General features: G+C 42.3%; 3 protein-coding genes across 4 annotated transcripts; all 3 read right to left on the minus strand.

Annotated features, from left to right (window-relative positions):
- Positions 1–6,978: 6,978 nt before the first annotated feature.
- Positions 6,979–16,703, minus strand: ifngr2 (interferon gamma receptor 2). The gene is made up of 7 exons (XM_083777473.1): positions 16,491–16,703; positions 15,788–15,899; positions 14,556–14,713; positions 14,271–14,416; positions 13,512–13,668; positions 10,367–10,518; positions 6,979–8,325 (listed from the first exon to the last, which is right to left on the minus strand). Exons 1-7 carry the CDS (start codon positions 16,531–16,533, stop codon positions 8,197–8,199), a joined length of 897 nt encoding a protein of 298 aa, XP_083633599.1. The 5' UTR covers positions 16,534–16,703; the 3' UTR covers positions 6,979–8,196.
- Positions 16,704–30,773: 14,070 nt separating this feature from the next.
- Positions 30,774–47,932, minus strand: LOC310867184 (interferon alpha/beta receptor 1b-like). The gene is made up of 8 exons (XM_083777045.1): positions 47,764–47,932; positions 39,399–39,549; positions 38,916–39,103; positions 37,729–37,889; positions 35,566–35,719; positions 34,950–35,107; positions 34,266–34,438; positions 30,774–33,554 (listed from the first exon to the last, which is right to left on the minus strand). Exons 1-8 carry the CDS (start codon positions 47,816–47,818, stop codon positions 33,323–33,325), a joined length of 1,272 nt encoding a protein of 423 aa, XP_083633171.1. The 5' UTR covers positions 47,819–47,932; the 3' UTR covers positions 30,774–33,322.
- Positions 47,933–49,890: 1,958 nt separating this feature from the next.
- LOC310866599 (interleukin-10 receptor subunit beta-like) lies at positions 49,891–60,724 on the minus strand. 2 transcript variants are annotated; one of them, XM_083776259.1, is made up of 7 exons: positions 60,553–60,724; positions 57,570–57,684; positions 52,925–53,100; positions 52,431–52,585; positions 51,963–52,113; positions 51,515–51,660; positions 49,891–50,451 (listed from the first exon to the last, which is right to left on the minus strand). In XM_083776259.1, the coding sequence occupies exons 1-7, from the start codon at positions 60,617–60,619 to the stop codon at positions 50,254–50,256; spliced, it is 1,008 nt and encodes a 335-aa protein (XP_083632385.1). In that variant the 5' UTR covers positions 60,620–60,724; the 3' UTR covers positions 49,891–50,253. The 2 variants fall into 2 exon arrangements, with proteins under 2 accessions (XP_083632385.1, XP_083632386.1); XM_083776260.1 differs by lacking the exon at positions 57,570–57,684 and having other exon boundaries at positions 52,925–53,017; positions 53,050–53,100; positions 60,553–60,690.
- Positions 60,725–61,039: the final 315 nt, after the last annotated feature.

The following is a 61,039-nucleotide window of genomic DNA, read 5'->3' on the forward strand; positions in this document are numbered from 1 at the left end:
GCCAGGTCTTTGCGCTAGGTCCCAGGTAATGTATCATTTCTTCCAGCATGTCATCAATCCCTGCTGCTTTTCCGGGTTTCAACTTTCCCATTGCAGTTTCAAGTTCTTCTAGGTCGAAGGGTTTGGTTTGAGGGCTGGCTGATTGTGGTTGGTCTGATACCACTGTGCGATGGTATTCTATGTGGGTCGGTGGCGGTGTTGGTTACGACTGTTGGCCACCAGTTGTGACCAACACCGCCACCGACCCACAGGAGAATACCATCGCACAGTGGTAATAGACCAACCTCAATCAGCCAGCCCTCAAACCAAACCCTTCGACCTAGAAGAACTCGAAACTGCAATGGGAAAGTTGAAACCCGGAAAAGCAGCAGGGATTGATGACATACTGGCAGAAATGATACAGCACCTGGGACCTAACGCAAAGACCTGGCTCGTGGGGATACTGAATAAATGCATGGCACAGAAAACAATCCCTTCTGTCTGGAGAAAGGCCAAAGTGGTTGCAATCCCCAAACCTGGCAAAGACCCATCATCCCCAAAGAGCTACCGACCCATTTCCCTCCTCTGCATCACCTACAAGAGAGGCTGCTACTCCTGTTTACATTCGAGGGTCGCCGGTCCTCTCGAACGGAACAGTTTAACGTCATGCCCAGGACGAAAAGATATAGAGAACACCAACATGACAAATAACAGCAGGAAGGCATGAGCCACAATCCACCGTCTTGGCAAAGACCACACCACCCATAATTCACAACGGTCACAGCAAACTCTGTTGCATCACAACTGGTGTAGGTATTGGATGGAGCCCGCACATCACAGGTATAAAAAAAACGTTCTGTATTGAAATACTGACAACGTTTCGATCTATTTGATCTTCATCAGGTCATGTGTACACAAAACATACACTTTTATACTAAGGGAGTGCCCCCATCAACCAATCAAAACACCACATTTTGGTGCCCTTCCCATCACTGCAGGTGTGACACGTCAACCCTGAGTGAGTAGGTGGGGACCCAGACATATTGATGTAAATATAGTCTGTTCAGAAATGTTAGTGCCTCTCATAGAGCTTGTAGGTGATGCAGAGGAAGGAAATGGGTCGGTAGCTCTTCGGGGATAATGGGTCTTGGACAGGTTTATGGATTGCAACCACTTTGGCCTTTCTCCAGACAGAAGGGATGGTTTTCTGTGCCATGCACGAGTTCAGCATCCCCACAAGCCAGGTCTTTGCGCTAGGTCCCAGGTGCTGTATCATTTCTTCCAGCATGTCATCAATCCCTGCTGCTTTTCCGGGTTTCAACTTTCCCATTGCAGTTTCAAGTTCTTCTAGGTCGAAGGGTTTGGTTTGAGGGCTGGCTGATTGAGGTTGGTCTGATACCACTGTGCGATGGTATTCTATGTGGGTCGGTGGCGGTGTTGGTTACGACTGTTGGCCACCAGTTGTGACCAACACCGCCACCGACCCACAGGAGAATACCATCGCACAGTGGTATCAGACCAACCTCAATCAGCCAGCCCTCAAACCAAACCCTTCGACCTAGAATAACTCGAAACTGCAATGGGAAAGTTGAAACCCGGAAAAGCAGCAGGGATTGATGACATACTGGCAGAAATGATACAGCACCTGGGACCTAACGTAAAGACCTGGCTCGTGGGGATGCTGAATACATGCATGGCACAGAAAACCATCCCTTCTGTCTGGAAAAAGGCCAAAGTGGTTGCAATCCCTAAACCTGGCAAAGACCCATCATCCTCAAAGAGCTACCGACCCATTTCCCTCCTCTGCATAACATACAAGAGAGGCTGCTACTCCAACGCCTCATGCCACTCATAGACACCAAGCTGACTAAAGACCAAGCTGGTTTCTGTCCCGGCCGCTCCTGTGCTGGACAGAGCTCAACCTCACCCAACACATTGAGGATGTGTTGGGCAAGGTAGCCTGCTCGCCCCCTCCTTTTCAATATCTACACAAACGTCCAGCCACTACCCAAAGTAGTAGTACTGGAATGAAATGATAGAGAACACCTCACACACACAGTTTCCTTTCGTGGCTGTTTACATTCGAGGGTCGCCGGTCCTCTCGAACGGAACAGTTTAACGTCATGCCCAGGACGAAAAGATATAGAGAACACCAACATGACAAATAACAGCAGGAAGGCATGGGCCACAATCCACCGTCTGGGGAAAAAAAATAGCTGATCAATAAGCCCCAAACGCGTTGCACTGCGACGCGTTTTGAGCTTGTACATCGGCTATTTTTGCTACAACAGTAATATGCAACGTGGCCCTCTGGAGTGAGAGTGGAAATATAGTCTCTATCGTCAAAGTTGCCCACCCCCATTCTAAACACTACAACATGCAGAGGAGAAGTCATAACAGAACCATCTAAACACTACAACATGCAGAGGAGAAGTCATAACAGAACCATCTAAACACTACAGCATGCAGAGGAGAAGTCATAACAGAACCATCTAAACACTACAGCATGCAGAGGAGAAGTCATAACAGAACCATCTTAAACACTACAACATGCAGAGGAGAAGTCATAACAGAACCATCTAAACACTACAACATGCAGAGGAGAAGTCATAACAGAACCATCTAAACACTACAACATGCAGAGGAGAAGTCATAACAGAACCATCTAAATACTACAGCATGTAGAGGAGAAGTCATAACAGAACCATCTAAATACTACAGCATGCAGAGGAGAAGTCATAACAGAACCATCTAAACACTACAACATGCAGAGGAGAAGTCATAACAGAACCATCTAAATACTACAGCATGCAGAGGAGAAGTCATAAGAGAACCATCTAAACACTACAGCATGCAGAGGGGAAGTCATAACAGAACCATCTAAACACTACAACATGCAGAGGAGAAGTCATAACAGAACCATCTAAATACTACAGCATGTAGAGGAGAAGTCATAACAGAACCATCTAAATACTACAGCATGCAGAGGAGAAGTCATAACAGAACCATCTAAACACTACAACATGCAGAGGAGAAGTCATAACAGAACCATCTAAATACTACAGCATGCAGAGGAGAAGTCATAAGAGAACCATCTAAATACTACAACATGCAGAGGGGAAGTCATAACAGAACCATTTAAATACTACAGCATGCAGAGGAGAAGTCATAACAGAACCATCTAAATACTACAGCATGTAGAGGAGAAGTCATAACAGAACCATCTAAATACTACAGCATGCAGAGGAGAAGTCATAACAGAACCATCTAAACACTACAACATGCAGAGGAGAAGTCATAACAGAACCATCTAAATACTACAACATGCAGAGGAGAAGTCATAACAGAACCATCTAAACACTACAACATGCAGAGGAGAAGTCATAACAGAACCATCTAAATACTACAGCATGTAGAGGAGAAGTCATAACAGAACCATCTAAATACTACAGCATGCAGAGGAGAAGTCATAACAGAACCATCTAAACACTACAACATGCAGAGGAGAAGTCATAACAGAACCATCTAAATACTAGAGCATGCAGAGGAGAAGTCATAAGAGAACCATCTAAACACTACAGCATGCAGAGGGGAAGTCATAACAGAACCATCTAAACACTACAACATGCAGAGGAGAAGTCATAACAGAACCATCTAAATACTACAGCATGTAGAGGAGAAGTCATAACAGAACCATCTAAATACTACAGCATGCAGAGGAGAAGTCATAACAGAACCATCTAAATACTACAGCATGCAGAGGAGAAGTCATAAGAGAACCATCTAAATACTACAACATGCAGAGGGGAAGTCATAACAGAACCATCTAAATACTACAGCATGTAGAGGAGAAGTCATAACCGAACCATCTAAATACTACAGCATGTAGAGGAGAAGTCATAACAGAACCATCTAAATACTACAGCATGCAGAGGAGAAGTCATAACAGAACCATCTAAACACTACAACATGCAGAGGAGAAGGCATAACAGAACCATCTAAATACTACAGCATGCAGAGGAGAAGTCATAAGAGAACCATCTAAATACTACAACATGCAGAGGGGAAGTCATAACAGAACCATCTAAACACTACAGCATGCAGAGGGGAAGTCATAACAGAACCATCTAAACACTACAACATGCAGAGGAGAAGTCATAACAGAACCATCTAAATACTACAACATGCAGTCATAACAGAACCATCTAAATTCTAAACACTACAGCATGCAGTCATAACAGAACCATCTAAACACTACTCTGTTCACCTCTAGTCAATTATTTATTCAGCCACGGACCACCATTTGAGGCCATTTAGCCTCTCAGACCCATTTGAGCCACTGACCACCATTGTGAGCATAGAGTATATTATGAATAGAGTAGAGAAGGCACCCAGAGGAAACCCTGAGGCGAAATGGACATAGTGGCCGAATGAAGGTATTGCAGCCTGGCCCCAAACACATGAACGCGCTGGTCCGTTGACTATCATTGTGCACGTTCACGACGGCAGCACGCTAGCTAGCCATAAAGTTAAGTAGCTAGCTAACGAACTAGCGTGCATCCCAGAATGCTCTGTTCCTACTGTGTTGTGTTCATATATGTTACTACCACTTTATAAAACTAAGATCCAGTAGCCTAATGGGTAAGTCGATGGCATGTGAACATCCGGGCCCGGGTTCACTTCCCAGTCGATGACCGAGTTTCTTTTCTTCTTAACAAACACAACACTGTTTGTTTGCGTCAAGTCGAGGTCCTTTATTCATTCAGTATCTGAGCCACGGGACCACCATTTTTAAGCTCAAATACTGAATGAATAATGGACCTCGACGAGAAAAGCTAAAACAATTGTGCTAGTTTGGTAAGAATGAAGCTAAATCTCAGTCCTCGATGGGGACTCGAACCCGGGCCCTGTTGTCTACTAGGCGCCGAGAGTAACCATACGGCTACTGGAACACGGTTTTACTGAGCGGCACGAACATAATATATAAACATCACAACAAGTTAACAAAGTGATCACAGATGTTTGAACAACAACGTTAAGTATTAAATAACATTGAACGTACCTGCTTGCGGCGGACACGACGACGACCGACATGGTGACGTGGCAAAACAACACTGAGCAAAACCCCCTCCACGCGTCTCTTCCGTATTTGAGGGGGGCGGCACTTCCTTCCGGGTGTGACGTGAGGCCACGCCCGCGAGGACGTGGAGCTTCCTTGATTTGAGGGGGGGCGGCACTTCCTTCCGGGTGTGACGTGAGGCCACGCCCGCGAGGACGTGGAGCTTCCTTGATTTGAGGGGGGCGGCACTTCCTTCCGGGTGTGACGTAAGACCTGGAAGCGGGTTACGTCACGGCTTATAAATAGTCAATACAGACATGAGTCCCCTTCCTGGCAGCGTCCTCAGTGGTCTAGCGGTTTAGACACCCGACTTTGAATACAACTTTATATAACTTCACAGGTTCAAACCCCTCTGATGTTTTTCTCAATCATTGATTCACAATACCAGAATGCACGTTTAATCATAATACATAAAGCAGACAGCCCTGTGATTAAACCTTCAGCATTACACTGCAACCCCACTGTGGCTATACCTTTTTATTCACAATGCAAAGTTATTGTACTCCTAATAATATATCATGGTGTAGTCTAGCTCTGGTTTGATTGATTGAAATATTTATTAACAGTTTGTAGAATTACAGTACATTTCAAGCACAAACTCAATACAAAGACTGTTAACTGTGAGTGGACGACCCAATTAAGCATTACACTTGTTTACAACAGGGTCCACATTGTTCAATTCATGTGTTACATCTCCCTTCTTAACATGGGGCTCAATGGCAGCTCTATAGGCACGTCAAAAATCACTTTCACCTAGAAACTCCATTCACACTTTTTATTATTCAGCTTACTGTGGAGACACACGCTGGAACTTTTTACTTTGAAATGTTTTGTAGTTTGTGAGTTATTTAACTTAAACGCCCAATGCATTCTCTATGGCAATAGCACAAACTTTGGCATGCTACAGTACTAGTCCTACATACTTAAACCTACCAACCCCATTCTAGCCTACTTAGGTTCATCTTACGGTGGACATGTTTGCCTGAAAAGGAATCTTTGAAAGGTGTCATAGTTTTAGAAATATAGTGCTTTCAAATTTGAGACTTTTATAATGGGGCTCAATGGCAGATTTTGGCACAAAATCACTTTCACCTAGAAACTCCATTCACACTTTTTATTATTCAGCTTACTGTGGAGACACATGCTGGAACTTTTTACTTTTAAATGTTTTGTAGTTTCTGAGTTATTTAACTTAAACGCCCAATGCATTCTCTATGACAATAGCAGAAACCTTGGCATGCTACTAGTCCTACATACTTAAACCTACCAACCCCATTCTAGCCTACTTGGTTCATCTCTGATATGTTTGCCTGAAAAGGAATCTTTGAAAGGTGTCATATTTTTTAGAAATATAGTGCTTTCAAATTTGAGACTTTTATAATGGGGCTCAATGGCAGATTTTGGCACGTCAAAAAATCTCTTTCACCTAGAAACTCCATTCACACTTTTTATTATTCAGCTTACTGTTGAGACACATGCTGGAAGTTTTTACTTTGAAATGTTTTGTAGTTTCTGAGTAGAGGCTTGTGGAGAATTCACCACAGCACAAAGCTGTCAAGCCATCCTCGATGCGAAACATACTGAAGCAGCAAGTGTGAAAGTCCGTGGTCAGACAATGGTCTGCCTCTGCCCCAACCCCATGTGTAATGCACTCCCCACTAGCTAGTTCATTCCACCGTTTTTTATTTTATTCCTTTGTCTAAGTGTTTCCCCCCTAATAAAGTTGTTTTTATTTGTTTTCTCATGCCCCACCATGTAAAGCACATTTGAGTAACACTGGAAATAATAAAAAGTCACCCCATTTTCTGTTGCCTAGAACTGGAGGTCTGACAAAAAACAGTAACAATATGAAGTACAGCTTTGTGATGTCACTGAGATGTACTTGTTACTGTTACTGATTTTTGTCAGACCTCCAGTTCTAGGCAACACGAATGGGGTGACTTTTTTATTTATTATTTCCACACAACAGCTCTGAGGTATATTAATGACAGTAAAATGTTGAAAATGAGTGGTATCCTGTAGTCACTATTCATTGATTCACTGGGATACCAAGAAACATTTGATAAAAAAAAGGTTTCTCGGGTTGAATATTGATATGCGATTAAAATGCGATTAATCAAGATTAATTACAAAGCTTCTAATTAATTAGATTAAAACATTTTAATCGAGTCCCAGCTCTAGTTCCAGGACTTAAAATCACTATTGTGATAATGGATTGTCAGCAATTATGTGAAGCAAAATTGTAGGGCTGGGTGATATGGACAAATAACTTGATATCATTTTTTTATGTAAATAAAAGTGGGTAAAATCAGAAAAAGACAACACTTAAGCCTTGATATTAAAATATCCAAAATCCCAGATTATATCTACCGGTACTCTACTATGCCAATGTATAATATCAATACATTGCCCAGCACTAATATGTCGTCTGTGGAACATTCTCACACACACAAATATGTTGGCTCAGTTTTTTTTTTCACAGTTGCATGTGAAAAATGCACAGATGAAAATCAAAACCGTAAACATTAAAAAGAAATCACACCCGTGTGAACAGTGGTGCAACAGTGCAACTCCCCTCTCCCCTGCCTCTCTCTCTGTAATTATCAGGCAACAGTGCAACACTATCTCTCTCTCTCTGTTTCTGACTCTAAACATAGTCACAGTCACATAGGTTAGGACAGACATTGCTGTTCCTTGGAGTGGTTGCACCACTCAAAAATATCCCCATTAGGTCCATATGGTCGGTTCCTATTACAATCCTTGATTGACCGACACCCCAACAAACTCAATTGTCAGTATTCACAGGGTAAAGCCACCAGGTGATTTTTGTTGCTTCACCGGCACCTCCTGCTGGTTGTTCGATGCGACTGTTCAGTGGAGAGTCTTGACAATGCGTTATGCTCTCCCTGTTCAACTCCTCACTGTCAGATGAAAGGAACCGGCTGCTGACTTCATGTGTTATTAGAGGAGACATGGTTACACCTTCCACAGGATAACTGTGTTTTTGTTGTTGTAATTCTTTTGGCAGACGGACCAATTTATGGCTTATAGTAAATGTTCAGGATCTTGAACAGAAAGGTCCCAGAGACTGATTGACATCAGGTTTCCTGGACGGACGTCAAACCCTGTTCCTCATGTGTGAACGTGAAGGAGATGCGGTCACACTGGTCCTCCGGGGGGGTAATGGCGATAAGCGGAAGTTGGTGGTCTTGGAGTCTACAGAGACACTATGGGACATGGAAGAGACAAACATAAAACAGAGCACTCAGACTTAGATATACTTACGTAGCAATAGACTTTCGCCATGTCATGGCCATGTGACCTATCTTGGTCCCTAGGGATTTAGGTATGTGCCACATTTACTGAGAGAGCGGTACACAACCATTTCACCAGAGCCAGATGTGAAGCCTCCTGCTTTCCAGAATAAAGTGGGCAAAGGATCATTTACTTACATAGGAGCCACACAGTGGAACAACCTCGAAACGGGTGTCAAACTGACCAAACCAATTTGAGGTCTTTTAAACAGCAGACAAAAACATGTCTATTGGAAAAGGTTCCCCTATAGAGGGTCATTAGTATAGGATAGAATTAGATAAGGTAGCACTTGTTTTTATGTCATGTACAGTTACTGTCATGTTTATTTTTAGCTTAAAGGACAACTTTAGTTTTTTGCAACCAAGGTTCATGTTCATGTTTGTTATTAGATAAAGTAAAAGATGAGTGTTAATCTTTTTTCATTTACTGCTTTCTTTCGTTTTAGGGATTTTAGCTGTTTTTGACAGGGGGGCGGGGGCAATCGAGCATGGGGCTAAATATGTATTTTCTTTACACAATGTTATGGTGCTTTTTTTATGGTTTACTATAGTCCTAATAAACACCAGGAAATTACATCTGGCCACAGAAGATCACAGGATCTACTGAATGTGAAGGTAGCCTACTGGGGGAAACCGGGGCTTATACTGAGTATAGTATAGGCTCAATATGTCAGTTTGTCACATTATCCCTAAAACGAAAGAAAGCAGCAAATGAAAGAAAATGAACACTCACCTTTTAGTTTCTCTAATAACAACCTAAAACATGAACCTTGGTTGAAAAAAACGAAAGTTGTCCTTTAATCTGTTAAATGTGAGGACCTCAATGGAAATAAATTCCTGGACTTTCTTGTGAAAATCCTCAAATGCTGATGTAACCATGTGGTTTTAAATGCTTTTAAAAATAAATCAAATCAAATACTGGTAGTTACTCAACTTTCCTGCCATCAGAACGTGTTTGTCCACTGGTCCCCACCGTGTAGTTTGGTTAGGCACGCTATAGTCTCGCATAGCCAGACAACTATTCCACAATCCCTGAATGCTATATAGTCTGGAACTACACCTCCTGAAATCTTAGTAAGGAAGCTGGCATTTATGCTCAAATAAATATATTTTAAAATATCTTTACATATATTTTATTAATATCCATTTCTGCTAAGCAGCAAGCTTAACTTCCACTTTATGGCGTGCTCATGATCCCGTGCTCCGGACTGTATAACCGGAAACATCTGATCTGACAATTGTGGAAGGCAACAGTCTGGCTACACGAGACTAGGCACGCTATGACCTTGCCTGGCGTGCCACTCCGTCGTAAACCACCGGACATGCGCTAATCTGGTGATGTCCACCTGGGTCCCTTGGTGCACACTTCATTTGATGGACACATTTGTTATTTCCTAACAGGCCCTTGTTCGTGCCAATATATTGTGGAGCATCCTACATAATGATTTAGTGACATTTACTTGTGATATGGAATACATTCTATGTTCATACTAGAATACATTTACTTTTCTAGATTACATTTTCCATTAATACCCACCATTTCCCTTTAATTGATACATCTATGTTTGACATTGCTCCATTTTGTTTTCTTGTAGATTTGTGGTCAACAACTACCAGCCAGGGCAGTTCTGTGTGTTGTTTTGTGTCTGTATGATACCGTTTCTTTATTAGATGCAAACATATTATACATACATACCGGGGTGTGTGTATGTGTGCGCACACACGCACACACACACACACACACACACACACACACTTTTGACCACTGAAAAACCATAATTGGTCGATCACTACTCATTTCTATTCCACAAACCCTCTATTTCCAGATATATTAATCAAATTACCTACAAAATTTGTTTGGTTGAGGTTGCAATAGTGTGTGTGTGTGTGTGTGTGTGTGTGTGTGTGTGTGTGGGGGGGGGGGGGGGGGGGGGTATTGTATTATTGAAGCTACCTTTGGCATGGGTTCAGGTTTGAACCACTGTTTGATTCTGTTGATTCTCTTCTGCTGGTGCAGCAGGATATACGCCATGACCACCGACAGAACCACCGCTATGATCACACAGGACACTGATGCGATTATCTTAACCTGCTGCAGCTTTTCATCTAGAAAAAAAAAAAAGCACACGCATACATATATTATACACACACATACCGGTAAGCAGTAAGCACATGCGTGCACACATGAACAATGCAGGCATGAACACCTACAGTGTGCAAGTGGACACACCAACACACCCAAAACTACACTCACTCCCTAAGGTAAGTGTAGCGAGACGGGAAACAGGGAGGGAGAGTCGGGGGGTGGCATGCAGTGGCATGCAGTTAAGATCTGCGCTGGCCGGGAATGGAACCAGGACTTGCTGTCAGGCGTCAGAGCCTATGTGGTACGAGCCTTAACCGGCCGGACGTAGCGTGTGGAAGGAATTCCGACCAGTTCCTTTCCCCTCCATCAGGCATAGTTTAGAGACCAGAATTACTGCATGTTTTTGTGAGGGTACCTACCCTAGGGGACACGGGGAGAACATGCAAACTCCACACAGAAAGGCCCTTTCGCCAACCCCGCCTCGGGTATGGGCACTGATGACGCAGAGGAGGGAACATGCCCAGCGTCCCCTGCGGGAATCGAACCTTCTAGCTGTGAGGCGACAGCACTACTAACTGTGCCACCGCGCCCCTAATGTTCAAAGAGGCTTAAAATATTATACATTGCGCAAACATACATTGTACATACAATAATATATGCAGCTATCTCAACATATGCAGTATATTATATTATTATATTGTATATCCAAATTGTCAGTCCTGGTTAAGGTAAAAAGAAAAACAGCAGCCTTAAAAGTAGTAAATGCTTCTATATTGAACCTTTAGACAGCAAGCAACACTGTCCAGCCCTTATGACTTATCTGAGGCTTTTAAATTATCAATACAGTGGATCATGCAATATTGAAACAAAGCATCAGGAGGACCCATTTTATATGGGTTGTGAGTAAATATGCCTTTATTACAGTTATTGTTTTTTAATTATATCAGATGACCAGAACCAAGGACGGGTTGCTACTCTCCTGTTCCCGATAATTATGGTGAGATCATGTAGTGATACTGATACTGGTGTATGTATGCAGGCAAATTAATTAATTTAACACAATGTGAGGGTTTAATACTGTTGTATGTACAAGACGATATCTGAGCATTCAATTTGACCTGATTTCATGCCCTAAACTTGACTTTATGCCCTTTTATTTTCACTGTACAAACATTTGTATAATGTAAATAATCTTATAATGGACAATTTACTTTTTGGGCATGACCTTGGGATACATCACTGAGGATACGTCCCAGGTGCATCCATTTATTTATGTATTTTGTTATAGTTCTTCTATTTATAGTGACTCATAGGAATAGACTAAGTGACAACCAGGAATAGTTTGGTGACCACCGGAGAGACGGGTGGCAGCCGGAAATTAGACGGCACCCGGGAGCAGTATGGGTTAGCGCCCAAGCCTGTGTCTTCCGTGAGGAAGAAGCCCAACAAACCCACGGTGAGGCCTTTAGGAGGGCCATGCAAGCCTCAAGTGGAGCCTGCGGCACCACCAAGGGCAAGGTGGAGCCTGCGGAACCGTTGCGGCTTGAGAATCCACCATTCCTGAATGAAGTGCCTGGTGCTGGGAGTCTGGTGCAACACACAGGGCCTGACCTGGTGAGAGCAGGAGTGGACCTGGTGAGACGTAGGAGGGGCCCGGAAAGGTGTCAACCCACAGAGCCTAGTCCTTCCATGTGCCAGAATGGTACCTCCCAGTCCCGGCAGAGTAGTTCAGGAGGAACGGATTGTGTGGCCCTGGTTTTTCCCTAATGGGACTTATCGAGGGTAGCTACTGGGACGTAAGTCGGGACTTGATCACTCCCGGCTGGGTCACCAGAGTGAGGGGTATGATGTTGCGAGACCCGAAACCCAGATGACCTTGGGATACATCACTGAGGATACGTCCCAGGTGCATCCATTTATGTATGTATTTTGTTATAGTTCTTCTATTTATAGTGACTCATAGGAATAGACTAAGTGACAACCAGGAATAGTTTGGTGACCACCGGAGAGACGGGTGGCAGCCGGAAATTAGACGGCACCCGGGAGCAGTATGGGTTAGCGCCCCAGCCTGTGTCTTCCGTGAGGAAGAAGCCCAACAAACCCACGGTGAGGCCTTTAGGAGGGCCATGCAAGCCTCAAGCGGAGCACCACCAAGGGCAAGGTGGAGCCTGAGGAACCGTTGCGGCTTGAGAATCCACCATTCCTGAATGAAGTGCCTGGTGCTGAGAGTCTGGTGCAACGCACAGGGCCTGACCTGGTGAGAGCAGGAGCACCCTGGGCAAGACCGCGACTGAAAAGACTATCAACGGAAGTGCGGGATTTTAGCGGAAGTATCGCCGAAGGAAATGACGTTGATGCTTTACAAATCACTTTACATTCTCCGCGAATGAAAAATGTGTTGTGATTGGTCTGGGAAATATCGTATCCGGGGGAAATACATCTGACGGATATTCCGGAGGATACAACCGCCGATAGCTTCTCAGCCTTAGGTTGTGACCAGGCTTTTCTTTTCGCAGATAAGTAAGCCTGGGACCGAGGCTAGAGCAGGAGTGGACCTGGTGAGACGTAGGAGGGGCCCGGACAGGTGTCAACCCACAGAGTCTAGTCCTTCCATGTGCCAGAATGGTACCTCCCAGTCCAGGCAGAGTAGTTCAGGAGGAACGGATTGTGTGGGCCTGGTTTTTCCCTAATGGGACTTATCGAGAGTAGCTACTGGGACGTAAGTCGGGACTTGATCACTCCCAGCTGGGTCACCTGAGTGAGGGGTATATGTTGCGAGACCCGAAACCCCGATGACCTTGGGAAACATCACTGAGGATACGTCCCAGGTGCATCCATTTATGTATGTATTTTGTTATAGTATGCCCTTTTAAGCAAGTAGAACATAACCTGTATTTGTAAAAGTACGAAAATGTACAGTAAAAGTATGATCCTCAAACAATATAAAAACAGGAAGAAATTGTATTTTGAATAACAATCAAACTGATTTCATATGGCTTTAATCTGAGCTTACCTGACTCTGGTATGACCATGCACCTTGGACAGCTGGGAGGACCAAGGTCTATCGTGTCGTATAAGACAATCTGGACATACACACAGTAGCTCTTTCCCTCATCCAGCCCTTTGATACTCACTGAAGATTTGGAGTCTGGAGCATGTATTTTATATTCCTGTATGGACAGTAGATGAATATTAGATCCTGTAATTGACTTTGATTTTACACACTTAGACATTATCCAAACCAACTTGCATCACAATGCAAGCAACCATAATCAGTTCTGTTTTGCATACATATAGTTTTTTTTGGGAAGCCTGGAGTATAAGGCACCTTTCTGCATGAATTTCTATGGCAAAAGGACTTTTCCAAGCACCGAGCATTACCTTTCAGCACTCTTGGCGTCATTGTTTTTGGAAGGGTATCCAGCATTCCAGCACGCTTCAAAAAGAAAATTGTTTTGCCACGCCAATTTTAATCCTACTTGATCCATCCGACTATGGTCATTTACAAACCGACTTTGAATCATTACTACAACCATTACTACATTAGTACAACAAAATAAACCATGATGTCCATGTCTACCGTAGTTTTAGCTAGGTTATTTGTCCTACTAATGGTTGATCACTTCAACGTTGTGGGCATTAATAAACATTAAACACTCACTGGACATGATATCCAAAGTGCTCCTCTACTCATAAAATGATTTCCGTGCACACACAACCCCTAAGATAAAGGTAAGAATGTTCTTTTGAATAAAGCTGTGAGGTGTCTCACCTCTAGTGGCTGACCTTCCAGACCATAATACACCCTGTATTTAGCAAATGTGTGATCCAGCATCCGTCTGTGGTTACTGCTCAGAGTTACAGACAGGATGCCCGGCTGAGTACGTAACGCATCCACAGATGGGCCACAGGAGTCACCTGGAGGAGAGTATAAGATATGAGTACAATTCATTGATAATGAGACACACACACACACACACACACACACACACACACACACACACACACACACACACACACACACACACACACACACACACACACACACACTTAATACCTAGTATACTGCAGGCCTCAACAGGTGTCGAGGTCAGGTTGTGTGTGTGTGCTTGCACCCTCAGCTGCACACAGCCATACTTTGTAACATCACAGGAAGTAAGCGCTGTCTCAACACAGGACTGGACATCCTTCCACGTATTAGAGCGAGACTCAGAGCTGAGAATGAAAAACAAACCTCAGTCATGAATACATTAAAATAAACTAAGAATAACGTAATTCACTCACATGAGTACAAATGCACCAGCTCAGTGGCCTTTGTCGTTAGAGTGTCCGCCCTGATACTGGGACATACCAAAGATTATAAAAATGGTTCCTAATGCCTCCCTGCTTGGCACTCAGTCAGCATCAAGGGCTGGACTGGCCGTAAATCCTGTGAGATCATGTGAAGGAGGTGTACGTGTATGGCTGAGGTATGTAGTACTTGAACCAGAGCCAGAGGCGCAATTACCATAGAGGCAAGGGAGGCAGCTGCCTCCTGAACTCCATTTGAAAAACATGATTGACACCAAACACCAAACCAGAGCTATCAGTGGGCAGTGGATTGGACCATCAACTGTACTTGCCTGGCAGGAACAATCTCTTTGAAAACCTGTTTAGTGTTTCTGATTGTGCAACCACAAAATGCATTTGAAAAGACGCAAATTAAGTTAGTACAGCCTGACAATGCTTTGTTCCCACTCAATTTAAGCAAAGTCTCATTACTTCTAATGCAATGTTGAATTGACTCAGTAATTTGTGCAGGTTCACCTCTGTATTGTAATGCTGCATAGGCCTACTGTGCATTTGTTTTAGAATAAAAATACATACATTGCTTATACTTGTGTTGTTGTTGGTTTTTTGTCCCCCCACGGGTGGTCCGGACCACCCACGATTGTACGTTTGCCTCCCTAAAATGTAATTCCTGCATATGCCACTGAACATCAAGCCACCGTCCTCACACTATACAGAAACAGGAGATAGGCTCCTGACCTATGGGCCAAATGGCCCCGTAACCGTGGCTACTTACTTACAGGAGATCCATAAGATCAATTTAAACTCAATCACACACAACAGTGTAGCTTTCTAAAATGTCTTTCTAAAAATTGTCTGCAAGCGACTACGTCATGCGATGGAGCATAAATTTGCCAATATTGCAACACGGCACTACACCAGGGTTTGTGGTTTTATGTACTGTATATCGTTTGCAGACAGTGTAGGTGACAATGACATTGATACTGTATGTTGATGTACCTCCGGAATTGAACAGTGTAGGCGACATGATTGTGTTGATGTGCAGGAGTCCACATCAGGAGCGAGTTGTTAACATGGACATCTTGTGGCGATGCCAGCTCCTCTGAATGGACTGGGAGAGACAAGGCAATTGACAATAAGTTATTATTCTACTAAAGCACATAAAGTGCTATTTTACATTAGATATGCGCGCACACACGCACGCGCACGCACGCACGCACGCACGCACACACACACACACACACACACACACACACACACAACCAGTCATGAAGAAAAACAAAACAGATGATCAGGCCACTGCACTCAAATGTGCAAACTTTGTTCTCCCCTTTAAAAATCAAGTTAGTGCTTCTTTAACCCTATAATCATGGCTGTGATATACATACCGGTGCATGTCATTATTATAGCAGCATGCATTACACATGTATTATGATGTATTACATCATGTAATACATCATAATACATGTGTATACATGTGTTTCATGTATTACATGAAACGTAGTTATAGTGTAATACAACAGCAACTGGCAGTGGTTTTAAGAAAAACAACCTTCTTATACCTGAAACATGACGGTCATACTTGCGTCATGTGAACCATATGATACGACTATAACCTTCTGAAAGCGACGAAGCTTTTAATTTACGATAGCCTATATCTTACTAGCAAAGGTAGTAGTTAGAAACAATAATAATAGCTTACCTCGAACCGCAATCACATAAATCCACAGCAAAACGTACAACATGATGTGAATTAAGTATTACATTTCAGACGCAGCATTTCGGAAGCAGAGGAACATTACAATTAAACCCCATATAGATCATGAAACGAACTATATTAGTTCACAAAGACACAAAACATGGATATTATTATTCATGCGTAAATTCCCGAAAATGAGCGAGTCAGAACGACACTCCCATGACTTCCGTTATGTCCCAATCCTAAACTGTTCTTCTCTTCTTGGAGTTGTATGGTGGTTGGTGGTATCCATAGTCGTTGCAATACTGCCACCTTCTGTTTAGCTTGGAATCTGGATCACTTAAAAAAAAAAGTCATGTCGATGTCCCCTGCAACCCAAATTAATTATATTCTTGCAGTGGTTCCCAAACTTTTTCATGTCAAGGACCCCCAAATTGACACTATTTAGCCCACAGACCCCCATTTGAAGAGATAATGCCAGGGACCACCATAAGAGAAGATTTGTATGGCTCTAGCAGTGATTCTCAACCTGTTTAATTTCAATTTTAGGGACTTCTACTCAAGTGGGTTTGTTATTATTTTTCCACCCTTTAAAGTGAAGTCAAAATAAAAACGAATTTGTGTGATATTTGATTAGGACCGTTTTGTCCCCATTTGGGACACCACGTTTAGTGGCATAACTCCACAAGTATGCAAGTATACATTTACACAATCGGTATTGCTGTATTCAGTATAACCACACCTTTCCTACGAGCCCTCATATGTGTTGCTATGACAATCCATTTCAAAGTCACTACAAAGTAAAGAAGACATTCTATGTAGATTTACATTTCCGCCTATTGTAGGTATGTGTTCAAATGACTATATCTCATATTGATCGTTGCACTTTGTCTTTGAATCTGTTGCACTATTGCTGTTATTGTCACCGTTACCTGCTGTTTTATTTGTTCTATGTTTTATTGCACGTGGATGAGAGGGAAACGAAATTTCAGCCCTATATGTCTGACATATATTGGTTTGACAATAAGAAACCTTGAACCTTGAATATTGACATTCAGATAGAATTTTTTTTGTAGACTGTAGGCATATCCTAGCTTCAAGTATTCCAAGTTTTAAACCTTCCAAGGTTTAAACCTTCCAAGAGCTTCCATTACGAATCTACATGAGTTGATATCCCTAAATCCCCAGGAATATGAGGAAAATCTATGCTGTGTTTGGTTCTAACTCCGGTAGGGGTATCTAAAAAACTAAAGCACCTCATCTCCCCACTTTGACCATGTCTCACCACATATATCTTACTACTACAACGTCGTCTACTACTACTACTACTACTACCACTACTAATAAAACTAGAGAAACGGTTGGATGGCACTTACACTGAAGTCGGTAGAATCTGCACCTGAATCGCTGATAACACCTGGGAAAAACTGAATCCATTCTCTTCGGATCAAATAGTAATCTCAGCAAGGCAGATGGCTTCTTGGTTAGAGTGGGTGACAATATTATCACACGAAAAGATGAAATTACCTACCTAGGTTCCATCCTGGAGGCCAATCTTTCCGGTGATAAAATGGCCACCAACGTAATCAAAAAAGTCAATCAAAGAACAAGATTCCTTTACAGGATCTCCTCACTGGTCAACAAAAACACCTTGAAGACCTTAACAGGAGCCCTCGTACAAGGTTTATTTGACTATGCATGCACCTCTTGGTACCACAGCACCTCAAAGGCCCTTAAAACAAGACTCCAGACCTCCCAAAACAAACTGGTCAAGCTCCTACTTGGCCTCACCCCCCGAACCCACCTCACCCCTGCCCACTTTGACAGGCTGGGATGGCTTAGGGTCGACGACAGAGTACAGCATCTTGCAATGGGTCTGGTTCACAAGATTCGATACACCACCAAGATACCCATGTACCTGTCTAGATACTTCCTTAAGCAACAAACCATGTACAACCCAGATTCAGCACAAACAAGGGACTAAATTATTTTCGCTCCTATGCCACCAAAAGGTGGAACGCCCTACCAACAGTCATTAAGACATGTGAATCCCTTGACTCCTTCAAAACCGCTCTCAAAGGGCACCTACGGACGCCGGACGGCTGCAATTCGAAACTGGCCCCTGTAAAATCTGAGCAGACCAGAGGTAGAAAACTGTCGTTCCCTGATGTCATCGCTAGGGACACAGGGGATGGCAATGAAGGACCGGGAAGTCTGGCGTAATATTGTGAAATCCACGATCTCGACCACGGTCGAAAAATGATGATGATGATAATAATAATAATAATAATACAAATTACACTCAAGAGTTCTGTCATACATACTGTATTTACCATTGTAATGTAAATCGCTTTGGATAAAAGCGATATATAAATGCAGTCCATTTTGAGTGCATCTTTAGTTCACCCAACGTGCAGATCATTTATTATCAAAATCTTTTAAATAAGGCTCAAGTGATTAATTCATGATGTAGGCCTACTTTTGTGAGTTCGGGACCTGGGGAGGCACCACATTTCCATTTTGGGTCACAAGCTAAAACGTTTGGGAAACACTGTTCTAGGAGCTTGGAACCGGGTGCAGCACTGTTTAGAAGTTCTGGGAGCTCGGCCCCTGATCCAGAAGCGTCTGAGTGCAACCTCTGGAATGTTTTGTGGACGTGTGGGGGGTTGTTGTTGTTCTGTTCGCTGTCCTCCCCAGACTCAATGCCTGAGTCCTGACGTGAATCCTGACAGTTCACTTCGTCTCCTCCTCTTCCTCCACTGACCTCCACCGCCACCATCTCCTCCTCCTCCTCCACGTTCCCATCCATCTCCCGATCCAACATCTCCACAGCAACCACATTCACCAAGACGCAGTCTGTTGCCTGTGGTTCCAGCAGGAGAGGGTGGGATATGGCAGGCTCCTGTGTGCAAGAATGGAAATGAAATCATTGTTAAATCATCATGAAATCATCATCCTCATGCAGTGGAGAAAATTTGTTTAAAGTAGATATCGTTGCTGTCGAGTGGAAACCTTGTACAGTATATCGTCCCACCCTCATTACATTACAAATTTGTACACTCTCAGAGTTACAGTCCCATAAGGGTCCATTTGGTTCCAAACTATCATTTAGCTGGAACTACCCCAAGGACCCCTGGGGGTCACCGGACCCCACTTTGGGAACCACTGTTCTATGTGACACTGTAGTAGTGTGATCATGTATAGGCCGTTAATTTACGAAAACACAAAACGTTTGAATGTTGGAGATAAGAGGTGTCCGGCAGAAACCTGTTTTTGAGGGGCGCTAGCCCCTCCTATATTCAGCTTTTAGTGTAGATTTCCATCCTACACAAACATTAAATTCCCATTGACAATGCATGGATAATTTTACGTCATATGTGTCTGTGTCTATTTTTGTCTTACACAAACATTGAATTCCCATTGACAATGAACTGAGAATTTTACGTCAGTGTCTGAGCAAATAGGCATAGTGTCTATTTTACGTTGTGATGATGTACGATGATAAGAACGCCTCTCACTTCACACAGGTGTGATTATTTTGTATCATACATACTCTTTACAACATTTAAAAATAGTGAAACATAGCCGATCTGTACACAAGCTTGAAGATCATCTGTTTTCACTACTTTTGTGCAACACTCGCTTGCAGAATGAACTACTGTATGTCCAAAACGGTTCGTATTTTTATTATTAAAACATTTTTAAAATAGTGAAAATAGCCGATCTACAAGCTTGCGTAGCCAATCTAAAAGCATTATTTATCTGGAAACACCTGTGGGATTACAGCAAGACAAATTAAGTATGTCTGGTGGACACACACACACACACACACACACACACACACACACACACACACGTCCCCACATCCACTTGTCTGATTCTCTCTGTCCCTCTATATTTCCCTTCTTTTTCCCTCTTTCGCTTTGTGCTTCATCCTCCTGTCTGTCCCCTCATCTTTCTCAGTTTCTCTTTGTCTCTGTCTCTCTCACCAACTGTCTCTACTAGTATCTTTCTCTCCGTATTTCTCGCTTTCTCTCCGTAGTTCTCTCTATTTTTCCTTCGCAGTGTCTTTCTCCTGGTTATACATTGTTTTAAGTCGTACTGTACATCATGTGTTTCTGTACTGTATGTTTGATGTCTGTCTGTCTGTCTGTCTCAGGGATCACGAACAGAATGAAGAGTCCTATACCAGCTGCTGCAGCGGTCAGTCAGAGACTTGGTGTGACCTCTCACACTGCCTGGATTACGATGGGTCTTATGTCCTGCGGGTCAGGGCAGAGGGCAGAGGTCAACTGTCCAACTGGACCTTGCTGAATGGCTCATTCTGTCCTGATGAGAATGGTAAGCAATAATGTCTGATTTATAGGAGAGACGGACAGTAGGAAAGCTGAGAGGGAGACCGTGTATCACGTGTTAGGCAATCCTTTTGGTGACATAATGCGCCTTGCACACAAGTAGGCCATGTATGGCCTACTTGTGTCACTGCTTCCAAAAAACTATAATATATTTTGTAATGACGACATAATGATGTTGCCAGAGATGCTGTTCCCTGATTGGGCTACAGTCTTAAACAAGAGAGGACACCGACATACATACTACATACATATCCTGTGCTCTGCTTGCGCAAGTAACAAAACAAGGGGACTCTCGTCTTTATAAAAAAACGTCCATCTTTATCTTTCATACCAGTGTCATCTGTCCAAACACCAAAGAACATTTAAAGTTATTTTGCCATGGGAAAACATTTACTTACTTTTTTTTGTACATTGTTAAGTGGTTAATCAGACTAATACATTTAGTCGATTATACAAAAAGAATATTACATATTTTTTTGTAAATGAACAGAAATCTGAAAATAATCAGAACATACAGAACACTCTATTATTCGATTAACCTACACGATCTAGATTGGTTCTAGATATTGGTTTGAATATTTTCAGTCAATTTCCAACTACAGAGTGAGATCATAAGCAATAAGCATCATTGCTTGATCAGCATCTTCAAACATTGTATGTGAGAACATCTCCAACAGATGTTTCACCGGCGTTTTGTGTTTGAGTACATTCTCTGAAGAAGACCTGTGTCAGGTCGAAACACTGGTTTACCCTTAAAATATTTGTTTACATCATGGCAACGAGCTGCACAACCTCTTTCATCATTTTCTGTACGTGTAAGAACACTCCTCTGAAACTGGCCTTATCTCCTCCTCCTCCCACGACTGGAAGAACAGATAAAGAAGACAGTAGTACTCCTTTCAGTGCAGTTCTCAAGGTCACAGTCGCCTACTGCAATGCCCAATTTATGCTCCGTCGGTCGGTGTCCCACAACAAAAAAGAGTAGCGAATGTAAAATAATGGATATTATGGGCTGTTAATTGGAATAATAATAACTTATCGTTGCTGTCCGCAGAAACCTTGTATCTGCTATATTGGCCATCCTTTAACCACATTTTTTTCCCTTTTTCATTAATATTTGTATTAGAAGTTAGGCATCTCAATAAAGTGTCATTTCAATCACATCATATCATTCTTATTCAGATATACATGGAACGACAGCTTTCTAATGCCTTTCTTGCCCACTCCATTACATTTTTTCAGATAGTAAAATAAAAATATATTTTATTATTACCAAATTGGTAATAAGCCAATTCCCTGTCCCCCTGCTTCTCTGAGGGGTCCATAGCAGTTCACTCAATAACAAACATGCATGATGTCACAGACACACAGTTACAGTCCACTCTTAATTCAATGTATGAATGAATGGACCATTTTAAGCGCTTTGAGTAAGCACTCAGAAAAGCGCTATAAAAATGCAATCCATTATTACTAGACCGGTGCCCGGCTGTAGAGCACTCAGTCGGTAGCGATGGAAGTTGGAGATCCAAGCCACACCCGGCTATGCAATACCCTTTTTACCCGTGTCAGAGTACCCGTTCCACCCATCTGTCTGTGTCCATATATGGAGATTTCTGTAGCTTCATGCTCCATATATGGAGCCTGGGCAGGGGTCCTGTCCAGATCCCGGGCAAAGGCCTTTTGTGGTGGTTCTGGACAAACGTGGGTCCGACCGACTCGACACTGGGCACTGGTGTGGCACCCTGTGGGGGTGTGGAACGCGTGTGTCAAATTGAAGTCGGTGGGGCGAACGGTTCCTGAGTTACGTGCATTACAGACGTACACACATACAGACATACAGAGACGTGGTGCATTTATAGATAGATAAGATGTATTAGAAGTTCCACTCACTAATTGTGGTCTATCTGTGATGTTTCCCTGGTTACAGCGGAGCTTGGCCCGCCATCCCAGGTGAGGGTAGAGCCGGGCGACGCCTCTGTTACTATGAGCTTCAGGGAGCCAATGGCGGACGACAAAATCCCGATGAGTTTCTTCCTAGGTCAATCAGTGTCTTTCAGGCTTAGATACTGGAGGTCAGACACACCTCAGGAGGTGAGCACGCATGCACACACACACACACACACACACACACACACACACACACACACACACACACACACAGCTCTGTAGCAGTGGCCGGCAAACTGTGTTCTTCTGGATCGGACTACTGAAGAAACACGGGGAAGGTTACCGTATATTAGATAGTCGATGGGTGGCTCTTCCAAGACAGATTTTGCGCTCTCATTTCTGTCCATTCAAACTCTAGGCGGGCCTGCCCCACAGTTATTGATCAAGATGGCTCTGTCCGGTATTTCATATACTAATTGGCTAACATTGGCTTCCAAAGTTTGCAGGATTGGCCTGTTTAATTTGAATTTGAAGTGTCTCAAATCATGAACATTATAGTTATTTATAGTTAAATAACATTATAGTTATAACCTTGTTATAGCACCACCAGCAGGTGGACTTTTGTAAAACATATTTTAAACAAAATGCCTCAAATCATGACTTTGGATGTTGAATTGCCATCAAAGGCCAGAATAAATGGCACCCTTTTCCCACACAGACATGAAAAGTTTGCCTGTCGGGTTAGAAAGCCTTCCCTCAATAAGCTGCTTAACGCTGCCCTCTTCTGTCCAACCAGGGACATGACTTCACTTAGGGCAAATGTTGCCAGTCATGTTAATAAGAGTTTAAAATACTCCACCTGGCCTCCCTATATTGCCTATGCCATTATAGGCAGAAATTGTTAAAAAGACAGTGGCATTATTGTACTTATGTTTATGACATTAAAACACTGTGTGTGTGTGTGTGTGTGTCCGTGTGTGTGTGTGTCCATGAACGTTGTAACTGGCTGCTCTCCCACTGTGTGTGTGTGTGTGCCACAGCAACATGAGAAGGAATTTGAAGCTACACATTACATGGTGTCGCTGGAAGCGAGAACAGAGTACTGCTTTCAGGTCCAGGCCTACAGTGAAGCTTATGAGAAATGCAGTCCCTACACCCAACCTCAGTGTGTCACCACCATGGGTAGGTCTGTCTGTCTCTCTGTGTGTGCGTGTGTGTGCTGTGCTGTGCTGTGCTGTGCTGTGCTGTGCTGTGCTGTGCTGTGCTGCGCTGTGCTGCGCTGTGCTGCGCTGTGCTGCGCTGCGCTGTGCTGCGTGCGTGCGTACCAGTGTACCAGGGGGGCAGTCAGACAGATATTTTGTGAAGCCACTAAGCAAATCGGGACTTCCTGAAAGTTCATATAATGGCCTGTTGTGGCGCTTTCATTGGGCCCAAAAAACCCCATATCTCCATAGAGGTCCATGTATTTGGGCCCAACTTCACCTAGACTGTATTACCTTAATAAACATGGTCATGAATACTTTCTGCTTCCAGTCCAGTCACTAGTTTAAAGTCTAATTAATGTCATAATCATCAATAATCATGTCATAATATTCTTTTTGGAAAATTATGGTCCCATTTATTTAAAAAATGACCATAAAGTCGAGTATGTTCTGAGGGGCGTGGCTACCATTACAGTCTATGATCGGGAGCCACCCCCTGTTCGAGTCAAAATAAAAACCAACGAAGAAGAAGGGGGGAAGTCCCGCCTCGTTGTCTGGGCCAGCCAATGGCCAGCTGGGCCCAAACGGATCTAGAAAGATGGTGATTTACAATTCAAGGACTGACGGGCTTCATCTTACGTCCATATCAGACCAGGAGAACGCTTTGTCCATATCTTTTTACCGTCTATGGTGCGTACGTGCATGCTGTGCTGCGTGTGTCAAACAACCCCAAGTCAGTGGTTCTCAAAGTTACATCTAACTAGCAATAATTTAGCTGTGGACCCCCATGAACCCCCTTAAGCACCTCTGGGGTTTCCCGGACGCCACATTGAGAACCACTGGAGTAGGAGTGGACAACAGAGGGTTTTTTGTGTACTGAAACCCTCCTGCCGGAAGTTAGTTGGGGGTCTTGAATGTTGAGTCTCGTAGCCAAATACTCCTGGAGATCGGACATAGTTGGAGTTTCTTTATTTATTACCGTAGTTACTTTCTTTATATGGTGATTTTTTTATAGAAGTTTTTTTATTGTACGTCTCTATGTTCTGATGAATTGAAAATGGTGGACCCTGTTGTAAATAAGTAATGTTTTATCATGCATTGTCCACAAAGTAACAGTTTTTTTATTGACTTGTGTTTCATTTGAAATGTAACTATTCTGCATACTGTGAAATAAAAACTTCAATCAATCAATTCTGGTTGGAGATTCTGGAGATTGTTGGTTGAATTTTACTTATCACTCCACTCTGACGACTGTTTTGTTTGCCCCTCCAGGCACCGTTCTGCTGTGGCAGATGATGCTGGCAGTGCTGCTGGGACTGGGAGTTCTAGTCCTGATGACTGGACTAGTGTATCTGTGCTACAAACAGAAGAAGAAACTCTATCTTCACTATGCAACGCCCAGCAGCTTACTGGTAATACATTGTGTGTGTGTGTGTGTGTGTGTGTGTGTGTGTGTGTGTGTGTGTGTGTGTGTGTGTGTGTGTGTGTGTGTGTGTGTGTGTGTGTGTGTGTGTGTGTGTGTGTGTGTGTGTGTGTGTGTGTGTGTGTGTGTGTTCACAGTGTGGACTGCACAGTGAAGGTGCCAGCACTAGTTTGGTTCCAGTCCCATCGGAGGACGTAGTGAGTGTTGACAGTATCCATCTTCAGATGCTGAGGACAAGGCAGACCTGCAGACACTGTGCACAGTACAAACACACAACCACTGGAAGTTAATCACACTGTGCACACCAACATAAACCACTGGATCTTACAATGGACCTTAAAATGTAAAACTTTAGATTATTATTGTTTGTCACTTTTAAATGGTGATAATGTGCTTTTAATTGTTGCTGATAAAATGTTCTGTTCTATTCTGCATGCAGTGTGCACAATCCACATCCATCCACTGGAACTGTTCAATGGGTACAAACAATACAACCCATTCTTGATGTTTTGATAGGAGCATCTATCAAAGGCTCAGACGCGCGAGCGACACACACACACACACACACACACACACACACACACACAATTGTGCCACCATCGGTCTGTACAGGAAGTAGATTGCAGGGAGGAAATGTGACATGTTTAACCGGTTTTTCAGATATCTATGTACCTGCTGGAGGCTTCCACAGCCGTTAACCAGCTTGTTTTGACCCGAGGAAGAATTTAACCTCCATGAAACCGTCTTTAAGTCAGTTCAATGGAGCTGTGCATGTACAGACAGAAGGTTTTCACTTTCACTTTAATTCTGTGTCTACAGTGTCAGTCTGTGTGACAGAACTCACCAGAGCAGAAGAGGAAAGCTGTCCAGATGTTTCGTGGGTTTGACATCTCTTAGACTTCATTCCTGATCCTCCTCTCCTCTGTCTTTCTGTCTGTCTGTGTGAAAGCCTGAAGTGGAGTTCTAACGTTGAGATTTGAAGTGTTTTCAGCGGGTTCACACACACAGCATGCTGCTGTGTTTAGTACAGTACAGACCACTCCCACTATTCACTGAGGGAGCTTTTGCGATGTAAATCATTTGAGTCACAGAAGAAATAAATCAGGAAATGCGAGACAAACAGCGTACCACCCACACACATGCCTTAACCAACTGAAAATGTTAAAGTACCAGCATATCAGACCATAACAATTACCGGTACATTATTTATATTGTTAAACTGCTCTGCTCTTAATGCATTCTAGCATAAAGCATAAAGACCTGTTTAGTGCTACACAAATTATTTATTGGTAAGAACAATAATAATAAGCTTAGTTTGTTGTACGCAGCCCTAATGGTGAATAAAATAAAACTAATAAGTATCAACTTAGATTCATTGTCGGTGACTGTAATGCTCTATATCGGAATCTATGAATGAAGCACTTTGACATATAGAATTTGTTAGATATTTCTTTAATATGAATGATTGTCCATTAACATGGTTCTATAAGCAGCTTTGGGACTAACAGCATTCACTTCACAGGTACACCAGTCTTCACAGTAAACGTATATACAGATTCACTTGGACACTATGCCATGGAAGACTGGTACCATGCCATCAAAGACTGGCAACATATCGAGGCAGACTAGGGTTCTATTAATATGGGTGGAAAACAAATACATACATATTGAGTTTGGATTGAAGCTGTAAATAAATGTTGTGTCCTACGGTATGTATGCAAGTACGTATGTATGTTGGACAAAGATGCCAACATGGTAAGGATTCGGTATTAAAGTTTTGGATCATCATTTCCTAGGGGTCACACCCTTAGTAGCAGATTGCTACTTAAACTCAGCCATTATCCAACCTCAGGCAATGACGGTGGGGTGATGCCTGGGTGATAATCTCTTACATTACATGTAAATGTGTCTGTAATAGCAGTGAGGTGACGTGTCGTGAACTCGTATCTACAATTTTTGATGCATGACTCTGGCGCATAATCAGTCTTATGGCTAGGCTGGCACAACTATACAGTACTATGTACAGTGAATTAATTATCTTTAAGAAGTTTGTGTTTTGCATATCTCAAGTCTGTGGAAAGAGTATAATTACTGGTTGCAACAAAAGGCATTTTACAGTCAGTCAAATTGAGAAGCCTGAATGCCTGAAGAAGGTCAGTAGACCGAAAGCTTGCCAAAAATAAACTGATTGTGCGCAGATCTGAGTGTGCGGAGCTTCCCTTTATTTTTCCTCACAGTCAGTCAAATTAAAAATGTAATGATCTAATATTGATTCTAGTGTCAGTTCCCCATCCGCCTTTATCACCTCAACATGTTGTGTGTCTATCATGACCTTTAGACTTGCAGCTTTGTGGGGAAAAGCAGTACATATTTGTATGTCATAAAGCTTAAGCAGATTAGATGAATGGATATTTGAATGAACTGTACAAGTGAGACCATTAGTCCATAATAATAATTATAAAGCCCATAAATTGCGTCCCAACGTTGATGCCATTAAAAGGTTCACAAACGACACCACGAGAAGGACGGCCAGCAGTATGATAGGTGCTCAAACCATCGATTCAGTTATTTTCTTCATTAAGAAACCTCTGACAACCATAGAAACTACAACAAAACTATAAAATAAAACAGAAATGGCATTGCTTTCCACAAGATTCCACAAGAATCATAAATGTATGCATAAAATGAGAATAAAAAATATATTCAAAGACTCACATAACGGGGACTCAACGGGTAAGAGCACATACCACAGTGGTTTTCAAACATTTTCATGTCAAGGACCCCCACAATGATATGTATCTGCCGGCGGACCCCCATCTGAAAAGATTTTGTGCCAGGGACCCGGGGAGATTTGTATTGTACATTTGTCAAGATCTACAAGCTCACTGAGGCCCCTTTTCCACCGGAGTTGAACCGATTCTGTTACTTTGAACGAGTTTCCGAATGTTTTCACTGAAAATTAACTGGTTCAGAACCCTAAAAGGTGGTCGTTTTGCCCTGAACTGGGAACCAAAGTCTACAGGATATAGCCAATGGCAAAAATGGAAAAAACATATTATATATATAATGTTTTTAAGGAAAAATGGACACTTTGACCGGTCATATTCGACACATTACTGGCCAGCCCTGGAATCGAACCTGGGGCAACTTCAAGCCGGTTCGCAGCATGTTCCGTGAAAGCACCATAGTTCCAAGGATCTAGAACTGTTGATGGAAAAGGGGCCAATGTGTTGCATGATTGTGATGTGTTACTTGTAGATTGGCTATTGTCGAATATCCTAAGTATAAAATAGGCTTAAAGTGGTTGAACTGGACCCTACGGTGACTGACATACCACATAAATAAGGCAATAATCGTTCTGGCAGCCCGGTCCGATTCCAACTGAGGCTCTTTCTTTACTGCATGTCATAACTTCTCTCTCTCCCACCTTTCCTGTCTACGTATCTGACATTTTCTCTAACTTTTAGTCTTTTTACTGTATTATACTAGCCTGGGTCCCAGCCTGATTCGCTGCGTTCCGCGGATCTGAAAACGTCACTTCGTTACGAATCAGGCTGGAACCCAGGCTACATTTTGTCTTTACTGTAAATCAAACATAACACAGATAACAGACTCAAACACACATTATGTACATGCACAATACAGGAAATTAACAGAAAATCCCTTTTTTTTTGTTCACAACTGTAAATAATTTCTAATACAAATCTTTCATCTGAGACCTGTTGTGGCAATATGGGGACAGTGGTTACCAATTACCATGGTGACAGCATAGGAATCTGGACGTTGACTTGTAATGGAGGGACGATGTTCCCATGTAACCACGGGCAACCACTCTATGAACATTAGGCCTCTGCAACTCCATACGTTTTGTCTGCCCGTATAGTCTCAGAGTGAAATTAAAACAGAGGATTTTACAGTGTAGAGTAGACAAGTCACATGCAGACACTTTTACTGAAGCAGTAATGTTTCTAATAATAATAAAGTTCACTGACCAGCTTGAACTTTATAGACACATACTCCCACGCTGTTCAATAAGCAGTTTTACCAGGACATGTTATGTAATCCACAACTATCATTATTATACTGTATATTCATATTACAGTATTATAATATACAGTGAATTGTTATTTGGATGGTTTAGGATGGTTTAGAGGGGTTACCAAACCTTTTAGCTCGAGACACAAAAGAGAAATTTGATGTCTTCTTGTGACCCGGACTAGTGAAAACAGCTCACAATTTCTTTTGAAGAATTTATGAAAAAATTATATTAGTTTAAAAAAACTGAAAAAACGTGTGTGTGTATGTATATATATATATATATTATCTACTAGAATTTCGCGGCAGCTTTGCGGCCGTTCATCCCAGAGTTACCTTGCCGCGCACTATGGGAAGAAGGAAATTGCGGGAGTTGACTCCACATGTAGTAACGGATGGGTTATTAGTTATTATTATGTGTCCTTATTAGTGTAGTCAACACTTTATGGCTCATACACACTGCCCGGTATTTGCTCCAATTATGCTGTCGGGGAGCATTTTTGGCGGTGACCGACAAAACGGCTGATCTGACGTTAAGCGGTGCCCAAAAGGTAGATCAGGATCTACCAGTATAGATCACAAAGGCTTTGCAGGTAGACCACATGACATGGCCCTAAAAATATATATAATTTTAATATAAAAAACGATTTTTGCATCTGCCGCTTGAGATGACCTGAGATGACTTGATTGATTGACATCAAAAAGGGCCTGTCAGCTCAAACACACGTTGCGTACAATCATCAGTAGCAAAGTCAAATACCAAAAATAAAAACCAATGGGATCATAGTTTTATTTTGCTGGTCGTTTTGAAAGTAGCTCTGAAGTAAAAGTGTGGGCAGCCCTGGTATAGATGATTATATATATATATATATATTCATTCCGTGGGTAAATCCCTGGCTACCCACATATTGGTAGCATATTACCTATATTAGCCCAATATTGGCGTTACGCATTTCAGTTGAATAATGTTGTGTGCGCACGTGCGGAGAAAGAAATAGACTCGGCAGGCGAAATGGCGAATTCAAACGGTGTAATTGTAATAGTTTGGAACAAACCAAGTAGTGTGGAAGAACAATGTTGACGTAACTAAGAGATTCGCTGAGTAAGCGATATTTTATATACAGTGATTTAGAAGGAATAAGCAAAATCGTGAGGCGAAGATTCATCTCCTTCCTTGTTTTATTGTCCTGCGGACAGGACTGTCAGGGAGACTCGGAGATCAGAGCAGCACAGGGGAGTGGCTTAAAAGACGGGGTAGTAGTTGCCAGGTTGGCGAATTGTAAGCGAGTCGTAGTGTGTGTTGAATGGCATTTGAATGGCATTTGTGGGCTTGTGAATGAATTTTCTCACATGTAATTCGTGCTCACTTGCATAGACCTGGCAAATTTAGCGTGGTGAAAGGGGGTGTGGGTGCTTGGTGCGATAATGTTTGTAGTAAACAAATGCATTGCCGGCGTGAGTGTGGACGGGAGGCATTTTTGGTGGCAGTGCCAGTGCCAGTGTTTGGCGGGTGGTGTCGAGTTTTGGCGTTCGGCGCGATAGGAGGAGATAGCGTTGCAACACTGCGAAGGTAAGTGTGTGACGTCACTGCCGTGTGAGTGTGTGTAGTGTGTAAGATGGTGTTGTGGGTGTTGCAATAGTGACGTAGCTGTTGTTCTTGCCATGTGTTGGGTACAACTTCTCCAATATAGAATAGATATATATATCTTGTGTTATTTATTTATTTTATCTAGCAAACAGGAAATCCCACTGCTTGGGAACTAGTAAATGAAGGTCATGTTCAAATGCTCCTGTTTTCACTCAGTTGCCATCAAAAAAATTGACCAACATGACGCACTGTGAACTTGATCTGTATGACACACCCATGTGCACAAGGCCTTACTGGTTTCAAGACAAGATGCTCAACAGAAATGTATGAAATCTTGACTGATTTCTGCCCAACATTACATACAAGCCTAATGTGTCCTAATCTAAACACATCAGGAAAACTACTTATTGTCCTATTTTTCAGATTCTTCCATGACCGGAAAACTGCATCAAGATAGTCATAGTTCATCTTTTTTGGTGGGTATCTGGGAACCCTATACAAACGACAAGACACAAACTACATAGAACAGGTCCACAGTCAGAGATACGCACACAGTTTTCATTGGTTGGCAATGACCAGCATTGCCAAAAGCACAACACTTAACACATTCAGAACGTAGGACGTGTGGAAACATCATATGAAGTTCAACCGACGGATCCAGAGGAATTCCTAGCGCTTTTTCATTGATAAACAAAAAAAGTATTAAAGAAAAATAAAGAAAAGGAAAAAATTTGGTTTGGCCTCTCCTTCTGCACCATACTTCTTGCTGTTTGCGCATGCGCACTGCCGTTCACTTCTTTGTTTACGGCTCAGAAAGAATGGCTCGTCTCTCCTAATCTAGGGAGCTCCCCATGGTTTTGACCAGATGGGCATACTTCCGTCTTCATTTCTGACTTCAACATGCCTCTCGTTTAGAATATAAATGCTTCTAGAGAGACTTTATCGTAATCATCGCGAGGTAAGCAAGCAACATTATGCATTTGCATTTGTACGGAACGGAAGGGGGGGTGGGGGGGGCTTTCAGAGTAAAAGCTGCCATATCTGCCCGGCACCCCGAGCTCCTATTTTGAAAGAAATCTCATTGTGTTTTAATATGCACATATAGCCTGTAGGCTGTGACAAAAACGGAACAGCATGGCAGCAGGGTTCAACCCATCCCATCCACGGACCATAATCATGATAATTGTCATTGTGGAGCGCTCCTTCCATCAGCCATACACTGTCACGTTAATATTCACACATATTGTACAGTATGTGAAATAACATGGACTACTTACTTGAAAATGACAGGTATTAGGCGGAGTGAGGCATGGCCTGAACAGCACCCTGTTTGTTATCTGTGGACAATAAGGCCTTTTTGACCCCTCTGTATAAACCACAGATCAATTATTCAGAGGTTATTCCAGTAACATTTACTGGGCTGTAGCTGACTGTAAGTTCTCTCTCAGTCAGAACGGTTCCTCTAGGCGAGGCACACTGTAATATCCTCGGTGTTAACTTAAACATGTGCCCACATGGACCCTTAAATCTGTGTGTAAAATAATCCAATCGGTCCAATTGGGTCCATTTCTACACTCTCGGGGGGTGAATTCACAAAGAATGAACTGCGGGCACTGATAGCACCATGGGTTATGAATCACTTGCGCTGCGATATTGTGCTAATAATGTCACAGTAAGAACATGCCCATACATTTTCACACCCAAGTACAATTGCAAATACCACAAGACACTATTTTCTTAACAGTGCAGTTAGGGGTGCGTTCACTTCAGGATGGGTGATATTATGAAAATCAAATATCACAATACAGTACCTCAATAGCTATCGTAACAATACTGATATCGTGACGATAATATTGTAAATTTTACAATAGTACTATTGAAAAAAAAAAAGCTCAGCTTTCTGAATGGATATTTCCGTTATCTATGAATCTTTTGAAGATTTTTGAAAGTATACATAATGGCTGAAGTGATTAAAACTAGGAAAAGACTTATGAATGATATAACATGATATGATACTAACATTCCAGTCTATCTTGATATCGACAATATTACCCCACCCTGATTTCAACCCTTGTGGGGGCTTTGAGAATGATAGTTTGTCTCATTTGGACAGGTTTTGGCCCCAAAAGCCGCACAATCGTTTTGTGAATTTACGCCCCGTGAGGATGTTACTGCATCCATCCTGCTTCAGTGTACATTTTAGAAGTCTGTGTTCATACTTCCATACCACCGACAGGTCATTCTTGAAAGCTGAATGTACTATGCCAAGATCCTCAGAGTCTCCAAATACCTCCTCTTTTCTTTGGTCTCTCCTTCTTTTCCTCTTGCACAATCCATCCACCCCTTCAAACATCTATGTCCATCACACCTTCGTCTTCCATGGCGGCACGCTGGCCCCTGGGCTCGGGCCCCACGGCTTCCATCTTAACCTGCTCCAGGGAACAGGGGCCCTGCCACGAGCCCTCCAGACCCCCAGACGACTGCGTGCTGCGTGGCTGCCGCGGGCCAGAGCTGCCCTCTGTGGAATAGACTCCAGAGTCCTTGCTGCCTCCGCTGCCCTGGCGGCTGTGTCTCCCACTGGACAAAAAACAAACAAAGTCTGAGAACTCTCTACTACTGCCACCGCACAAGGATCACACAAAGTCACAACGTAGAGGACTAGTGTTGTGCACTTGCTTAGATTGATCCAAAAGTTGTGTACATTGAGTCAGCGGCCATAGATGCGTGTGTATAGAGGCCGTTAGAACGCCAGGGCCTAGATTTTATTTTAATTATTTTCAGGGAACCGGAGGCTCGGCCCAGCTTAGCATACATTTTGGGCCTGGCCCGGCTTGAAAGCGTCGGGTTGTGTCGGGTTCGGGCAGAATTTGAGAACTCTACCCAGGGCTCAGACAATACTCCCCTTCCCTTGCATGGCCGAAGTAAATCTACTACACCCACTACTTATCCAGCTGTGAAGTTACATCATGAGCACTATACCCATGCCTAAACTTACAAACCATACAAATGGTACACAACCTCAAATTCATTACTTAAACCTGTGCTTAAAAATGCCTACATTTAATTCAAATAAATTCATAGAAATCATCCACAATCATCATGAATATAGTTTCCACCCCATTGGAAAAGTAAACATTTAATGGTAAATCTACACATTTCCTGGTTTTCCACATTTAACATACAGTAAACCGGCTCCATCATGAATAACTCCATTCTCCTTGACGATGACCCAGTCTGAACATTACACAGGCCGCATGAAGGTCCCGACCCGGTGGTTGAGAAACTGACCTGCTGTTTGGCTCCGGAGACATGAAAGGCGGGGTCTCACAGCGGGGAGGGGCGTGGATCTCCAGAAGCACTGCCTCTGGACAGATGCTCACCTTATCATAGACCAGCTCTGTGTCAGACTCTGGGGTGAGGAGGCGAGGCACGTCAGAGCTGGGGGAGCAGTCATTAAGATACTGAAAGAAAAAAGAACGAGGGATGAAACGGAGAGTGAGAGAGACAGAGAGGAAATTCAACAGTCAACAGAGAGAATTACTGCGGCCATCACGAATGAATTAATTTATATTTTAGTGTCTTGTCATAAAGACCCATCCCTTATGGGATTATGAGACAAACAATACATAAACAATATCATATCACATTAACTTCATGAACACAGAAACTATATACATATTTGGTTATTACCCCAAAACAGAAATAAATATACATCACATGTATGTTTTCTTTGTCCGTTTCTTCTTGTCATATTTTGTAATTGTATTATACAGTATTTTCATTTACTACACAACTACAGTCTCTTATTTATGAAGTGCTTCAAGATATGTCTCAGCAGATGAGAAGCACTATATATTTCTTAATGAAAGAATTATTTGTAAATATTTTATGTGTGAAGTAGGACGCATGGCAGTAGAGAGGCTATACGCAGACATTGTACTGTATGTGGATAATGTAAGCATGGTCTCCTACCGCCTGGATGTGAGCGGGGAGCTGGATGGAAGGGTAGAACGTGTCCTTCACAACGTGGTAGCACTTAAAGGAGATGTACAGAAACAGCAGAACCACCAGGAAAAACCCTACCATGGACGCCAGGAACCATAGCAAGATCTGCCACACTGGAGTCGGACCTGGAGAGACACATGCATCCACGCATGCACGCATGTACGCACGCACACAGTCACACACACACACATACACTAATTGAAAACCAATGGAGATGCCGACATACTGTCCCATATAAAAAGGACCACCACCCACGTCTTTGCATTGACAGATTTAGCCGATTCGTTGGATTTAGATCATCACCAGACCAGACACACCATAGGAGGAGATATCTTGATTGTCTGACTAAAGTACACAAGTCTGCACAGCGTAAAACAAGTATACCGGTAATTATCAGCACAAGCAAAGCTATTGCAGGTAACATATTTTGAGAACAGATTTAGCTAGTTTTGCAATCCAATCCAGTAAATATTTAATGCAAATGTTTAAATATGTACACAGGTTCTAATAAAGCCAGGTTTAAATGTGGCAGGTCTAATTGACAACGTAATAAATGTGAATATAGTCATATGAAGCTGTGAACCTTGCGTCTGCATGCAGTGCGGCGTGGTGAAGTTGCTGCTCTTGTGGTAGTAGTCGTAGCGTGTCTGGACGCTGACGCAGTACCAGGTCCAGGACTGCAGGTCTGGCAGAGTGACCAGGTTGACACTGCTGTTCGCCATCTGGGTCTGCAGGCCCTGCAAGACACAGAGAGGGTAAGGGTCGAATTTTTAGATTTTAGCCAGACGGTCAGAGTTCTGTGCCTAGTGAAACGTCTGGTGACTAACTGACTATATTCAATGAATGGGCTAAAATTGGGTGGAAAGTTGGAAACAAAAATAAAAGATATTGGGTGGAAACAATGAAGAAATCTAAATCTAAGAAATCTAATAAGCCAGACTCATATCACAGTAATCACACTGTCGTGTGGCAGGCAATTCATTTTTGCCAACGGCTGAGTCACATCTGGCTTATTAGCTATATTCATATATGGCATGTTACTTTACAGAGTTGATGGATTTTGGTATATAAACATTAAGTACCTGTATGATGATTTAACAAACACTAATAAGCTAGAGCTGGAATTGGCTACGGGCATACTGTATAGGCTGCAGTGGTTACCATACATTAGATTAGATTACCGGTAGATGTCTTTAATATCCACAAGGGAAAATTGTTTTGCTCACTTCAATGCATACATTCAGGACAATACACAAATGTAATAAAACACCCTGCAAAGTACTAGTAAAATAAAGGTTATTGAAAAGAAAGCAAAGTCCTCTCTCCATACAGTGAAACATTCATTATGTGTGTGTGTGTGTGTGTGTGTGTGTGTGTGTGTGTGTGTGTCTGTCTCCATGGAAGCTAAATTATCAGCGCCCAGTCCAGTTCATCTGACTTGGTACAATACATGTATGTTTTGTACTTGCCATACCATGTGACTACAGGAGCAGAGTAACAAAAACAACGAAGAGTGTGTGCGTGCACTCTTTGTTGCGTGCGTGTGAGATAAATTAAGAGGGAGAGCTGAGGCACCAGGTGTTACTTGTGAGGGGATAGAGAGCATCAGAATAGAGGAAGTGTATAAAGAACAAATATTTTGGTTTTTGTCTTGAGGCAGCAGTAAACCCACAAAGACTTCCTGTTGACTCTCACTTCAGGGGGGGTTCCAAGTTCCTCAACCCCTGCATCCCCTCCCGGAAATTATGTGCCCGGAGCGCTTAGTTTGCACTTTGACTTAACATTTGGCCCACTTCTCCAATAGACATGATGACATTCTACTGGCTTTGTGGGAATCAGATTTAATTTGGACTTTTTTTCTTTTTAATGAAAACTATGTATTTTTAACCTATTTAGACCTGGAAGAACATCTATACATTGTTAGACATTCAAACTAGTAGTCTATAGCATAATTACCATGGACCATGGAAACGTGCTTAAAATATGTATGTTAAATGTATAGAAAATGACTGCATAATCCACGTTCCACGCTATTTAATCCATGTTTTGATACTGAGTTTGATGCTGAGTCCCGTGGTGGGAGTTCTGGTCTGGTTTTGTTTATTTCATTCCTTTCTTTGTACTAAAAACTAAATTGATGAGGAGCAATTGTCCATCTCTCACTGGGGATTTAGGTGTTAATGTTAGTCTGGCAGAATACTTCAAACTGTTGTTTAATACACTGTACTAAGCTCATTTGCATCCACTCACCACTCACCACTCCCAGACAAACAAAGTTTGTCTGGGAGGAAAATTCTGTGAAAATAGCAGTTCTACAAGCGTTGTGAGATTGTAGCATTGCAACTCCTTGCCTTGCCTTGAAAACAACCTGTGCATTCTGGGAGCGTTCCCAGTAGATGATGTGGTGTACCTGTGCATTCTGGGAGCGTTCCCAGTAGATGATGTGGTGTACCTGTGCATTCTGGGAGCGTTCCCAGTAGATGATGTGGTGTACCTGTGCATTCTGGGAGCGTTCCCAGTAGATGATGTGGTGTACCTGTGCATTCTGGGAGCGTTCCCAGTAGATGATGTGGTGTACCTGTGCATTCTGGGAGCGTTCCCAGTAGATGATGTGGTGTACCTGTGCATTCTGGGAGCGTTCCCAGTAGGTGATGTGGTGTACCTGTGCATTCTGGGAGCGTTCCCAGTAGGTGATGTGGTGTACCTGTGCATTCTGGGAGCGTTCCCAGTAGATGATGTGGTGTACCTGTGCATTCTGGGAGCGTTCCCAGTAGATGATGCGGTAGTACATCATGGGCACTTTGTCTCTCATGGAGGTGTTGGTCGTGGTCAGAGGGTCATAGATGGAGACATCCAACAGGTAGCCAGCAGGAGACACATCTACTCTGGATGGAGGGCCCACAGCAGCTGGGAGGACAGACATTATTATCTTTATTTGTTATATAGATCTTTATCATTATTATTACCGTATAGATAAAAATAACAATTCTACGTGACTTGGCTGGAAGTTAAGTAACAAGACCTTCTAAGTACAAAGATATCATGATTCCGATCAGATTAAAGCCCCTTGCATACAGTTTTACAATGTGCCATTCCCATAGGGGCTTCAAGCTACCTGCATAAACTAGAACTCAGACCAGGCAATTTGAGATAATGGCACTTAATAATAATAATAATGTCTTTTATTATTATTATTTATTTATTTTATATATTCAAATCCCACATTACAAACAAACCACTCCAAGTTTCTCCTTTGTGTTTATGTCATTGGAATTTGGAATGTGTGTTTGTTCCGTTTGTTGGAATGTGGGTCTGCTGGAGAGAAAAGTTGTTGGAAGGGTTTCAGAATCACAAAGTCTGCACATAATGGTATATTCATTTGACATTACACAGCAACATATCTGTGCCCTAAATCTCTTATTTAGTGAATGATGAAAGTGGAATGGTGGCATATTCTGTCCAGCTTCAACTGCAAATGTGACACTCAGTAAACACCAATGAGAGCGAGATAGAGATAGAGAGAGAGACTGGCTGTCTTCCCAGGAGTCCTGTTCACATAGCAACCAGACTGCTCAGGATTCCACTCTTCTCTCCATCTCTCCCATCCTCTCCTTTCTTCTCTCTCCCTGCAGTTGATTCACAACACTTCAGCTGACCTTACTATTACCAAGAATGGAAAAGTGGATCATATCAATCCAGTTCATACATCTTTATAGAGGTGCGACAGTTTAATCAAAGTAATCGGTTATTTAAAAATATATATTTAGTTGTAGTTTTCATAAAATAATCAAGGAAGTAGGAATATGGACAAAACTGATATATTGCTCGGGCTATAATGTCCCACCTCTCATTCGTCATTCCTCTCTCCCTTTCCCTTTCCCTTTCCATCTCCAACACTCTCTCACACACACACACACACCCTCTCTCTCTCACCCTCTTTATCAGGACAGAACTCTCTGTCCGTCCATTTGGAGTGGGTCTTTCCCTGGTTGGTTCTGACTCGGAGGACGAAGATGCCCAGATAGTGGAGGTGTGACTGGGTCAGGTCACAGCGGGTGTCTGCCGTTTTGTCACACACGGTCGTCCAGTCCTTGTTCTTCTTCCTCTGCAACTTGTACTTCCTGGAGTTTGGCAAAAGAAAAAGTGAATTACCAGATTGTTAACTTCTTATTAATTGGGGTTAACAAAAACATGGAAATACATCAATGAAATACATCAAGTGCTACGGCAAGTGCAGCTACAAGTTAGTACAATAATAATGTAAATAGTACAGTAAGACCGAAGCATCCAAAATATGATAACTGTGATGAATGACGTATCTGAAACTCAATCGATACCGTTACCAGCATTTTAGGCAGCTTTTCCAATACTGGTATGGGTATCGGAACAACTTGCAGTAGTAACATGGGAACTTACGCTATGTACTGTGTGGTGAAAGTCACTGGGTGGTTCCCAGCAGCAGGGGTTCGGTACCAGTCCCACAGCAGAATGTACTGGGTGTTCATGGACTGCATAGTCAAATTGTGCGGTGCCGAAAGCTCTGCTTGTGATGATCCGTCTGCCTGGACTGCAATCGGGAATACACACATCAGAATCAACATCCTATAAGTAGTACCAGAATACACACAACAACCACATGTTGTTGTCAGACAGTTAAGTCTGACAACTAAGTGTAAGACAGTTAAGTCTGACAACTAAGTGTAGGAGTCGGAGAGACAGAAAGTAGGAAAGCTGAGCTGAGAGGGACACAGTGTAAGAGAGACAGACACACAGTAGGACAGCCGAGAGGGAGAGTGTAGAAGAGGTAGACACAGTAAGAAAGCTGAAAGAGAGACATTGTAGGAGCTAGAGACAATAGGAAAGCTGAGAACCAGGCATTGTAGCCAAGCCAGGTCATTAAATGAACATTTGTGATGACCCGATCCAATGCTGCCTGGTTGTCTTAACAACAACCAGATTTGTAACAGATTTGGGACAGATTAGGGAGGTCCAGGGAGGCACATGTACAACATGGGAGTCACTTAACATTATTTCAGTAGCAGTGACTTGGAGCACAACACAAACCATCTCAACTCTGTTGGCTCTGTGAGATGAAAAGAAATGAAGGAATAAATGAGTCACAATTTCCCATTTCTAACCCATTATATCCAAGAAAGCATCCGTATAATTTTAGATTTGAGCTTTGGCTATTCAAAAATAGAAGATATACAACAAGCTTGTGGGGTGCTGCGAGCTTGTACATCTGCTATTTTGTTTTATATTTTCATAAAATCTTGTGTTTTTCCACACAAATCTTCTCCTTGGCATGAAAAGGTTTGATAACTACTGAGAATTGTCAACAGCATTAGTTGATCTATCTAGTATCTTCAGTTGACTTTCTTTGACTGAAATAAGAGGTACATAAAAATGGAAGTGTGTCCACTTTCATTCACAACACCAGAGAGGAAGTGAACACTTCAAATACCAGGTATTCTGCACCGAGAGAGACTTTGCAGAACAGAGACGCATTGCAGGGCCATCGAGACAAATCGAGCGTAGAACCAATGGTTATTTTAAGTGCAAAGATATTAATCTGATCTAAGAATAGCCGAGATAAAAATGAAAGACCAGATAAACCTGTATGTTGTTCGTTTACTGTAGGTGACTGTGCGTGCGCGCGTGCGTGCTTGCGTGTGCGTGTGTATGTACAATACATGGAGAGTGCCCAAAAAATCTGCTAACTCAACTTTAATCAAAAATGACTTTCCCAGTTTTAATGGATTCAAACTTTAATCCATTAAAACTGGGAAAGTCATTTTAGATTCCATTGGCTACTAAAAAATAGCAGATTTATGATCACAGCGTGTCACTTTGTGCAGCGCTATAGATCTGCCATTTCTGAAAAATCGAGACAATTTGTGCAAATCTTTGAATGTACAGTATATATTTTTTTGTTTGTTTTAAAAGCAAACATTTTAACTAAAATCTTTGCATCTGGGGGTCCCTGGAACAAAACCTCAGATGGGGGTTTGGGGCCAAATACATATAATTTTAGGGGTCCTTACCTTGACATTAAAAAGTTTGAGAACCACTGATATAGAAACATACAGTATTGTACAGTTTGTTTTAAGAAAATTGTTCGAATTTAGAAGACGTGTAGAATCAGCCTCGGATCTTAATGGGTTTAGGACAGTGTTTGTATTAACAAGATCTACCATGACAACACGTCACAGTTAAAGCCTGATTTATAATACCATGGCGGGAGTGACCCATTGTTATAGAAAACCAAGGTAACCACTAACCAGGCATAGAATAAATATGGCCAGATCAGATGATAACCGAACTAGGAAAAAACAGCAACCTGTTTAATAAGCAGCAGGACAATAAATAAATAATAACAAATAATAAATATATTGCTGTCGGGCATAAACCTTGCATGTCTAAAATTGTTTCCTTTTCATTATTATTTAAAGAAAAGTGTGTTTAACGTAACGTGTATATCAGCTATTTTCACAATTTCAATACAGACAGACGTCACAGTCTGAAGGCCTCTCATCTCTGTTCCTGACTGTTCTTGTGCTCACAAACGCTCCTCTTCAATTTCCTACACATCTTCCAGTGTGTGTGTATGTGACAGAGTGTGTGTGTGTGTGTGTGTGTGTGTGTGTGTGCGCGCGCGTACGCTGATGCGCACGCACACACACACAATGGTCCTACAAAGCCCATGGTTGCACAATATTTCCCTCTACTCTCTGATATAAAATGGTTTTCTTGTGGAATAGTTACACCAGCCTAATCCATTTAGTTGATTATTGATTATCTGTGTTGTTTCGCTGACATGTGAAGAAATGCACATCTCTATTTTTTTGATTAATTGAAAAAGGAATCTATATGATTATAGCTAAGAAAATAATAGTTTCAGCTCTAATGTAAGGCCCACCTACAGTAGAGTACTTCAATTTGTCACATTGTAATCTTATACACCTGTTGTTTTCAAAATACTTGTGCCCATCGTGGAAAAGTCAACTCCCAAGGCACACCTAGACTTGTCTCACGGCACGCCGTTTGGGGACCATTTTACCACTGATGTACACAGCTGTTGTTTTGTTTCAACCAGTAAGTGATCATATCATGCAGTCTGCCCTGTCCTACTGTAGCTTACAACACAGGTCTGCCCGTCTCTGTACCTGGCACCTCTGTGTTCCTTACCAGAAGCCTTTGTTCATCAGATTCCACTGGGCTCAGGTATGAAGGTGTGACTAACTACACTATGTTTCTTAATCAGACACAGAAACACAACAGTAAATACATTCCATGACACGCATCCCTGAATACAGTCAACTAGCCAAGCTGATGAGATTTGATGTGACAACAATGATTAGACTGAAGTGAAGTCAGATGGCAATATAGGACGACTTGAGGAAAAAATGAAGCCGATAAGAGCCATTAAATCGCTCAGCTTTGATCATTCAGTTCCTCTCATCTTCAACTTAATTTAGTGCCATTACAATCTGGGACCCCATCGGCAAAAAACGAATTTGCCTTTGGGGACGGCGCCGAACATAATGTGGATAGCAGGATGTTGCCCGTTTGCTCCGACTTAGGCACTCCTCTTCCGGTGGGGCGCCTATGTTTTCATTCCCACTAACAAGTTAACAACATGTATATACACGTTCTGAATGCCATGACAGATTCCGTATCATAGCTCGTTCGGAATCTGTTCTTGAGAGATTAGTGCCATTGTAGCCATGTCAACACTGGTTTAGCTGGCTTTTGTGTTTGTAACTTTGTACTGTCCCAGTGTTTTTCAGTTAAGAAGTATATTAATACTTGTAGGCAGTAGGTACATGTCTCTAGGTAGATAGTTAAACTCAAGTAAATATTTCTATTTGAATGAGTGGTATTATTCTTTCAATCAATTCAGTCTACAGCTAAGTAAGGATAAAACAGTAAAAACACAATGGAAACAAGTCCCCTAGAGTTTTTTTTGCGCCATCCTTTTAGCCTAAATGTCTGACCGTACCTCGTGGTTTTTACATTTCTAAAGTATTTGAGCAATCAAACAAACATATCACCACCCCGGATATCAAAAGCAGAGGCGGCATGGCCCCCCCCCCCACCCCCCAAACAAATCTAACCCTCAACGTGTCCATGCACAACACTGAGTTATTAGAACCAAAACTGGTGTGACTAACACCCTCTGTTACAAGGGTTCGTGAGTCATGAGGCATAAACAATTATAGCTGATTGAACTGTGGTCTGATGAAAAAGGTGAAACTAAACTCAGCCTGACCAATTTACAAGCTGGAAATGTGGACTTCAGATCAGCGGGTAAAATAAAGCTACCGGTACATAGAGATAAGGTTTCGCTGCTGCACCTGCTGTTGTGGGACCAGGAGAAACTGTTGCTGTATGACATGCCTGTGGACCGCGTGTGGTTTTAGGGATGCCTTCTGTTACGTTTGGGCCTGCAGTAACTGGAATTACAGAGACTAAAATGGCACATTGCATCGCATATTAGTTACCGATCAATACACAGCCTAGTGTGTAGGATAGTGAATGAATTTAAAGCTTGAGAAAATAATCTAAACACCTGCAATGGGTCTCTCATGAGTGAAAATATTTTTTGTGTACCTATGTATATCAACAGTGAATATGAGACTGTCAACAGACCTTAAGCAATGAGCATGTGAGCATGATCCAAATGTCGACGCCATGTCTCTCCATAATGTCATGTTTATTCTAGAATGACATTTCAACAAATACCACCAGGTTTTCGTCTTCATTTGCTATCACACTGCTGTGGTTAAAGGGAAAGCAACAGACAAATATATCCTGTTCTTACACTGTCAAAACAGTTTCGGTCTCGAAATTGTACAATAGCCTAATATTCATAAGCAGCACCCTGGTGAAACATACATGTTTTACCACTGATGTCAATTTGAATGTGGTTATATCATGTCATTCTCGAATCTCTCAATCTCATAATACAGTATGATACTATACTATGGTAGTCAGAAATACCACAAACCACAGTTGTAAACATGTGAACCCAATAGCATCCTATTCTCTACATACACGTTTAATTTTTCTTGTATTTTTTCATACATTTTACAATGGGTCTCTGAATGAGGGAAGTGAACAGATGTGTACGTAATCGTATATCTATCAACAGTGAATATGAGTTATTTTTTAATGTTGCCCATTTACCGGCCAATACACTGCCTAGTGTGTAGTGTAGGATATTGAATCAATAAAAAAATGCTTGAAATAAATAAATAATACAGTACAACCCCTGGACAGTGAGAGAGAGAGAGAGGGAGGGAGAGAGAGAGACAGGAAAGAAGGCAGGATTTGATCTTGAATCCTGTTTGGCAGAAGATGTGTGCTCAGTATGGTATGTAAACACAGATATAATGTATTGATCCTGAGGGAAATTCAGCTGTCATAGCTGTCATGGGTTTACACAGACATATTTAACCTGTCCCTGTCATTGTGCGTGGTGCCATTGTGTTTTAAAAAAACAATAATTGTACCCATTGCCAAGAAAAAACCTGTTACCTGTCTCAACGATTATCGACCTGTTGCTTTGACATCTGTTCTCATGAAATGCCTGGAGAAAATGGTTCTCTCTTATATCAAGAGCATAATTCCTGCTAGTATTGATCCTTTACAGTTTGCTTACTGTGCAAATAGATCTGTGGATGATGCAATCTCTCTTGCTTTACATACTGCCCTGGTACATCTAGAAAAGAAAAGCTCTTATGTCAGACTACTGTTCATAGACTATAGTTCCGCATTTAACACTATTGTACCATCTAAATTAGTGTTGAAACTCAGTGGCCTTGGTGTGGGCAGCTCCATCTGTAACTGGCTATTTGATTTTCTGACGGGTAGGCCCCAGTGTGTTCGCATAGGAGAGAGAAGCTCATCCACAATTCTCACCAGAACCGGTGCGCCCCAAGGCTGCTGCCTCAGTCCTCTGCTGTACAGCAATTGTTTACGTTTGATTTAGTGTCGCCAGATACGAGAATAAGATCATAATTAAATTTGCGGATAATACCACAGTGATCGGACTAATAACCGACGGTGATGAGAGGGCCTATAGGAGGGAGATAGAGGATCTAACTCTATGGTGCGATAACAACAACCTCTCACTTAACACCAATAAGACCAAAGAAATCATTGTAGACTTTAGGAAGTCCAAAGGCATCCACACCCCCATTTCCATCAAAGGGTCATCTGTCGACATAGTTGATAACTTTAAATTCCTGGGCATACATATCACAGACACATTCACATGGTCACTCAACGAGTACATCCTCAAGAAGGCGCAGCAGCGACTGTACTTTCTGAGGCGCCTTAAAGAATTTGGCTTAAAGGACAACTTTAGTTTTTTTCAACCAAGGTTCATGTTTTAGGTTGTTATTAGAGAAACTAAAAGGTGAGTGTTAATTTTCTTTCATTTGCGGCTTTCTTTTGTTTTGGGGATTTTAGCAGTTTTTGACAGGGGGGCGGGGGCATTCGAGCATGGGGCTAAATCATAGACTGTAAAAAATATGGACAAAGCGTTCCCCGGGTCTAACATGAACGTAAAATGAAGCCTGTAATAATATGCTAATTCCTGATGTAAGTCGCCATCTTTGGTACCAGCTGGCCATTGGCTGGCTCCGTTTTGTATACCAGCTGGTCATTGGCTGCCCAGACAACGAGGCGGGACTTCCCCCCTTCTTCTCCGTTGGTTTTTATTTTGACTCGAGTGGGAGGGGAATCCCGATCATAGACTGTAATGGTAGCCACGCCCCTCAGAACATACGCGATGGTCATTTTTTTAATTAATGGGACCATAATTTTCCAAAAATAATATTATGACATTAGAAATGAGACTTTAAACTAGTGACTGGAAGAAGAAAGTATTCATGACCATGTTTATTAAGGTAATACAGTCTAGGTGAAGTTGGGCCAAAATACATGGGCCTCTATGGAGCTATGGGGCTTTTTGGGTCCGGTCCAGCGCCACAACAGGCCATTATATGAACTACCGATTTCAAATGAGGCTTCACGAAATATCTGGCTGACTGCCCCCCTGGGCTAAATATGTATTTTTTTACAAAATATTATGGCGATTTTTTTTATTTATTATTTACTATAGTCCTAATAAACCCAAGAAATTACATCTGGCCACAAAAGATCACAGGATCTACTGAATGTGACAAACTGACATATTGAGCCTATACACACAGTATAAGCCTTCCCCCAGTAGGCTACCTTCACATTCAGTAGATTTAAGCATTTCATTCTCTAGAATAAAATAAGAAAAATATACACATGCACAATTGCACATAAGGATTTAACTGATATCAATGGTCCGTCCACACCAAACACCATAGCTACATTACCGGTATAAATAAATATAGCCTATTGTTTAGGGCAGGCCCTAGCCCCATATTAGCCCTCCAAGCAGAACCCAAATGCTACTGAAGTTTCTGACATTTTAGAAAAGCTTTATGTAGGGTCCCGAAAGGGGCTATAGCCCCATATGTGCCCTCTCCTAGCCCCTTTCGGGACCCTACGTAAAACTTTTTTGATATTTTGTTTAGTTTTACGTTGGGTCCCTGCTCGCTAGTGTATTTTCGTATGGAAATTCCTAAATGCGGATGTGGAGATTCTCTCTAAAATAGGACCCGCGGCATGTGACGCCATTATTTTCCTTGAGTTATTCTGAATTCGGTAACTTTAAGTAGCTATACATCCCGGTGCGAATATCTCCTGTGGCGCGGAAGCCGTTAAGTATTTTTAATCTTTGTTTGACCGATTTGGTCGCTTTATTTCTTCTTGTTTGTTTACCGTTTATTGTACCGCCTCCCGGTGTGCGGTTGGCTTGTGAGGCTACGTCCCTGCCTCTGATCTGCTGTGTCATAGCTATAGCGCCACTAGCTAGCCAGATAGGCGGTACAATGAGGTGTCAATAAACAAGAAGAATCCAAGCTTCCAAATCGGGCAAACATATATTAAAAATACTTAACGGCTTCCGCGCCACAGGAGATATTCGCACCGGGATGTATAGCTACTTAAAGTTACCGAATTCAGAATAACTCAAGGAAAATAATGGCGTCACATGCCGCGGGGAGGCGTTTTAACATGTAAACATGAGCCAGTAAATGTTTTAATCAGGTGGCATGGACGACGTGGAACAGGACCCAATGCACTGGGTCGAACAAATGTCAGAAACTTCAGTAGCATTTGGGTTCTGCTTGGAGGGCTAGCCCTCTCCCTACGCTCGGAGCTACAGAATGAGCGTAGGGAGAGGGCACATATGGGGCTAGGGCAGGCCCATGTTATTATTATATACCGGTAGACATAATAGATGCTTAGCCTAAAATGTAGACTCTCGTAGATGTATGTATCGATTCTGACATTGACATTTTAGGCTAATATTAGATGCCATGTACTGAGAAAATTATAAAAACACACACACCACCTGCACCACCATAGCTCTGTTCCATAGCCCTAATGCTAATTCTGCCCTGCATGCAGGGCAGAATTAACATTAGGGCTATGGAACAGAGTAGCCAGGACAATTTACAATTTACAATTTAGGCATTTAGCAGACGCTCTTAATCCAGAGCGACTTACATTAAGCAAGAACAAAAAGCATGGGAATACATCACAAAAAAGCATTTATCAGGACCAGAGCTACACCACCACCAACAACAACCACAACACCACCACATAGCCTACACAATACACATTGCTGTGATTATGAAGTGTGTAGTTGTTTAGTTTTGGTAGGTTGACTCACCAGGGCTGGTTTGGAAGCAGCAGAGAACAAACACGAACACAGCAGCAGCGTCCATGTTCGACACCACCAGTCCACCACGTATGTTTTTATCCACATGAATGTGTTCTATCGTCCCTTCTTCACAAACACATGTTCCCTCTCCCTCTCTCTGTCCCCCCTCTCTCTCTCTTTCTCTTTTTATTTCTGTCTTTCAATCTTGTGACAGAACAGAATGTGACTCACTCACAATTCACAAAGCTGGAGACTGGACTGGACTCACTGGAGGCGGTCATATACGTCCCATAGCCGTGTCGGCCTGCTATGTGCAAACCATAGTGCAAACCAACGGGCAACAGCTGTCTCCTTGACGACCGACCAGCCAATGACGTACGATTGTCCTTTCGGCCTATAGGTTTCAGAGTAATCTGGGGCGTGTCCTTCTCTCGTCTCTCGTCTTGATGCGCAGCCGCAGTTCGGTTTTTCTCCTTGCATTGCGCTTGCACAATATATTTCAATGTGCCAGTGTAATAATAATAATAATAATAACCAGTAAGACGCCCTGAGGGCGAGAAGCGACCTAGGTCACTTGCAGTTGCACGCATCCGCCTGGGTGATGGCAGACGGCAGACTGCTGGGCGAGCTCTGCCACTTTCAAGGCATGGGAGGTCAGATCAACATATGGAATGAATTCTGTACTGTCTTGAGTGTACAGGGTTTGATGAAGAACGGATAATAATAAAACAACTCATAACAATTTGTTGAACAAACATCTGAACATTAATGATTGATTGAACATTTTATTTCACAGTAGCCTATGTAGAACGGGTAGGCTACATTTCAAACAAAAGCACAAGTAAAGACTTGTTTAGAATAAAGACATACAAATATACCGGTAGGCCTACACTTCTATGAAAAATAGGAAATCATCATGAAAAGAAAGTCAGAAAGGGAAAAACATGTACAGTAGGCCTATGGGAAAAAAGGGGTAGACTTTTCATTTCGAATTGCAGCACAAATACAAATAGCCTACCAAATTATAGAGATATAGTTTTATTTACAAACTATTTGCATATGCAGCTTTGCAAATGTACAATTCAAAATAAATACATGGAATTGAAGATGTTTCTATCATGTTTTGGTCAGAACGACGAGGGCACCAGGAAATGATTCCCCATTCATTTTTCCCATAGACATTTAAAAAAGTTTTTATTTAAAGACATTTAAGCCTCGTACAAAGCCAACAGCCGAGTTGACAAATCATGACAATAAACACATTTTTTTGGGCCGAACAAATAATTAGAAAGAAGAAAAACTAGTGTTGTACCCTGCCCTTTTTTTCCCTTCTTTTTAATGGGGGAATTAATTCCTGGTGAAGAGAAGAGGTTTGCTCCAATGGTGTTTTCTTTTATTTAAAACACCATAATATAAGGCCTCTTTTAGACGGCGACGATCTCCATATAACACGTCAAAGTCCTGTTGCATTCTCATTTTTTCTTACCCTTTACACGAGAATGCACATGTTATGATATGATGTGCTATTATGCTATACTGTCGCTAGGTGGCGATAACGGGCTGCCAAATAGACAGGTCACCCACGTACAAGAAGAAGAAGCCCTTCACGCAAGCCTGAGCAACACGGCTCTGGGCGCGCCACGGGATGGTATATATTTTATAATACATTAGGCTACATAAACGCTGCTGCCGCGGCTGCCGTCTATCACAAGGCTTTTTATTTACATCATGGTTTTACATTCAACATCGCTGATGAGCAGCACTTTGTAGGCGAGGAGGGAGGCTTGTTCAGGAACTCCATTATATCATAATTATATGGCTCTGCATCAATGTAATAAACATATGTGCTGTGAGCCAACGTGAGCCATGATGTCATACGTTTTGCGGATTTACCGTTTTGCCTGTTTATATGGAGACCATAGGAAACAGCGTTCTCAAAGATTTCCACTCTGGGAGGTGGTTTCACTTCGTTGCGTTTTCACCTCCTGAGAACACGGTTCTCGTCTAAATGACAGCAGCAAACGATACTTTATTTTGACGTTTTATATGAACACCATCCTCGTGTAAATAGCACCTAAGACACGACGTTTCGGCCGCAGGCGGCCTTCATCAGGTGATAGTAGTTAGTACAGTATGTGAGTGACATGAATATGACATGAATATGACAATAAGTATGAGTAACCTGGTTAATTCCTGGAGCCTCGCAGTTCTGAAAGGGGGCGGGACAGCGACGCTCTATAGTACCATGTAAATGGAAGTGAATTAAAATGCACTCCAAGTTGTGTGCTGCATGTCATGTGACCCCCTCTACTCCCTTCCTGTCTCTCTCTCCCCGCAGCCCGCTGTGCCGTACAATGAAGCAGACATGACAAAGTCTCCACAAAAAACCTATTGAAGTTCCCGTTTCCAGATCCTTGTAAGAAACACTTCCAGCAAAACAACCTGAAAGTCCTCCTTCTCACCACATTTCAATCTCTCCTGCCTCACCATAATTCCTTCCTAATTGTTTTTGCAGTTATCTTCCTCCATTTTCGCCTCCTGTAGCACATACGGCGTGTCCGCTTGTTCACTGCAGTGCACCCCTCCTTGCTTCAGAGGGAGCCCTTCTCCTTCACTTGTCACCTCTGACAGGATGTGGAAAACCTCCTCAGGGGGCGTAGACTTGTGCAGGGCCAAGTTGGGGGGCTTCAGCAGGTACTGAGAGAAGAGATAGGGTTGATAAGGTTAGAAGGTCTATGTTTGGTGGCAAATTAAATATTCAACTTAGATGTATGAATGAAAAAACACTGTCTGTTTAATAAATAAATAAAAATCTACCGGTATTCGTATTGAACCGTTCAGTAGGAGGATTTCAGTGGTCTTTTTTTTCCCCCATCAACTTCTCTGCGTTCAACCAGACCCATTGAAAGAGAGCCGTCTCAATGATCTTTGATTTAGTTTGTACTTTGTACTCGCATGTATGTGCTCATTCAAAGCACTAAATGCCGAAAATGGCGGTGATTTCGGCATACGTCCCTTCTTGGGTGTAAATCACGTTGATAAATGAAGGCCTTGATCCAGAAAAGATCCGGGCCTTGATCCAGCAGAGGTTGAGAACTTCTGCTCTAATATCTGCCTTTTAAGTTTAGAGAAGTCAAAAGTTGTGTTCCATTGGAGGTGTAGGGGTAAAACTGAATATAGTCTATGTGAACAGGTATGCAACGCTGTGACGGCCCCCTGTGTATATTATATATTGTATTGTACTATATATTAGGGTGTATAGTATATTATGATATATTATATTATGTAGTTTATATATTATAGTTGTTATTCACTTTGGTTAGTAGTTTGTGGTTTACTTTGCTTATTCTAATTTCTGTTCTCCTCCTCTTGCAGTGGATTGGGGAGCAGAGCTGTGCCGACGCCCTGTATTTAAGCCTGTCTCCCCAGTCCCTTCCTCAGCTCTGTACTATTCAGTTCTCCTCTGCCCCAGTTCTCCCACCATGCACCTTTTCAGCATTTGAGTTAATACATACAACACGCACACACATCTCACTCATGCATACACGCACCACACTACTGACACTGACTACTGATTTCCACACCTCATCTGTTTGACTTTGATTTGGGTATGATTTAACTTAATTCTTATTTTTGATTACTTAAATAAATTAATATTTCATGTGAGTACTGTGTCTCCCCTTTATTTTTGTTGTGTACTTGGCTCCCCTAGGCCAGGTATCTAACAAACGCACACGCATACGCACACACACGCACACACCTCTTTGATGTGCTGGGGTAGAGAGTCTTTAGGACACCAGAAGTTGGATATGTTCATCCTGTACACCACCGCCAGCACCACCAGAGCCACCACCGTTGCCATGACAACAACCGTCACTACCGCTGCCACCCAGGGAGCCTCTTCTTCTGCAGATAGAGGACAGGTGGACCAGGAAGGATTACAATTATTAGAACTATTACAATTATTATTACAAATGATTGATCAATCCACCCCAGTGTGACATGCATTATTATGTTTTCGAGTATAAAATAATTTCTTAAATGGTTAATGATAATGTATGTACCGTAATAATCCAAATCCTGTAAAGTAACAAGTAACATTACGTAATATTTTGAAATAATTGTAGTGGAGTAAAAAGTACAATGTTTGCCTCTTGTTCTATTGTAAGTGTAGTACTTAGCACTAGTGTAAAGGACCAATAACTCACTGCTGCTGGTGCTGTGGCAGGTGATGCTACTAGGCAGACCCGGCCTGGGGTTTCTCGATGTGTGGATCTGGACTTGCACACAGTACCTGGTCCTCGGATGCAACTCATGAAGAACCACAAAGTTCTGCTGGATCCCACTCAAGCTTTGAGCCTGTAGAGGGCAGTGTTGTACAGTAAGTCAATGGCCATCCATTTACTGTCATACTGAATGGATGTAGTGTCTATAAATGTATCGCCTACTGTCTAAATGGATGTGGTGTCTAATGTATAGTCTAGTCTACTGTCTGAATGGATGTTGCGTCTAATTTCTAGTCTACTGTCTGAAAATGGATGTACTTTGTAATACATGGACCATGACATACTGTATGAATGCAGCATGATGTAAAAAATTACTGTCTTATGTCATTTTATTGTGTCTTGAAGGCACAAGTGAGTGCACTGAGGGGAGTGTATGAACTGTAAACAGACCTTTTCCTGGTGTCCTTCCTTCCAGTAGGTGATGTTATAGGTGACATGGCTGTAGGTACTCTTCAGTGAAGAGATCCTGAACACTGGGTCCGTTATACTGACTTCCATATTAGACCCGCTGCTCATTGCAGACACTGTAGGTGGGCCAATGGTAGCTGTGGGTGTGAGGGGAAAGGATAATGTATGGTGAGAAAGAAAAAATAAAGAAAAACATAAAAAGATTAAATATGGAGATACAAGGTTTCTGTCCATTACAGATGACATGGAAAACAAGCCTATAAATAAAATGGCCTGAGTGGATTTACTGAAGTGAGTCATGAACTCAGTCTCTCGGGTAAGGCATTACACATAAAACGAGTCAGACCCCGAGGCTGGCATTGATTCAACCCTGAATATTCCAGCCTTGTTGAAACTAACCAGGATCAAACCTATAGCATCGGTCTAAAAGAAACATAATATAGATCCAATCCATAACAAACACAGCATGCACTCACTGTCTTTATCCAAGGTGATGGGGCTGCTCTCCACCCAGACGGACCGATCTGCTCCCAGCTCTGCTCTCACCCTGCAGGTGTATGTGCCATACACCGTGCCGTGGTCGGTGAAATCACAGCTGAGTCCTGCATTGTTCACACAGCCTGTAGTCACTCTGTAGTCACTCACTGATGTTCTGAGAAAACAATTGAAGCTGTGTGAATGCGTACCGTTTTGACTTTGGGAGTTTTAAATCACAGTGCTGTGGCCCACCCAACTGACCACTTAACAGCCAATCGGTGCGTTCTCAAAGCAAATCAGATTTTTATAAGCGTATATAAACATGTTCATTAGTTGTGTTATTGCTTTTCAAATAAACTAAACTAAACTGTTCATTAGTTGCGTCATTACTTTTCAAATAAACTAAACTGAGTTCCTATTTACTGTAGCTGTATCACAATGAAAACTCGGGTTGGTTACTTGGTAATGTCTGCACTATAGTGACCGTGGAGCTGAGGTGTGTTTCCTGACTGGAAACAAAGCAGTCATTCATGGAACTGTGAAGTCAGTGGGCGTGTCCTTCTTTCCCATAAAAAGGAAGTTTCTCATATTTCACTGTAAAAGTGTACAGTTACAGTTTTGTGACTGTTTAGAAGAGTGCCACAGTCTGCCTTATGTTTTCTTTTAACACAAAATTGTTCACGTAACTTGGGTATTTATTTATTTCACCTACACCAATTGGTGTTGCTTCTCTTCTCTCTTTCAGTGTTTTAATTATTTTTCTCCCAGTTTTGATTATAACTTTGCATTATGTTTTACTAAACCAAACCAAAGTAAACTAGAAAAAGTGCCCTTCTGGGCACAGGTCTTCACCAGGAGGATAGGAGTGTGTGTGTGATGTTTGGCAAAATGTTTAGGAGCAATATAAACGTGTGTGTGTGTGTGTGTGTGTGTGTGTGTGTGTGTGTGTGTGTGTGTGTGTGTGTGACGCGGCGTGGCCTGTTGTAGCGCCACCATGAGGCTGATTTGAAAACTGTCAAGTGGCATTTCTTCCAAAGCCTAGTGGGAATATGCATGCACAGTTTCACCACAATCGGACGCTGCGTTGAGTAGTTGTGGCGATTTGTACAAAACGGGTACAAAGCGGGCTACTCCTGAAAAGTTTAGAAGCCAATCGTAGCCAATGAGGGTGGATTATGAGAAATCAAACAACCCCGTCTTGATCACATGACTATGGAGAACATAGACAAACCTACTCACATTCTCAACCATACCCTTGACCTCATTCTGGTCTATGGTATTACAATAGAGCACCTCACAGTTTTTCCACAAAATCGTGACCTCTCTGATCATTATCTGATCACCTTCGATTTTACATTGATCAATTATACACCACTGGACAAAAATGTCCTTGGCAGAAGTATATCTGAGAGCGCTTTAAATAAATTCAAGGAAATAGTTCCATCAGCCATCAACTCAGTATATTTCAACAAAATAGAGGACCTCCACACATATAGTCCTCCTCAACTCGATCAACTTGTTGATAGTGTCACATGCTCATTTCAAATTACACTTGACTCTGTTGCTCCCCTGAAAAGGAAGGTAATAAAGCAACAAAGGCTAGCCCCATGGTACAACTCGGAAACTAGAAACCTCAAGCGAACGTCTCGCAAACTTGAAAAGAAAATCGCGCTCAACCAAACAGAAAGAATCATGTATAGTCTGGCAGAATAGCCTCAAAATATACAAAAAGGCTCTCGACACGGCCAGAGCCACCTATTATTCATCCCTAATAGAGGAAAACAAAAGTAACCCAACGTTTATTTTTGATACTTTGGCAAAACTGATCCACGTATTCCTACAACTCTCAATAGTAACGGTTTCATGAGGTTCTTCAATGGCAAAATAGAAACTATCAGAGATCAAATTGATCTACAACTACTCTCGGCTCCCACTGGACTGCCCCCAAATATGGTGGTCTCAGAGATGGCCGCACACCCAAATATATATATGGATAGTTTCTCTCCAATCGAGCTCTCTGATTTCACTTCAATGATATCTTCCTCAAAATCAACGACATGTACCCTGGATCCAGTTCCGACTAGATTACTCAAAGAGGTCCTGCCTCCGGTTGGTACATGCCTACTCAATATGATCAATATGTCCTTGGTGACAGGCTACGTGCCACAATCTTTTAAGGTAGCGGTAATCAAACCTCTACTCAAAAAGCCTACTCTTGATGCAGGCATTCTAGCTAACTATAGACCTATATCGAACCTTCCATTTCTCTCCAAAATTCTCGAGAAAGCAGTCGCCAAACAGTTATGTGACTTTTTACATAACAACAATTTATTAGAAGGCTTTCAGTCAGGCTTCAGAGCTAACCATAGCACTGAGACGGCATTGCTGAGAGTTACAAATGACCTCCTGACTGCAGCAGATAATAACCTCCTCTCCGTGCTGGTGTTGCTGGACCTTAGTGCTGCATTTGACGCTATTGACCACCACATTCTGCTACAGAGACTGGAGCATCTGGTTGGCATCAGGGGTACCGCACTGAAATGGTTCGAGTCCTATCTGTCTGATCGATTTCAGTTTGTAAATGTCAATGATGGCTCCTCAACACGTGAAAAGGTCAAATATGGAGTCCCACAAGGCTCTGTGCTTGGACCAATACTTTTCTCCTTATATATGCTCCCTCTGGGTAACATCATCAGGGAACACTCTATACATTTCCATTGTTACGAGGACGACACTCAACTATATCTATCGATGAAACCGAACGTAACGGACCAATTAGTCAAACTTCAAGCATGTCTTAAAGACATAAAGAGTTGGATGACCCGTAATTACCTACTCCTCAACTCTGACAAAACGGAAGTTATCGTGATCGGCCCTAAGCCCCTAAGAGACAAGCTAGCCGATGAGAACTTTTCCCTAGATGGCATTACCTTGGCCTCCAAGGCCATTGTAAAGAATCTGGGAGTTACCTTTGATCAAGATATGTCTTTCACATCTCACATCAAACAAATCTCAAAGACTGCCTTTTTTCACCTGCGAAATATTGCAAAGGTTAGGCACATCCTGTCCAAAAATGACGCAGAAAAACTTGTCCACGCATTTGTTACCTCAAGGCTGGACTACTGCAACTCGCTATTATCAGGCTGCCCAGGTAAGTCTCTGAAAATCCTACAGCTAGTTCAAAATGCTGCGGCGCGTGTGCTGACAGGTACCAGAAGAAGAGACCATATCACTCCTTCACTGGCCTCCCTACACTGGCTCCCGGTAAAACACAGAATAGAGTTCAAAATTCTTCTCCTCACCTACAAAGCTCTCAATGGTCAGGCACCACAATATCTCAAAGATCTCATTGATCCCTACAAACCAAATAGAACACCAGTGCGTCTACAGTATGCAAAAATGCTTACTGTCCCAACAATATCAAAAGTTACAATAGGAGGCAGGGCGTTTAGGTCCCAGGCACCTCAGCTGTGGAACCTTCTCCCGGCTTCGGTCCGTGGGGCTGACACGCTCTGCACATTCAAGACTAGGTTGAAAACCTTTCTCTACGACAAAGCCTATAGCTAGACTAGACCTGTCTCCAAGTCTAGCTGGATACCATAGTTGTACATTGTTGTGTGGGTCTGTCTCCCAGCAGTACTTGTAATATACACTATATAGGCTCCAGTAAGGACTGCCACTAATCCAACATCCGGGGAATCTCTCCCCGGAGTCTCTTTTCGTCCTCCCCGTCGCAGTTCTGTGGACCTCTAATATTAACCCCCAACTGACTGCCGAGTGTGACCGTGGATCAGGCCTCTTCATGGAGCCCACCAGAAGTGTGACCCGGACCCGGCCTCACAGAGCTCGACCTCGACCAGATGTGGACCAGACCCCTCCACGGAGCCCACCTGTCTATTTCTGTCTATCTCTCTCTCTCTCCCATCTGTTATCCACAGATCCGTGCAGTTAGAGGTAAAAACACTTTTCGGCCAGTTATAGCGCCACCATGAGGCTGAGTTGAAAATGTTCATGTGGCATTTCTTCCTCTGCCTATTGGGAATGTGCGTGCACAATTTCACGGAAATCACACAATGTGTTCATGATTTGCAACATTTTGTTTGAAACTGAGCACTCCTGCGAACTTAGCCAATCAGGATGGATTGTGAGAAATCTGAAAGACCCGTTTCGTTGAATGGCTCTAGAGAGACTGTGTACCAATTTGCGTGATGTTTGGACAAAATCTGTAGGTGTACTGTCCAAAAACTTGCTGTTCAGTGTTCACAGACGGACGGACACACGGACGGACGGACGTAGTGCAAAACATACTCTCTCCCCATGCCTTCGGCTGGTGCAGACAATTAAGGCTATTAACTGTCACTCACTGAAGTATTCAGTCAAGTTTATTGATGTTGTCAAGATCGAGACACTCTGTAGACATACTATATCACATTCACTGTCTCGTCTCCCTCTCATATTTCCTACTCTGTCTCCCCACGACCATCCCCCTGAGTCAATCCTACACTGTCTCCCTCTCTGGCTGTATGTCACAGCACCAAATGTATATTCTAGACTCCAGAAAATGCATTGAATTAATTATGCTCAAAACTAACACTATAAAGTAGAGTCCATTCTCAGTGAATGCATCGTCTACTCTGTACTCACTTGTACTCTGCCGTGTAGACCAGCCCACCGCTGGTGTTGAGTGATGCATCCCACCTCAACACCAGGTCCATGTTGTACGAGCTGAGGCTGACATGTCTGGGTGGCAGTAGAACTCCTGCAGTAATGCCAGAGACAGGATCATAGGCAGTGGTGGAAAAGTACTCACATTTATTACTAAGTAAAAGTAGCAATACTGCAAAGTATAGAAACATTATTTTACAACTTAAGTACCGGAATGCTAAATGTACTTGAGTAAAAGTATTGCTACCAAAAGTACTTAAAGTACCAGAAGTAAAAAGTAGCCATTATTCAGAATGTCCCATTTCACAGGTTTCAAGTGTATACAAAATATTTTGAAAATACTCTACAATCTCACGATGTGACGCGTTGTGAGCTTTTTGTAATAATAATCAACATCTGAAAAGTAACTAGTAATTCAAAACCACTTGTAGTGGAATGAAAAGTACAATATTTGCCTCTGAGATGTATATAGCAGGCCTAGTGGAGTAGAAGTAAGTATTGGAAATTGGAAACACACTTTTTTTTAAATCCTCAAAAGTGTACTTAGTAAATGAACTTAGAGACTTTATACATACACTGTAGGACATAATATAACATGAAGAATTCAGTGTTTTTAAAGCCTATATTAGATGTGACTTGCTTGTGCTGTTGATAATAGCTTCATAGCTCCATAATAGCTCCATAGCTCCAGTCATCACCCACATAGTAAACCTCTCCATCAAAAAGGGACAGGTCCCCCAAGATTTTAAACTGGCCAAAGTAACCCCCCTGTACAAAAAAGGGAGTAAATTAGAACCCGGCAACTACGGCCCTATTCCTATTCTAAGCTCCATCTCGAAAGTGATGGAAGAAATATTCTATGAACAGGTTGAAAAGTATCTTGCCACTAATAAATTGCTGTACGAGTTCCAATCTGGTTTCAGAACATCCCACTCCACTGACACATGCCTCCTCTATTTGAGCGACCACATCAAACACGAGGTGGATGCTGGAAAATACTGCGGCATGGTCATGCTGGACCTCCAAAAGGCTTTTGACACCGTGAACCACTCCATACTGGTTAACAAGCTTAAAGCTATTGGTTTTGATAACACATCAGCAAGCTAGATGCAATCCTACCTGGAGGGGAGAGAACAGATGGTGGAGGTGAACGGAACACTGTCCCCCCCCTTCCCAGTGAGCTGTGGCGTCCCACAAGGAAGCATACTAGGGCCTTTACTGTTCCTAATATATGTTAACGACATGACATCAGCTTGTGACTGCAACTTGTTCCTGTTCGCAGATGACTCAGCACTGCTGGTCTCGGACAGGAACAAACTGCAGGTTGAAAAGACCCTCAGCTCTGAACTCGGTAGAATATGCACCTGGCTCGCTGATAACAAACTATCCTTACACCTGGGAAAAACTGAATCCATTCTCTTCGGATCAAATAGTAATCTCAGCAAGGCAGATGGCTTCTTGGTTAGAGTGGGTGACAATATTATCATACGTAAAGATGAAATTACCTACCTAGGTTCCATCCTGGAGGCCAATCTTTCCGGTGATAAAATGGCCACCAACGTAATCAAAAAAGTCAATCAAAGAACAAGATTCCTTTACAGGATCTCCTCACTGGTCAACAAAAACACCTTGAAGACCTTAACAGGAGCCCTCGTACAAGGGTTCTTTGACTATGCATCCACCTCTTGGTACCACAGCACCTCAAAGGCCCTTAAAACAAGGCTCTAGACCTCTCAAAACAAACTGGTCAGGCTCCTACTTGGCCTCACCCCCCGAACCCACCTCACTCCTGCCCACTTTGACAGGCTGGGATGGCTTAGGGTCGACGACAGAGTACAGCATCTTGCAATGGGTCTGCTCCACAAGATTCGATACACCACCAAGATACCCATGTACCTGTCTAAATACTTCCTTAATGTAAACGAAGTCCACACCCACAACACCAGAGGGAGTGCAACAAACCATGTACAACCCAGATTCGGCACAAACAAGGGACTAAATTATTTTCGCTCCTATGCCACCAAAATGTGGAACGCCCTACCAACAGTCATTAAGACATGTGAATCCCTTGACTCCTTCAAAACCGCTCTCAAAGGGCACCTACGGATGGCTGCCCCCCCACCCCCCCCCCCCCCTTTCCCCCTCACTGTATATGTATCTTTTCCCTTTTTGCTTACTATATGATGAATTCCTGTTCTGTTCTTTAACTACATAGAAGTGTCTATTTGTATGTCTCTAAATGTTTTGATGAATTGAACAATGTGGACCCTGCTGTAAACAAGTGTAATGCTTAATTGGGTCGTCCACTCACAGTTAACAGTCTTTGTATTGAGTTTGTGCTTGAAATGTACTGTAATTCTACAAACTGTTAATAAATATTTCAATCAATCAATCAATAATTGTATTTAATTAGGCTACTATTAAAAAATGTGTAGGGATTATAGGGAAGGCCGATATTTCACCAAATACCTCGATTCAATATTGGGGAGATGATTATGGATGCTTTCACAAAAGGTCATAGCCATTCATTTATTTAAAGTGCAGCCTTTAAAAACAGATTTGTGACTCATGATGCCAGCCTTGCCAGGATATTCGCTCCTGTCTAGCTTTCTGTATTTATGAATAAATAGATCAATAAATAAATAAAACAGGTCACCTGAAAATAGTATTTTTTGGACAAACTCGATCGTGTCCGTTGTAATTATTTTCTCTATATACATAAATATTATACAGCAAATCGTTGCAATGAAACGTAGGCCTATGTCAAACTCAAGAGTCCAGTCAGTTAGAAATTACAAATTACATATAGCCATGGATCACACAACGGCCATTTGTCATGACATTACGACAGACATCATGTACAGGTATATCAACAACAGCAGTCTCTCAGCCTCTCTCCTCCGTTTGTTTATTTAAACACAGAAAGAAAACACAGTCACTGTGAGTCACATAATTATATTACCTTGTCCTTTTGATCCGCAAAGTGTTGAAAATGCCCAGATAATTATTGTCAAGATCACGGGTGACATTTCCTTTCGCTGTGCTTTAGCTTCGTGTAGTTTTTACAACACATGAGAAGTTCATGTTCCTTCCTTGTAGTTCAGTCATTCTGTTCACTGGAAACGAAACTAAACCTTCACCATGACGTCCACGAGCCGTGGTAACACAGAAGTTGGCGACCTATCGAATTCCGTGACCACGTGTTGCACTGAGATTGGTTCCCTGGCTGTTTATTGTGGATGGTTATTCTCCAATCTGGGAACCCATCGACAAAAGAAACAAACATTTAGGCTAGGGTTCAAGTGGTTAAATAAAAATAATAATCAGAGCTGCTTTAACAAACAATATGTAGCTGAATATATTGTAGGCCTAGGTGTTAATAATAATTTGCTGTAATAAATTGAGGCTCTATGGTATTTATTTGCAGCTACTGTAAAAATACTATATGC

This window comes from Protomyctophum parallelum (assembly GCF_964188405.1).
Source record: "Protomyctophum parallelum genome assembly, chromosome: 11".
Taxonomy (NCBI): Eukaryota; Metazoa; Chordata; class Actinopteri; order Myctophiformes; family Myctophidae; genus Protomyctophum; species Protomyctophum parallelum.

Excerpts from the sequence above, each read along its gene's own strand:
- ifngr2 (XM_083777473.1), bottom strand. The coding sequence starts at position 16,533 with ATGTTGTACGTTTTGCTGTGGATTTATGTGATTGCGGTTCGAG. Across the intron at positions 10,519-13,511 it reads CATGGTCATACCAGAGTCAG|ATGAAAAGCTGCAGCAGGTT; the intron begins GTAAGCTCAGAT and ends TTTTTTTTCTAG. Across the intron at positions 8,326-10,366 it reads AACCTGAACCCATGCCAAAG|TGTCTCTGTAGACTCCAAGA; the intron begins GTAGCTTCAATA and ends CATGTCCCATAG.
- LOC310867184 (XM_083777045.1), bottom strand. The coding sequence starts at position 47,818 with ATGGACGCTGCTGCTGTGTTCGTGTTTGTTCTCTGCTGCTTCCAAACC. Across the intron at positions 35,720-37,728 it reads AACGCTCCCAGAATGCACAG|GGCCTGCAGACCCAGATGGC; the intron begins GTACACCACATC and ends TGTGTCTTGCAG. Across the intron at positions 33,555-34,265 it reads TCTCCGGAGCCAAACAGCAG|TGGGAGACACAGCCGCCAGG; the intron begins GTCAGTTTCTCA and ends TTTTTTGTCCAG.
- LOC310866599 (XM_083776259.1), bottom strand. The coding sequence starts at position 60,619 with ATGTCACCCGTGATCTTGACAATAATTATCTGGGCATTTTCAACACTT. Across the intron at positions 52,586-52,924 it reads CATCACCTTGGATAAAGACA|CTACCATTGGCCCACCTACA; the intron begins GTGAGTGCATGC and ends TCACACCCACAG. Across the intron at positions 52,114-52,430 it reads AGGAAGGACACCAGGAAAAG|GCTCAAAGCTTGAGTGGGAT; the intron begins GTCTGTTTACAG and ends TGCCCTCTACAG.